Source organism: Capricornis sumatraensis, chromosome 13 (assembly GCF_032405125.1).
Source record: "Capricornis sumatraensis isolate serow.1 chromosome 13, serow.2, whole genome shotgun sequence".
Classification (NCBI taxonomy): domain Eukaryota; kingdom Metazoa; phylum Chordata; class Mammalia; order Artiodactyla; family Bovidae; genus Capricornis; species Capricornis sumatraensis.
In genome coordinates this window covers 82941346-83013434 of record NC_091081.1, presented here as the reverse complement: position 1 = coordinate 83013434, position 72089 = coordinate 82941346, and the positions used below count along the sequence as shown (strand labels likewise).

The following is a 72089-nucleotide window of genomic DNA, read 5'->3' as shown; positions in this document are numbered from 1 at the left end:
TTTGTTTGTTTCACATATGATTATATACATGTTTCAATGCCATTCTCCCATATTATCCCTCCCTCGCCCTCTCCCACAGAATACAAAAGATTGTTCATTACGTCTGTGTCTCTTTTGCTGTCTTGCATAGAGGGTTATCGTTACCTTCTTTCTAAATTCCATATATATGTATTAGTATACTGTATTGGTGTTTTTCTTTCTGGCTTACTTCACTCTGTATAATAGGCTCCAGTTTCATCCACTTCATTAGAACTGATTCAAATGTATTCTTTTTTAATGGCCGAGTAATATTCCATTGTGTATATGTACCACAGCTTTCTTGTCTATTCATCTGCTGATGGACATCTAGGTTGCTTCCATGTCCTGGCTATTATAAACAGTGCTGCAATGAACATTGGGGTACATGTGTCTCTTTCGATTCTAGTTTCCTCAGTGTGTATGCTCAGCAGTGGGATTGCTGGGTCATATGGCAGTTCTATTTCCAGTTTTTTAAGGAATCTCCACACTGTTCTCCGTAGTGGCTGTACTAGTTTGCATTTCCACCAACAGTGTAAGAGGGTTCCCTTTTCTCCACACCCTCTCCAGTATTTATTGTTTGTAGACTTTGCCATTCTGACCAGCGTGAAATGGTACCTCACTGTGGTTTTGATTTGTATTTCTCTGATAATGAGTGATGTTGAGCATCTTTTCATGTGTTTGTTAGCCATCTGTATGTCTTCTTTGGAGCAATGTCTGTTTAGTTCTTTGGCCCATTTTTTGATTGGGTAGTTTATTTTTCTGGGATTGAGCTGCAGGAGTTGCTTGTATATTTTTGAGATTAATTCTTTATCAGTTGCTTCATTTGCTATTATTTTCTCCCATTCTGAAGGCTGTCTTTTCACCTTGCTTATATTTTCCTTTGTTGTACAGAAGATTTTAATTTTAATTAGGTCCAATTTGTTTATTTTTGTTTTTATTTCCAATATTCTGGGAGATGGGTCATAGAGGATCCTGCTGTGATTTATGTCAGAGAGTGTTTTTCCTATATTCTGTAGGAGTTTTATAGTTTCTGGCCTTATGTTTAGATCTTTAATCCATTTTGAGTTTATTTTTGTGAATGGTGTTAGAAAGTGTTCTAGTTTCATTCTTTTACAAGTGGTTGACCAGTTTCCTCAGCACCACTTGTTAAAGAGATTGTTTTTTCTCCATTGTATATTCTTGCCTCCTTTGTCAAAGATAAGGTGTCCATAGGTGCGTGGATATATCTCTGGGCTTTCTATTTTGTTCCATTGATCTATATTTCTTGTCTTTGTGCCAGTACCATACTGTCTTGATGACTGTGGCTTTGTAGTAGAGACTGAAGTCAGGCAGGTTGATTCCTCCAGTTCCATTCTTCTTTCTCAAGATTGCTTTGGCTATTTGAGGTTTTTTGTATTTCCATACAAATTGTGAAGTTATTTGTTCTAATTCTCTGAAAAATACCGTTGGTAGCTTGATAAGGATTGCATTGAATCTATAGATTGCTTTGGATAGTATACTCATTTTCACTATATTGATTCTTCCAATCCATGAACATGGTATATTTTCCCATCTATTTGTGTCCTCTTTGATTTCTTTCACCAGTGTTTTATAGTTTTCTATATATAGGTCTTTTGTTTCTTTAGGTAGATATATTCCTAAGTATTTTATTCTTTTCGTTGCAATGGTGAATGAAATTGTTTCCTTAATTTCTCTTTCTGTTTTCTCATTGTTAGTGTATAGGAATGCACGGGATTTCTGTGTGTTAATTTTATATCCTGCAACTTTACTATATTCATTGTTCTGCTAAGCTCACCAAACTTAAAGTGCTGGTGGCTGGTGACCATGTGATTGATAGACACAATGCCATCCTTGCATTCTCAGACATAAAGCAGGCATCCAAATGGCCCAGAAAGCACATTTACATTAAAAATTTTACATTACTTCTGAAATGAAAAAATTTTGAGCATATCCAAAAATGTATCAAAGGACTAGGGCTTAAGAACATTAAGCTGACTAGTTGTATACTGCCTATTTATTTAGACCCCAAAATTGATTTGGTGTTTTTCTTTATTTGTGTGTGTTGGGTGGGGAGGTGTGTGTGTTATGTGTATGTGTTTGTGTGTGAAAAAAGAGATAAAGAGAAGATTTTTTTCTTGGGCGGGGGGGTGGGTGGGGTGGGGGGTGGGGCACACTTCCCAGTATGTGGAACTTCTCTGACCAGGGATTGAAAAACTGCATTCCCTTTAGTGGAAGCTCAGTCTTAGCCACTGGACTACCTGTGAAGTTTGAGAAGTTTATTTTTTAAGTATAATTGTTAAAGCTAGTTTTAAAATATTGATGGGTACATAACCTCTTACAAAGATATTTGAAGAGAATCAGGCAGAATGTTTACCTCTGGTTATTTTCAGGATTTTTAACATATACATTGGAATTCCTGAGATGAAAGTTACTCTTTAGTTCTAGTAAACAAATACAAGAATTTGAGAATGCATGTCTTGGGCAAATGCCAGGACTATTGTCTTTTATTTTCCATTAATGTCAAATATTTTGAAATTTTGTTTGGAGATGGTGTTTATTATTTTGTTATATTCTGGACTATTCATCAGACAGTATATCTAAGACATACTGGTGTTTATTTAGATTATAATAAACAGGATAGTTATCTGGTTTTAGTCTTTTGTGATTGTCACGAGGCAGACTTCAGTTACAGTGTCAAATTAACTTTTTTTCTTGACTTTACACATACATTTTCTGAAGGGTTCTGTGAATTCTTAAAAAATACAATATATACTTTACTACTGCCAGAGAATGTGTATGTCTTAAATTTTAGTTTTTGAGCTCTCACATCTGTGAACATTTGAAATGCATTTATGTTGCAAAATCAAATTTTGAAATTAACATGGAATCTATACCTTGAAAATGTATGACAGCCTCAATATTTAGATGCCCATATTAACAAAAGCGTAGGGACTTCAAATTCAATTTTGTGTTTTATTTTCTAGTTCTACTTATAGAGCAATTCTAGTGGTTTACAAATAAAATACATTAGCTTTTAATTAGCTAAATACATGGATGTTAAATTTTAGCTTTTAATTTAATTCTGACTTTGATAAAGAGAAAAGCTGTATTACAGAAAAACCATGGAATAAAAACCTTAACATGTGAAATCCTATTTCATATTCCAAACCAAGACTATTTGGAGACACCCATTATTATTTGATTACTTTTAGTTTTCAACCAGATGTTTGGTATTATGTATGCCTAGCTGTAGTGCAGCATAGCTAATAGACTTATTTATTCATATGGAGTGTTTGCCATGTGATATCCTCAGTGTAATGCCTGTGTTTATCACAAGTTTTGCTCATTATTTTTATTAGGGCCTAACAGCTATTACAATGGTTTAAAATCTCATCCTAGACCTTAACCTCAAAGCATTTGAATTTCACTGCTACAGGGAGATACTGTTAAAGTAATTTTGGTAACCTGTTATCATTCCACAACCTTCCTTGGTGGCTCAGTGGTAAAGAATCTGCCTGCCAGTATAGGAGACTTGGGTTTGATCCCTGGGTTGGGAAGATTCCCTGGAGAAGGAAATGGCAACCCATTCCAGTATTCTTGCCTGGAGAATCCCATGGACAGAGGAGCCTGGTGGGCTACAGTCCATGGTGGGTCACAGAAGAGTCAGACACAACTTAGCAACTGAACACACATGCATCATTCCCCAAACACAAATCTTTTCCCCTGCTGGTTGAAATTATGGTAAGTAGGTGGTCTCTGTATGTTTGTGTGTATTTGCAGTTATACAATGTTTATTGTGAATATCACTATTTAATTGATTGACATATTATAGAGTACAAAAGTACAAACGCACAATGTTATGTTATTTGAGAAGGATCAAAATGGAGGACTAGGAAGACCCTGAGCTCACGACACCACCAAGAACACCTCAAAACCACAGCTACATAGAGAGCAGCTCTTCCTGAGGACCCCCTGAAGACCAGTAGGTGGGTCTCCTACAAATGACGTGGAACCAGGTGAAGTCTGGTAGGAGGGGAGGAGAAGCAGTCTAGTCAGGACCCTCACCTCTAGCGGGTGACCCAGAAGAGGAGGGGGACATCACAAGCTCTGGGGGGGAGGGAGGTCCTCCCTAAGGAGTGAGGGGCTCGTGCTCTGTGTTAGGTGCCCCAGCCCTGGGGTCTGACACCAGGAAGCTGAGCCCCCTTATTTGGTTTGTAAACCAGTGGAAGGCCCCAGAGGGCTGTGAGAAGCAAAAAGCCTTCTCCTAAAGAGTGGGCACAGACGTCTTTGCTCCCAGGCCCGGCATGGAGGCAGGGGCCTGGAAACTGTCCGGTGCTCTGGGCAGCTTGCCCAGTCTGCCCCAGCATGTCTCCCAGCCCCTCTGCCCTCTGCTGAGGCAGACACCGCCATTGCCAACTGGCACGTGCACCAGGGAGAGAGAGGGGTCCCCTCGGTGCGGGCTTTTCCTCTGGTTGGCTCGGACACCCGGAGCACGCTCAGAAGTGCAGTTTCAACCCGAGTGCCCCCAGCCAGGTCCCCAACCGGGGTGGAGACTGCAGCCCCCCAGGGAGAAGCCCAACTCCCTCAGGGCCCCTGCTGGAGCTCCTTGGGCCCTGGACCCACCCCCCAATAGGGAAGGCCCCCCCCCCCCACACCTGCCTCCAGTTCTAAGCCCCTCCAACCCCAGCCCGTACCCTTCTCCAGGGTGGAAGCTGCCCGTGCACCCAGGGAGAAGACAGAGCCTGTGCTCATTTCAGCTCCAGCCCTCCCATCAAAGCCACTGGGCACACAGAGACTGCATAGGGATGCTCTCACACAAGGATACATTTTCAGGACTAAGATATGCCACTATTGAGTCTAATTTCATAGAGACGGCTGCAGAAACAAAGACGAAATGAGAAGACAGAGGACTGTGTTTCAAACAACAGACCATGTTTCCAACAAAAGCTGAAGAAGACAGTAACAGAAATGAACACGACACTAGAAGGAATTAAGACCAGATTAGCTGGTTCAGAAAAAGGCACAGTGACTTGTAAGATAGATTAGTGGAAATCACACAATCAGAACAGTAAACAGAAAAGCAAATTTTAAAAAATGAGAATAGTTTAAGGAAACTCTATTAGAGGTCCTAGAGTCTAGGACAATATCAAGGGTACTAACTGCATCACTGGGGGTCCCAAAAGGATAAAAAAGAGGGAGAGACACAGAAAATGTATTTGGTGGCTCAGATGTTAAAGAATCTGCCTGCAATGCAGGAGACCTGGGTTTCATCCCTGGGTTGGGAGGATCCCCTGGAATAGGGAATGGCAACTCACTCTAGTATTCTTGCCTGGAGAATCGCATGGACAGAGGAGCCTGGTGGGCTGCAGACCATGGTGTCAAAGAGTCAGACACAACTGAGTGACTAACACACTATGGCTGACAACACCCTTAACCTGAAGAAGGAAGCAGATGTCTAGGTCCAGAAAGCACATCAAACAAGAACTCAAAGAGACACACACCAAGACATATCATAATTAAAACGGTAAAAGTTAAAGATAAAAAGAAAAATTTGAAGGTAGCAAGAGACAAAGAGTCACATACCAAGAAACTCCTATCAGGTTATCAACTGATTTCTCGGCAGAAGCTTTGAAGGCCAGAGGGAGTGTCATGCTATATTTAAAATACTGGAAGGGAAAACCTACAACCTAGGGTACTCTACCTAGCAAGATTATCATGCAGAATTGAAGGAGAGATAAAGAGTTTCCCAGACAAGCAAAAACTGGAAGAGTTCATCACCATTAAACCAACCTTACCAAAAATGTTAGAGAGTTTTCTTTAAGTGAAAAAGAACTATTTCAAATCTTAAAAGATGATGCTGTGAAAGTGCTGCACTCAATATGCAAGCAAATTTGGAAAACAGGACTGGAAAAGGTCAGTTTTCATTTCAATTCCAAAGGGCAATGCCAAAGAACATTTGAACTACTGCACAATTTTGCTCATTTCACATGCTAGCAAAGTAATGCTCAAAATCCTTCAAGCTAGACTTCAACAGTACATGAACTTCCAGAAATACAAGCTGAATTTAGAAAAGGCGGAGGAACCAGAGATCAAATTGCCAACATCTGTTGGATCATAGAAAAAGCAAGAGAATTCCAGAAAAACACCTGCTTCATTGACTACGCTAAAGCCTTTGACTGTGTGGATCACAACAAGTGGTGGAAAATTCTTCAAGGGATGGGAATACCAGGCCACCTTACCTGCCTCCTATGAAACATGTATGCAGGTTAAGAAGCAACAGTTAGAACCAGACATGGAACAACAGACTGATTCCAAATTGGGAAAGAAGTACTACATATTGTCACCCTGCTTTTTAAAATTATATGCAGAGTACATCATGTGAAATGCCCAGCTGGATGAAGAACAGCTGGAATCAAGATTGACGGGAGAAATATAAATAACCTCAGATATACAGATATACAGATAATACCACCCTAATGGTAGAAAATGAAGTGGAATTAAAGAACCTCTTAATGAAAGTGAAAAAGGAGAGTGAAAAAGCTGGCTTGACACTCAGCATTCGAAAACAAAGATCACAGCATCTGGTCCCATCACTTCATGGCAAACAGATGGGAAAACAATGGAAACAGTGACAGACTTTATTTTCTTGGGCTCCAAAATCACTGCAGATCGTGACTGCAGCCATGAAATTAAAAGATGCCTGCTCCTTGGAAGGAAAGTTGTGACAAGCCTAGCTGCTGCTGCTGCTGCTAAGTCACTTCAGTTGTGTCTGACTCTGTGCAACACCACAGATGGCAGCCCACCAGGCTCCTCTGTCCCTGGGATTCTCCAGGCAAGAACACTGGAGTGGGTTGCCATTTCCTTCCCCAATGCATGAAAGTGAAAGTGAAGTCACTTAGTCGTGTTCAACTATTCGCGACCCCATAGACTGCAGCCTACCAGACTCCTCCATCCATGGGATTTTCCAGGCAAGAGTACTGGAGTGGGGTGATGACAAGCCTAGACAGTGTTTTAAAAGCAGAAACATTACCTTGCCAACAAAAGTCCATATAGTCAAAGCTATGGTAATCATGTATGGATGTGAGAGTTGGACCATAAAGAAGGCTGAGTGCTGAAGAAATGATGCCTTTGAACTGCGGTGCTGGAGAAGACTCTTGAGAGTCCCTTGAACAGCAAGGAGATCAAACCAGTCATTCCTAAGGGAAATCAACCCTGATATTCATTGCAAGGACTGATGCTGAAGCTAAAGCTTCAATACTTGGGCCATCTGATGTGAGGACCTGACTCATTGGAAAAGATCCTGATCCTGGGAAAGATTGAAGGCAAGGTGACAAGGGGAGGACAGAGGATGAGATAGTTGGATGATAGTATTAACTCAATCGACATGAGTTTGAGCAAACTCTGGGAGATGGTGAAGGACAGGAAAGCCTGGCGTGCTGCAGTCCACGGGGTTGCAAAGTCATGACTGAGTGACGAACAGCAACATAACAAAACATAAGAAAATATACAAAGGGGGAAAAAATCTCAATGGTAAAGGCAAATATATAGTAAAGGCAGTGGATCAACCACTCAAGTATTAAGAGTAAAACACAAACATTGCAAAATCAATAATAGCTACAATAAGCATTTAAAGATAGACATGAAGATATAAAATATGACATCAAAACCACAACACCTATGAGAGAGGAAAGTAAAAATGTAGATCTTTTAGAATGGGTTAGAACTTAAATGACTATCAGTTTAAAACAACTAGATATAGTGTAGGTCAATATATATAAACTTCACGATAACTGTAAATAAAAAATCTACAATAGATTCACAAAAATTGAGGAGAAAGGACCCAAGCATAATACTAAAGGAAATAAATCACCAGGGAGAAGACTAAAGGAAGAAAATAATGGGGAAGAACTACAAAAACAACTGGAAAACAAGTAATAAAATGGCAATAAGTGTATATCTATCAATAACTACTGCAAAAGTGAATGGACTATGTGCTCCAGTCAAAAAACATAGGGTGCTACGATGAGTAGACAAGACCCTTGAATGGCATGTCCTGCATTTGCTGGGTATTTGGTGAGTGGCACTGGGTGTGTGATTTCTTATGTTGGGCCAGAATGAAGATTGCCATGGTTTTATCTACATACATACATACATACATATATATATATAATCTCTATACATATAAATACGACCTTTTTTCATTGAGTTGTTTGGAGAAGCTACCTAATAGCCATGTGCACACGTGTGTGGCCAGCCACTTACAAACAGGCCTGAGAGTCAGATTGGGGGAGGGGGGGTTGGCTGGTGGATTCTTGGCCATCCTTGTGTTATACAAGCATAGACCAAATTAAAGGAATTTTCCAGTTCCCAAAATTAAAGGAATATATCCTTGTAAAAAAAAAACACAAAAAAACAAAAAACAAACAAACAAACAAAAAACAAAACAAAACATAGGGTGGCTGATTGGATAAAAAGACAAGACTCATCTATTTGCTGTCTACAAGTGAGTCACTTCAGAGCTAAAGACACACACTGACTGAAAGTGAGAGAATGGAAAAAGATATTCTATGCAAATACAAATGAGAAAGCTGGGGTAGCAATACTCACATCCTGCAAAGTAGACTCTAAAACAAAGTTTCTAATAAAAGACAAAGAGGGGCCCCAACTGTCTTGCACTCACTGTGCACACAACATACTGGACTCTGGTGCAGTTTCCCAAAACCAGTGGTCACTGTCCATATAGTCCCCTGGTCTTCCCACAGATGTCTCTTCAATTCTCTAAAGCAGGTCGTGTTTGCTCCTTGAGACCTGGTCAAGCACCAGTTCTGGGTGGAGGTCACGTTACATCCTTCAACTCCCATGTCCTGTGCTTAAAGGCTATATCCCGTTCATCCTGCACACAGAATCATCTTCTTTGTAAACATATTTATTGATGTATTTGGCTGTGCTGGGTCTTTGTCGTGGCTTGTGAGATCTTTTAGTTGTAGCATGTGGGATCTAGTTCCCTGACCAGGAATTGAACCTGGGTCCCTGCACTAGGAGTGTGGAGTCTTAGCCACTGGACCACCAGGGAAGTCCCAGAATCATCTTCTTATGTTTGTTGGTTGATTAACTGAACCAGTTAATAAATAAATGAATAAATATACGACTTTATCAACTTGCTAATGTAGAGACTTATGAGGTTTTGTTTCATGAAGTGTTAAAAGTTTATGAGATTTCCTTGTGAGCTGAATCTCTCTTGCATACCAGGAAACAGCCTGGAGAGGAGGAAGAAAGCAGGGGAAGAGAGGAGGTTAGTGAGGGCAGAAGGGGCTTGGGTAGTGGGCACGGGGAGGGAGGCTAATGCCCTGTCCAGCACAGCCCGGCAGGGAGAGTCCTTGGGACTAGTGTGAGGAGCCCATCATCTTGGTGCTATTCATGAGTTGGTTCTGCCCTCTCTGTAGGCAGGTGGATTCCTCTGATGATAGAAGACAAAATTTATGGCAGTAACAGTTAGTACATGTGTTCTGAATGCAGAGAAATCACAAAAACTTGTTCTCAGGAAGCAAAACACCTTAGATTGTTACAATGGTTTATAGCCTTCCAAAGGGATTCAGTCCACACATAGATGGACAGTATATCTGCAGTATTAAAATGTTATAGGAGGGGGTGATTAGGGGGGAAAAAGTCAAAAAGGCTTCTTGGGAGAAGGATGGTAATGATAAGAATGTTAAGAAAAACTGGGCTAATTAATAAATGATTTTGAAGCCAAGGAAGGGGGATTCTGGCCAGAGATACCCTGGAAAATGGTGACCTTTTCTGCATGGGTCAAAGGTGTCCAGTTCAGGGGGGAAGCCAGACTGAGGTCAGCCTCTCAGAGGGTCTGGCCCTGAGCCTTGTGCACCCACCTTTTAACTTTGCACACGGCGACTTCTGTGCTCCCCTAAGTCCTCATTCCAGCCGTCCTGCTTGGTGAGGTTGACCCTGAGCTGGTGAGGTTGGAAGGTTCAGACTAAAATAAGAGCTGAGGGATTTCCCTGGCAGTCCAGTGGTTAGGACTCCATGCTTCCAATTCTGGGGGTGCAGGTTCAATCTCTGGTTGGGGAACTAGGATCCTGCAGGCCACATGGCATGGCCAAAAAAAAAACCCCCAAAATATAAAACGAGTTGATTTATGAGTAGGTCAGCCAGGCAAGAATCTGATTCACAGAGGGTCCTGTACCATTGCTGGGTGAAATCAGCAATGGTAGTCATTGTAAGGACCTGTGAGTCGTTCCATCACTGGACACACGTGGGCCCTGCTTCCCCTGGGATGAGGTGGGATGGAAGCAACGTCACTGTGATGCCAACTGTCCCCATGTTTTCGTGATCTGGGGGTGCCCTCGAGGTTATCAGCTGGAAGACAAGGCCAGTGGAAACTGCTGCACACATTGTTCTAGGTACTGAGGGTTGGTTGTACGCTGTGCTCAGTCGTGTCCGACACGGCAGCCCCCTGGGCTGTAGCCCACCAAGCTTCTCTGTCCATGGAATTTTCCAGGCAAGAATACTAGAGTGGGTTGCCATTTACTCCAGGGATCTTCCTGACCCAGGGACCAAACCCGAGTCTTCTGCATCTCCTGCATTGGCAGACAGGTTCTTTACCACTAGTGCCACCTGGGAAGCCCTGAGAATTGGTTCAGTTGAGCTGAGTTCAGTTGCTCAGTCGTGTCCTACTCTTTGCGACCCCATGAATCGCAGCACACCAGGCCTCCCTGTTCGTCACCAACTCCGGGAGTTCACTCAGACTTACGTCCATCAAGTCCGTGATGCCATCCAGCCATCTCATCCTCGGTCGTCCCCTTCTCCTCCTGCCCCCAATCCCTCCCAGCATCAAAGTCTTTTCCAATGGTCAACTCTTCGTATGAGGTGGCCAAAGTACTGGAGTTTCAGCTTCAGCATCATTCCCTTCAAAGAAATCCCAGGGTTGATCTCCTTCAGAATGGACTGGTTGGATCTCCTTGCAGTCCAAGGGTCTCTCAAGAGTCTTCTCCAACACCACAGTTCAAAAGCATCAATTCTTCGGCTCTCAGCCTTCTTCACAGTCAAGACCCCTTTTATTTGCCTCTGCAATTATGTAATTCTAAAAGTCCCTCCCAAAACACTTGAAGAAAAAAGGAACTGCAGAAAAGTGAGAAACTTGCCAAGTTCCCCACCAAAACACTGACTCTGTGTTGGTCTATGGAAATGAACTAGTCATGAGCCTGTTTACATATACACTTACAATGATAGAAAATCACTCATTGTGGGCCTCAATAAATGTGTTAAATGAATACTTAGAGACAATCTGTTTGACAGTAGTGGGTGCCCAAGGATTTGCATTTGGAACCTGGTGTCGTAATCACAGGATGACCATGTGTTGACATCTCTCTCCTGGAAACCATGCTCTGCCTGAGCTGGTGGGCTCCAGGGACCATGGTGGGCATGGGTGAGGCCAGGATCGAGGGCTCTGTTCCCCGCCACGCCCACATCAAGCCACACCAGGGGCTGGGGTGGGGGTACGGGTGTGGGTATGCCGGCCCTGGCCTGCTCCCTGACAGGGGCACCTCTCCAACTTTCAGCTGTAACAGGGGTGGGTCAGCGAGGTAATTTTCACAGGAGACGGGCATACTCGATACCGCAGACTGACAAAGCCATCTTTGCTCTTTTCTACAAATGGAAAAAGTTGGATTGTTTATTTTCTTGTGGGAAGGCTGTTTAGTTCTGCTGGTGAGCATGGAAACTCTCCCTTCGTTTCGCCTGATCAGCCGTGACGCCCAGGCTGGTTACCGTGCTCAGACGGCTGGTCGTCTGACAGCTGAGCAGTATGGTGGCCACAGTCCACCAGATGTTTCACCACACATGCTCTGGACTCAGGGACGCCAGGCACAGTTAAGGCTGGGGGCTACATGCTGTGCAGTGAGATGCTCTAGAACTTTCTCTGCCCATGTTTCGAATGCTGGCAACCAAGCTTATGCGCCCTAAACAGCATATTGGAGGAGTTCTCTCCGGGGAAACTGAGCAGCTCAAGAGAAAAGACCTTCAGATACTGACAATCACGTGTGTCAGATGTTGATTACACACCAGCTTGCCTGCGTTGGAGTCCCCTGTCCCATGGATCCTGCCCACATAGAGCTATTTCAACCACTTCATTTGAGATTTACTCTTAACTAGGAAGAGCAGGCAAAGATTACAAGATGCAGGGGAAAGTTTCCAATGTTAAAGGCAGATCGGTAACAAACAAATGACAAAGACATGAACAGAAAAAAGAACTGGGGGGAATACAGATACTATAAGAAGAGCAGAAAACTGCCCCCCTCCCCCAAACCTTTATAAGCAATAACTTTGAAAGCACTGAAGAAGACTTAGGCAGAAGTCCTTGCAGAGTATATTACTTTTCAAATAAAATTTAAAAAGGTGAAGCAATACTAGGAGAGAGATCTTTGTCCTTTCCCGTTCTTTTTTCCTGGAATGTAGACCCAATGGTTGGAGGTACAGCAGCCATCTTTTGACCATGCAGATGAATGTCACCAGCAAGGATGCTGAAACAGAAAGGTGGAAGGAGCCTGGTTTCTGAAGAACCTGTTGAAATTATTCTTGCCTTGGAATGCCTCTGCCTGAGCTTCTTTAATTTTAAAAAATCTAGTTATTTAATTAATTTATTTGGCCCTCTGGTCTTAGTTGCAGCACCCAGGATCTTTGATCTCTCTTGCAGCATGTGGGATCTTTAGTTGTGGCATGTGGGATCTAGTTCCTTGACCGGGGATCAAACTTGAGCCCCCTGCACTGGGAGTGTGGAGTCTTAGCCACTGGACCACCAGGGAAGTCCTTGAGCTTCTTTTTGTGGGAATTAAATGCCTTATTTATTTAAGTCAAAGAAGAAAGGTTTTCTATTTAAGTGAAAAGGAATATAATCCTAATCCCTTTGACACACACGCTATTTAGAAATATGGAGAAGACACAGTTAAAAGAGTTGAAAGTCCCTAAGACCTGGGGATGGGGAAAGATGGGGTGGGGAGATGCTGGTTTCCTTTATTGTGAGCTTTTAGAACTATTTTTTCTTTTGAAGTTATATACATGTCTAACTTGGAGAAAAACAAAAATTAATTTAATAATAAAAGTTGGGGGAGGGGGGAGGGTATTCTGGGCTAAAGGCATGAACACAAGTGTGGGAAGGAGGCTGTAGGAGGTCGGTGACACGGGAAGAATAAGGGAAGAATAAGGGATGAGAAAAGAAAAGGAGCAGCCTTAAAAGTTTGGTGCACCAAGCTAGAAAATTCGGATACAAAAATCTCCTGAATGTTAATGAGTTAAATAGTAGCCCAGTGGCCTGGAAAAGCTAATGCATCTGAGTCATTTCTCTGTAAGGGAACTACCCATTCTCTTGGAAGAGCTGAGGTACAACCAATCCCCATTTGAGCAGTGAATCTGAAGGGAATGACATTTTGACTATGTTTACCATTTTGAGGGGCACGACCTATTTCTCCTCTTTCAGAGAAGAGATTAGTGAATTTGATTATCATTAAATATGGACAAAAAGAATGGGAAATTTTGTGATTAAGTCTAAGTGGCAAGGAACAAGTGCATTAGACCTGTTATGGGCCCAGTCTTACTAGCTGTGTGACCCTGGGCAAGTTCCTTAACTTCTCTGTGCTTCAGTTTCTCCATCTGTAAAATACTATAATAATACCTAACTTAGAGACTTGTCAGAGGATTTGATGAGTCAATAAATGTGAAGTTCTTGGAACAGTGCCCAGAACATATAATAAGTGCTATTTTAGAGTTTGCTATTATTATGGGGTATTCCTTGAGTGTTAAGTGATAATAATACTTGAAAAAAAAACTATTTAGGATCCAAATTATATGGCAAATAACAATATTTTAATATGAAGAATAGGAATGAAATATATATTACCTATGCTGGCAAATAAAAGACATTTGAAAGCAATCTAAGGAGAGTTAATAAGGAACAATTGGGTGAATTATCTGTGAACAATGGCCCAATAACATGCCCCAATGTGTTAATAGAAAACTGCCTTTGGGCAGAAGATTCCCAGAAAGAAATTGGGGCTGGACTAGGCTATTGAACTTAAGTCGCTGATATTATCTAACTACCATAAAAGGCAAAAGCTGTATTTGGACCTGGTAACAAACCCAGGCTGACTAACAGCCCATGCTTCATTATTCCATTTCCTTCTGGGCTCTCCTGGGCTGCAGCTAAGGAAGCCTATTTAGACTTCCTTTTTTTGTCACAGTTCCAAAAATCACATGTTGCTGAAAGGAGTGCAGCAATCTCAACCTAAAGGTTGGAAAAAAGAGGAATGTGGAAAGCTGATGATAAGCACCCAGGCCAGCTTGATGCTGATTTAATGATCTGTGGCTCGTGTTTGGAAGAGAGAGGCTTCGATTATTCTAATTAGTCCAGAACAGTGGAATAAGACACTGCCAGCAGGGCGAATAGATATTGGACACCAGAAATAACCCAACCACAAGAATGAGTGGGTCGGGGGTTGGTGGCCAGTGGAGACTATGATGTTGGGTATATTATGGGTTCAGACAACTGCCCCTTAGCATAGACATGAGCTCAAAAAGCTGCCCAGGGAAAGAACTGTGGTTGCTAAGCCCCACAAGCGCCTGTCTGTCCTCCAGAGGCAGACTTCATTTACTGTCTCCAAACCAAGGACTGCAAAGAAGCATGATGACCCTTTCAGTGAGGGAAGTCATGCTCAGGAGCCTCTCCTTGGAGGTGATAATTCCACCCCACCTTAGTCTTCCCGGAAGTGCAATGGAAACGTTTTCCTCTTCACCTGTATTCATTCTGTTTCCTGAGAAAACCATCTTGGGGGCACTGCCACTGCCATTAATACCTGTGATCCACACACACTAGGAGGAAATAGGAAAAGCTGGTATAGAGCTGGAAACAAAATTAACTTGACCTGTGAGAGGGGCTTGTCACACTGTCCGGTGCCTGTCACCGTGGGGTCAGATCAAGTGTCTGATCAAATGTCACTTTCTCAGAGCTGTCTTTCCCGTGCTCTTCCCGGAGTAGACTCCTGGAGATCACATGGTTTGTCCACTCAGTATGTTTGGTTCTTCAGTCATCATCAGCCTAGACAGCATATTAAAAAGCAGAGGCATCACTTTGCCAACAAAGGTCCATCTAGTCAAAGCTATATTTCCAGTAGTCATGTACGGATCTGAGAGTTGGACTATAGAGAAAGCTGAGCACCAAAGAACTGATGCTTTTGAACTGTGGTGTTGGAGAAGACTCTTGAGAGTCCCTTGGATTGCAAGGAGATCCAACCAGTCCATCCTAAAGGACATCAGTCCTGAATGTTCATTGTTAGGACTGATGCTGAAGCTGAAACTCTAATACTTTGGCCACCTGAAGAACATCAAGGAAAAGACCCTGATGCTGGGAAAGACTGAAGGCAGGAGGAGAAGGGGAAGACAGTGGATGAGATGGTTGGATGGCATCACCGACTCAATGGACATGAGTTTGAGCAAGCTCCAGGAGTTGGTGATGGACAGGGAGGCCTGGCATGCTGCAGTCCATGGGGTCGCTCTGACCATACCACCCAGTTAGCTATTCCAAATTTAGATCCAATTCCTTCCTTCTTTCTTTCTGTGTTTATTCTAAACACAGCTGAAGTTTCAAAACAGCAAATAACTAAATTCTTAATCCTCCTCCAACATCTGTCTATGCTTTTGGAACCTACATATATTTCAGTAATGTTTTTTGAAGACGCCCCCACAGCCCTGTCCAAAAAGAGATCCCACAAATCATTTTTTCCCTTATTTCCTTTTTTCTCCTCGCTCCTTTCCTTTTTCCTTCCTCCTTCTCTTCCTTCCTTTCCTGTTTGTATTTTAGAATACTTCAAGGGAAAATAATCCCTTAATGTCTGTGCAAGAAGACAGAGATATGCCTGGATATTTTTATATTCTATTCTAGACTCTTAAATCCTGAGTCATTGTGTTTGTTTGCTTGTTTTTTTTTTTCCTTCAAATCAGCACCTATGGGTGAATTTGCACTGTCAAAGCTGAATTAGTCTCCATCACTTAAAATGCCAATCAATCCCTGAGCCAGCTAACTCACTCCCCCTCAAATGAACAACCAACCCAACCCCCGCAAATCTAACCAAAAACCTCTCCAAATAATTCATTTCCTCCTTTTGGATAAAAGTCAGACAATCCATTTTCCTAACTGGTCTTGCTCTAAATGCCAAGTGGAAATTCAGATACAAGCACCTCTTTCAAAATTCTTTTTCTGTAAATATCCATTGTTCTCCAGCTCTTGATTCCATAAAATTCTTCTTATTAGAAACTTCACCTTGGAAGCAGCGTGGAGAAGAAGAGTGCTTGGGAGGCCACTGCCTTCCCGCCTCCCTGCTGTTCAGGAAGGATCTTCTGTGGATGGTGGGGATCAGGCTGGAGGAGCTGGGGGTGCTGGTGTGACTCTCAGGAACTGAATTGTTGCTGTTCAGTCATTCAGTCGCGTCTGACTCTTTGTGACACCGTGGACTGCAGCACGCCAGGATTCCCTGTCCATCACTATCTCCTGGAGTTTGCTCAAACTCATGTCCATTGAGCTGGTGATGCCATCTAACCATCTCATCCTCTTTTGTCCCCTTCTCCTCCTGCCTTCATTCTTTCCCACCATCAGGTTCTTTTCCATCAGAGTCAGCTCTTCACATCAGATGGCCAAAGTATTGGAGCTTCAGCTTCAGCATCTGTCCTTCCAATGAATATTCAGGATTGATTTCCTTTAGGATGGACTGGTTTGATCTCCTTGCTGTCCAAGGGACTCTCAAGAGTCTTCTTCAGCACCACAGTTCAAAAGAATCAATTGCTTGTCACTCAGCTTTCTTTATGGTCCAACTCAAATGATACTGGAGCTGAAACTCCAATACTTTGGCCACCTGATGTGAAGAACTGACTCATTGGAACATACCCTGATGCTGGGAAATGTTGAAGGTGGGAGGAGAAGGAGATGACAGGGATGAGATGGTTGGATGGCATCACTGACTTGATGGACAAGAGTTTGAGCAAACTCCAGGGGTTGGTGATGGACAGGGAAGCCTGGTGTGTTGCAGTCCATGGAGTCACAGAGAGTCAGACACAACTGAACTCTGAATTGAACTGGAAAAACCATAGCTTTGAGGTATTCCCCTAAATCTATCACTAGAATTGGACAAGCCCCACTGGAGCTTGTCTGGTGGTGGGAATCCTTGGAGGCAGAGATGCCTGGATTTCGTGTAGTATGAAGATAGCCATAAGCTAATAAAAGGGTGTAAGGCTGGGACATGCCTTCCAGCTGCGTAGTACTGTATACAAGATTGAGATGTTATTTCTTTTACTTATCAAAGAATATGGGAAAGGGCTGCTGCTGCTGACTGTGGGGTGGGATGGGGGAAGGAAGGTCAATCCTTTCAGCTTCTTCTTGGAACCCCCACCCATGAGGAGCCTCCTGAGATAGAATTTGGGTGGAGACCATGGTGGAGTTTGGGTTTGTTGGTACACTGAAGAGAGGCTGAGGTGTTTGCCTGAGTCTGCAGAGGGGCCAGGCAGGGTGGGAACATCTCCATCACTGGAGGGGAAATGTGCTTCTGGGTTTCACCATGGATGCTGGGATTCGTCTCCCTGGTTACCTGATCTGGTCCTGGAATCTTTCTTATTAACAATCTCTGTAAGGCATAGAGAACCCTGGAATCTGTCTAGTATTTTCACCCACATGCAGCTCAAGTGGGTGATGAGGCATTCTGTTTCCTTTTGCTGGGACACCAGGAGAGCCCCAGTGCTCTGGGCAGGGTCCCACAGCATGTGGCAGAGACAGAGGGGGTGGAGGAAATATTAGGGCTGGGGAATGAGGGGGAGTAAACAGCAGGCATGGGGCAGGGCTGGAGGACCAGGAGTCTCAGATTGACCAAGGCAGGCCACAACCAGGGCAGCAGTTCTTATAGCTGATGTGACCTCGATCTGTCCTCATAGATGGGGAAGCTCTGAGGAATCCAGAGTTTCACCCATATTCTAACTATTGCCCACTATACACTCTATGTCCGGACTTCTCTGGTGGCTCAGACAGCAAAAAATCCACCTGCCAATGCAGGAGACACAGGAGATGCAGGTTTGATCCCTGGATTGGGAAGATCCCCTGGAGAAGGGAATGGCAACCCACTCCAGTATTCTTGCCTGGAGAATCCCATGGACAGGGGAGCCTGGAGGGCTACAGTCCAGGGGGTCACACAGAGTCGGACACGACTGAGTGACTAACACTTTCACACTCTATGACTAGATGCATTTCAAAGAAATATTTACTGACTTTTACTCTTGGCTGTGCCGGGTCTCCGTTGCTTTCTCTAGCTGTGGCGAGCGGGGGCTCCTCTTTGTCGCCGTGCTCGGGCTTCTCACTGTGGTGGCTTCCCTTGCTGCAGGGCGCCAGCTCCAGGGTGTGCAGGGCTTTAGTCACTGTGGGCCCTGGGCTCCAGAGCTCAGGCTCAGTAGCTGTGGCTCACGGGTGTAATTGGCCCTCGGCATGTGGGATCTTCCTGGATCAGGGATGGAACTCACGTCCCTACCATTGGCAGGCAGAGTCTTAACCACTGGACCGCCAGGGAAGTCCTAAATGCATTTAGTCCAGAGAACGGTCAGCCTCTGCCCCTCACTCTGCTGCATGTGAGTGTGTGTAGGCATTGATTAGTTGGGCTTTCTACCAGCTTCCCATAATATTCACCAAGTTTGGTTCTCTTTGCAGCTTGGCCTTCCCTCCTCCTCACCAACTCATACTACTCTGCCAGGCAATTGCCCTGGCCTGGCTGGGCTTTGGGGGCACAGCTGCTGGATACAGCACTCTATCACACAAATGAGCTGTTCCAATCCACACCCTGGATGGTTCTCTTGAACCAAGCAGAGCCATTAGATACCGAAATCAACAAGCACAGAGCTCTTTGGATAAAGTTCAGCAGACTTGACATGTAGCTGTGTGTATCTCCAAATAAGATTGGGTAAACCAATCAGCTTACCAAAATGTGTTAGGGTTTCAACTCTGGTCAAATCAGTAAGTATTTTTGAGGTCAGACACTGATCTAAGTGCTGTCAGCTTACGAAAAGATCTTTGATTATGTTCTCAGACACTAGTTATTCTTCAGAAAGGTATAGAAATTCTTTATTCTAAAATGCCATTGTTGACATTTTCCTAGTGGAATGTCTTTTCCCCTTGCATTATATACATTTTTGCTGATGGATGGGAAAATTATTTAAATGTTTTCTCACTTCTGATCACTTCACTGGAAACCTTCATTAATTCTAGTTTTTTAATCTGAAATTTTACTCCTCATAGTATAGGATTGTGTTGTTTGCAAATAATGATTTGTCCTTGTTATTTATAATATTTATTTCTCTCAATAAAATTCATAAGCATTTTGTAACTCACTGAAGACGTTTTTTTTTCAAATGATCAAATGTGCCAAAATTTGTTTTACTTCCATCAGAAATAACCTGATACATATGGGTAGGTAGGTAATAGTATGTAATCATGAAATGTGTTCTTTGTGGACAGCTGCAGTGGTTCAACAAAATTAAATATTATTTCTTGTCAGAGAAGCATATACTCCAGCATGTGAAATACTTTTGGAAGCTCTGTTTATATACACGACTTTACCAAAACAGAGGTTTAATTATTTCACTGAAAATTCGATTAAGTGATATTGCGTATGAATTTTTATAGTCTTTGCCTTTCAAACCTCAAATAGACTTTGTAGAAAGTTCAGTTGTCCCATTGAGGATTTGTTAAATGTATCAGGTTCTTGGGCATTAGGTGACAAGGCTAGACTCTGGAGGGAGGGTGGACTGAGTCCTGGGAAAGTAAAGAGGAGTCTCTGCACTAGGTCCTTCTGGAAGACAGGGGAACTGTGGTCCAGAGAAATGACACCCACCCAAGATGGAATCCTGGCCTCACAAACAGATAACAGAAGGGAAGGCAGATTACTATCATTTAATGTTGATCATGAGTTCCCAGTTGCTGTGAACAGGAGGTCTTGTTGAACACAGAACTTTTCAGGATTATTTATACATGTGCCCATTGTCTCTTTATTTCTGCTTGGCGCTAGACCCACCCTTTATTGCTTGCCCTGTGATTGTGGGGCTGGGCCCTGTGAGCATCTCTGCTTAGCAGCTGGCGCATGGTTAATGCTCTGTCAGTAGAGTGCTAGGCTGACAGTAAAGCAGGATGAATATCACTTCCTTATACTTGTATGATTTTTTTCTTTTTTGGTGTGATTCTTTTTTTCTTTTTTTAATCATACTGGCAGCTAGATGACACAAGGGGAGGAACGTCTAGTGATGCTCACCTTGCTAGACATTGCATTTCAGAGGCATCCCTGCTGGTGGGTCCAACAGACACCCTAGTGGTTGGCCTCTCAGCCTTCACGTTCTTGCATCCTGGTGGGGTGTTCCCTGCTTGCCAATCCAGCTGCAGGTCCTGGCCCACAGTGTGGTCTACCAGCGCCCCAGTGGGAGGCCCTCAGCTTGCCAATCCCAGGCCATGTTACCCTGTCTTATAACCGTTGCCCCACCACTGTGGTCAACTCTGATTCAGGTGAGCCCAGAGAACCTCTCCACCATCCACTGGGCTGCAAGCACACTTCTTCCAATGAATCTGAGCCCCTGCCTTCAGGAATGGGGTGTTCTTTTGCTCTTTCATTAGACATTCTTCATCCCATGGATGAAATTCTCTTTATCCCTTAATAGTTTAGAGTTCTATTTATGCCTTTAATCTGTTATAGTTAATAATTCTTTATATTGAAGTTTTTCTGTTAAAATTATTGTGTGGTTTCTGTTTTCTAGTTAGACCCTGATACAAGATGATTGTAGAATAATTGATAGAAATGTTAAGTTTGTTCCTCTGTATATGTTACCTCCTTCTTGTCTGAGGCCTAGGATAGAGGAGTTCTAGGCTCCTGGTCCTGACAGGTCTCAGCCCTCAAAAACTTGTTCCCAGTGGGACTTGGTCCCTAGCACCTGATGGTACCTAAACTCACTGAAGATCTCCATACTTAGCAAAATCACTGGGGAGAATGGATAAGAATTTAAGGTATAACATTAGCACTGCTTGTAGGTGAGGGGAACCTGGAGAAGAACGGCTTGAATTTGCTGCCAATCCAGAGGGATGGGAACTCAGAATTGCAATCAAGTTGATTAAAAGAAAAGAAAGAAATCTGACATTTCCAGTTAATCAGGTTTATGGCAGTTTCATTTTTTTTGTAATCTCAAATCTTTGACACAAATATAACTATAAAATCTGATATGAATTCAGTGGTGTTTCTACAAACTTGCATTTTATTATTTATAAAGCATGGACAAACATTAAAAAGTATATTATATATATATATATATATATATATATATATCACTTTATTTATTCATCATTTAGTCCATCAGTTCAGTTCAGTCGCTCAGTCGTGTCCGACTCTTTGCAACCCCATGAATCGCAGCACACCAGGCCTCCCTGTTCATCACCATCTCCCGGAGTTCACTCAGACTCATGTCCATCAAGTCCGTGATGCCATCCAGCCATCTCATCCTCTGCTGTCCCCTTCTCCTCCTGCCCCCAATCCCTCCCAGCATCAGGGTCTTTTCCAATGAGTCAACTCTTCACATGAGGTGGCCAAAGTACTGGAGTTTCAGCTTTAGCATCATTCTCTCCAAAGAAATCCCAGGATTGATCTCCTTCAGAATGGACTGGTTGGATCTCCTTGCAGTCCAAGGGACTCCCAAGAGTCTTCTCCAGCACCACAGTTCAAAAGCATCAATTCTTCGGTGCTCAGCCTTCTTCACAGTCCAACTCTCACATCCATACATGACCACAGGAAAAACCATAGCCTTGGCTAGACGGACCTTAGTCAGCAAAGTAATGGCTCTGCTTTTGACTATGCTATCTAGGTTGGTCATAACTTTTCTTCCAAGGAGTAAGTGTCTTTTAATTTCATGGCTGCAATCACCATCTGCAGTGATTCTGGAGCCCCCCAAAATAAAGTCTGACCCTGTTTCCACTGTTTCCGCATCTATTTCCCATGAAGTGATGGGACTGGATGCCATGATCTTCATTTTCTGAATGTTGAGCTTTAAGTCAACTTTTTCTCTCTCCTCTTTCACTTTAATCAAGAGGCTTTTTAGTTCCTCTTCATTTTCTGCCATAAGGGTGGTGTCATCTGCATATCTGAGATTATTGATATTTCTCCCGGCAATCTTGATTCCAGCTTGTGCTTCTTCCAATCCAGCGTTTCTCATGATGTACTCTGCATAGAAGTTAAATAAGCAGGGTGACAATATACAGCCTTGACGTACTCCTTTTCCTATTTGGAACCACTCTGTTGTTCCATGTCCAGTTCTCACTGTTGCTTCCTGACCTGCATACAGATTTCTCAAGAGGCAGGTCAGGTGGTCTGGTATTCCCATCTTTCAGAATTTTTCACAGTTTATTGTGATCCACACAGTCAAAGGCTTTGGCATAGTCAATAAAGCAGAAATAGATGTTTTGCTGGAACTCTCTTGCTTTTTCCATGATCCAGCGGATGTTGGCAATTTGATCTCTGGTTCCTCTGCCTTTTCTAAAACCAGCTTGAACATCAGGGAGTTCGTGGTTCACGTATTGCTGAAGCCTGGCTTGGAGAATTTTGAGCATTACTTTACTAGCATGTGAGATGAGTGCAATTGTGTGGTAGTTTGAGCATTCTTTGGCATTGCCTTTCTTTGGGATTGGAATGAAAACTGACCTTTTCCAGTCCTGTGCACTGCTGAGTTTTCCAAATTTGCTGGCATATTGAGTGCAGCACTTTCACAGCATCATCTTTCAGGATTTGAAATAGCTCAACTGGAATTCCATCACCTCCACTAGCTTTGTTCGTAGTGATGCTTTCTAAGGCCCACTTGCCTTCACATTCCAGGATGTCTGGCTCTAGATTAGTGATCACATCATCATGATTATCTGGGTCATGAAGATCTTTTTTGTACAGTTCTTCCATGTATTCTTGCCACCTCTTCTCAATATCTTCTGCTTCTGTTAGGTCCATACCATTTCTGTCCTTTATCAAGCCCATCTTTGCATGAAATGTTCCCTTGGTATCTCTAATTTTCTTGAAGAGATCTCTAGTCTTTCCCATTCTGTTCTTTTCCTCTATTTCTTTGCACTGATCGCTGAAGAAGTCTTTCTTATCTCTTCTTGCTATTCTTTGGAACTCTGCATTCAGATGCTTATATATTTCCTTTTCTCCTTTTCTTTTCACCTCTCTTATTTTCACAGCTATTTGTAAGGCCTCCCTAGACAGCCATTTTGCTTTTTTGCATTTATTTTCCATGGGGATGGTCTTGATCCCTGTCTCCTGTACAATGTCACGAACCTCATTCCATAGTTCATCAGGCACTCTATCTATCAGATCTAGGCCCTTAAACCTATTTCTCACTTCCACTGTATAATCATAGGGGATTTGATTTAGGTCATATCTGAATGGTCTAGTGGTTTTCCATACTTTCTTCAATTTAAGTCTGAATTTGGCAATAAGGAGTTCATGATCTGAGCCACAGTCAGCTCCTGGTCTTGTTTTTGTTGACTGTATAGAGCTTCTCCATCTTTGGCTGCATAGAATATAATCAATCTGATTTTGTTTTTGACCGTCTGGTGATGTCCAAGTGTAGAGTCTTCTCTTGTGTTGTTGGAAGAGGGTGTTTGCTATGACCAGTGCATTTTCTTGGCAAAACTCTATTAGTCTTTGCCCTGCTTCATTCTGTATTCCAAGGCCAAATTTGCCTGTTACTCCAGGTGTTTCTTGACTTCCTACTTTTGCATTCCAGTCCCCTATAATGAAAAGGACATCTTTTTTGGGTGTTAGTTCTAAAAGGTCTTGTAGGTCTTCATAGAACCGTTCAACTTCGGCTTCTTCAGCATTACTGGTTGGGGCATAGACTTGGATAACTGTGATATTGAATGGTTTGCCTTGGAGACGAACAGAGATTGTTCTGTCGTTTTTGAGATTGCATCCAAGTACTGCATTTCAGACTCTTTTGTTGACCATGATGGCTACTCCATTTCTTCTGAGGGATTCCTGCCCACAGTAGTAGATATAATGGTCATCTGAGTTAAATTCACCCATTCCAGTCCATTTTAGTTCGCTGATTCCTAGAATGTCGACGTTCACCCTTGCCATCTCTTGTTTGACCACTTCCAATTTGCCTTGATTCATGGACCTGACATTCCAGGTTCCTATGCAATATTGCTCTTTACAGCATCGGACCTTGCTTCTATCGCCAGTCACATCCACAACTGGGTATTATTTTTGCTTTGGCTCCATCCCTTCATTCTTTCTGAAGTTATTTCTCCACTGATCTCCAGTAGCATATTGGGCACCTAATGACCTGGGTAGTTCCTCTTTCAGTATCCTATCATTTTGCCTTTTCCTACTGTTCATGGGGTTCTCAAGGCAAGAATACTGAAGTGGCTTGCCATTCCCTTCTCCATTCCCCTCCTTCAAGGTAAGGAGCAGCAGCTGTGCTTTGCTGGAGCAGCCGTGAAGAGATACCCCACGCCCAAGGTAAGAGAAACCCAAGTAAGATGGAAGGTGTTGCAAGAGGGCACCAGAGGGTAGACACACTGAAACCATACTCACAGAAAACTAGTCAATCTAATCACACTAGGAACACAGCCTTGTCTAACTCAACAAAACCAAGCCATGCCTGCGGGGCAACCCAAGACGGGTGGGTCATGGTGGAGAGGTCTGACAGAGCGTTGTCCACTGGAGAAGGGAATGGCAAGCCACTTCAGTATTCTTGCCTTGAGAACCCCATGAACAGTATTAAGTCCATAGACATGATGATTTCCTGCCTGAAAGTAACAATTCCACAGCTCCACTGGGATAGAGGCTCACAGGTTGGGGCTGTCCTGATATAGTATGAGAATGGAAATAATACTGATTGTCACCTGCTTGATAATATACAATATTGAGACTGTAGTATCTTTTAAAAACTCTTAACAAAAAGTGCAGAAACCTGGCTTTCACTTGCAAAGCCTTCAACTCCCCCCTCTTTCTCTTTGTCCATATTTTGAAAGGATAAACAGTCCTTGTTTTTTTTTTTTTTTTTTTTGCACTGAAACACTGTTCCTTAGAGAAGATGCTACTCAGGATGAAATGCACTGACCCTGCCTGAACAGAGAAAGGACCAACCCCATTGCATGAGTAGTTGGCTGCTTGCCCCCAGAACAAGTCTGTGTGCGTGTGTGCGTGTGTGTGATTTCTGTGTCCTCAGTCATGCCTGACTTTTTGCAACCCCATGGACTGTAGCCTGCCAGGCTCCTCTGTCCAAGGGATTTTCCAGGCAAGAATACTGGAGTGGAGGTTGGCATTTCCTCCTCCACAGCATCTGCCCAACCCAGGCATCAAACCTGTGTCTCTTCCATCTCCTGCTTTGCAGGCAGATTCTTTACCACAGAGCCACTCGGGAAGGGGGGATTCAGGGCAAACAAAAGGGCCTAGAACTTGACCCCTCACCCAGATATCTCTCATCCCTGAATTTCTCTCTGCAACTACTGCTCTCAAGCAAACTTTTCTCCTTCTCTACCTTTCATATTTTAAATATAATATTTATATGCTAATATTGATGAAGATGGGAACTACTGTTTCACTTTTCTGGGAGCCAATCACTATACACGCCTATTTGATTTCATAGTGTTGGTCTGGCACCATCGAATTAATTCGGGGAATTGAAATATCCATGGGAAATTGGAAATGAAGAAAGCAAATACAACATGAGCTCTAAAAGCAGTTTGTTTAGCAAAATCAGGAAATAAAGCATATTGCTTTAAGCTTGATGGAATAGAATAAAGTGATAAGACCTTGACTTCTTGACTTTCACTTCCTCTGCTCTGCCCTTTGACCATGAACTTGTGACTTAATGCCTGTGGGCCTGAGAGCCCAGGGCCAACGAGAATGTTCGACTTCTGCCAGTTTTCAACTTCTTTCCCTCAGTTCCCTCCAGCCCCTGAGATTCAGTCCTTTGCCTTGTGAGCCTACTGTTTGGCTGAACTGGAGGAGGGACTTCGCTATGGTGTTGGAAAGAATTTCTTGAGCAAATTCACTTTACCGACCCAGGAAATAAGGATTCGGGCCTTCAGATATGTGACTTATGGGGATATTAGGCATCCCAGTGGCTCTTTTGGTCCAGTATGGGTATCTGGAAATTATATGTCAATCCCACCCGCATTATGGAGCCTGAGGTCTCCTGGCTTCACCACTGGGAGACATGGTGATTAAATAAACAATCACTGAAGAATGATGACTAGAAGGAAAAACAAGCAACCTCATAAAATGGGAGAGTAAAGGGAAAATGGAACTTTTACATTTTGCTATCTTTTTTCCTCTTGAACTTTCACCAAAAACTGAGCTTTCTTTGTGCCAAACTTTTCATAATTCTATGTAACGACATGAGAAAAATCACACTATATGACTCTTCGCTAGTTAAACACAGACATCTATACGCACTCTCAGAAGCAGGCGCTGGGATGTTTGCATCTATTCTTAGATGGAAAAACTGTGACCGCAGAGGGTAGAATTAACAGGAGTCGAGGATGGAAGCTTTCCTCACTCATCTTTTATAATAATGATAACATGAACAACCAAAAGCACGAGTTGAAACTGGTGATTAGCTGGGGTTTGGGAAGGGTGTCCACTGGGGGTTTCCATTTGCTTATTATGGTCTTTCCAGCCATGGACCCCTGGCACTGGGCACCCCCTGGACCTCTGTCCTTCACTCCACCCTGGGCTCTTAGGCATTCTTGCTTCCTCTCCACCCTTCTCTCACTTGCTTGCTATTGCTTCTTCATGGTGAACAGGAAATGTCTGCTCAGTTTGATCCAAAACTTTGAACAGGATTAGCCGAGGTTGGGTCAGATGAAACACACTCCAAAGAAACCTGCATGTTTGGCAAAAGGGAACAAAAAGTGAGAGATGTTGATTTTGTTTTTCAAGGAAAACACCACACAGGACTTTCTGGTTGTGGAATAAGAGTTGTAGGAACTGGCTCCAAGCACAAGTTCTCGACCGTGTTTCTGAGTATCCTGGGGTCTTCTACGGACTCAGCCAACAGTTGTTCAGGGACCTCCCCGGCTTCAGTTTCACCGCCTGTGAGAAGCAAGAGCGTGAAGCTCAGGGCTCACGGCAGATGATGATGAGGCGGCGAGGCGTGACTTGCCTGACACCGCCTGACAACTCCGTTTCCCTTCTGCGTCTCCACACTTCCCATAGAGACTTAAGACTCTGGCAAGTGTGTAATCAGGACAGCCCAAGATGTCCCTGGTTTGAATGTTCAGTGTAAATGTTTCTCAAAGCATAGTCGAACTTGTTGGGTTACGAGTTCTAGTGTTCGGTATTTATTTATTTGGCTGCACCCGGATCTTAGGGGCAACAGGCCGGATCTTCAGTTGCAACACGTGGGCTCTAGTTTCTTGACCATGGGTTGAATCCAGGTCCGCTCCACTGGGAACACAGTCTTAACCACTGGATCACCAGGGAAGTCCCACAACTTCTACTTTTAGATTTGAGGAACGTGGTTACAGGGCTTCCAGCTGGCGGGTAGCGGGGTGGTGGCTATCCCACTGACCCAAGGTATCCCGTTCCCTTTAGATCCTGAACTTGGCTGTTTGCTTCACCCAGTTACCTAAGAGCTTCCCAGGTGGTACTAGTGCTGAAGAACTTGATGCCAGTGCAAGAGAGGAGAGACATGGGTTCGATTCTTGGGTTGGGAAGATCCCCTGGATGAGGGCATGGCAACCAACTCTGGTATTCTTGCCTGGAGAATCCCCATGGACAGAGGAGCCTGGCGGGCTACAGTCCATAGAGTTGCACAGAGTTGGACATGACTGAAGTGACTTCACACACACATACACACACACACACACACACACACACACACACACAGAGCCACCTAAGGTGCTGGGGTTGAGAATGGCTTATTGGGTCAGCTTGCAGGAGGATTCATATTTATAACAGGTAGTCAACTTCTCAGCTGAAAGGCAACCAGATGTTTTGTGTTTTCAACTGTGGGCTACACACATGAGCAGAAATCCAAATGTGTGAAAACTTTTCAAACCCTTTCTTTGTTAGGATGATGATTTGAGGGCTTCGAAGATTAGATGTGACCCGCACATGAGTCACATAGGTGGAGGCTTTGGTCAGATCCTCTTTCCTGATGCCAGTGATCCTGCCTAAGTTTCATGATTAGAATGTGAAAAGCTCCTAAAGACGTGATGAATTGAAGATTCACTATGAAACTGCTGATGTGAGCCTAGCAGGAATCTCTCAACAGAAGCAGCCTAATGATATGTCTGGATTCCTGTAACTAAGTTCAGGAAGCAAATAGCTCTAGATGGCGAGGGTTAGTTAGATCATGTGTGTTACTCATTCAAAAAAAAAACCAAAAAAAACATTTTTTTTGGTTTTTTTTTTTTTTGAGGAGAGTTTGCCCAAACAGTATCTATCCTGAGGCAGTGGTTTTCTAACTCTTTATCCTTCAGATTTTTTCCCCTTAAAGGAAATGTTACTCAGAATAAGCTAGTATTAAAACAGAGCTGCCCTAGTTGAAGCCTGGGCTGGGAGTGGAGTCCTTACTCTTGCTTTTTTCCCTCCTTGAAGCAGTCTGTGAGAACTTCTGAGGAACTGCTAGTCTCTTAAAGAATGGTTGGGAATGTCATCGAAACAAAAGGCTTTTTGGAGTCTGCCTGGTACGTGCTAATTTGACTCCTACTGGGCTTGTCAAGTAGCCCTTGAGTCTACTCAAAAGATGGCCCCTGGAATCCTCCAGCCTCTAATACATTCAAAGAAATACTACCCTTGGCGATAACACTGTGCCATTTTTAACTGAGGAAAGTGTCTCACCCAGCCTGCGTAGGTGTTAAGAGCAAACCACCTCTCTAAACCAACACATGTAGAAAAACAAAGTTGTATCCTAATTGACTTTCTTGTTTCAAAAGGTGGTAGAAGGCAGGCGGGTGTCTCTGAGATGCAACATGCAGGCAAATGGAGCAGCTGAACCTCAGGTCCCAAGTTGTTCACTGCTGTGTGAGCTCGAGGGGTGGATAATGCATATTTTCCTCTCTTCGTCAAGGGCCTGGGCTGGGCCAGATGACACTTGGAAGCTGGCCTCAAAAGGCTCTGTTTGGGAGGCTGGTTTGCATCATATGATGAAAGCTGTGGGGATGATCACGGGCCAGTTGTTTGCTGTGCCAAGCTGGGTCTCCATAGCTTCAAATTCATTCCAATATAATCGAAAACATGTGCTCCAATATGCATTTTCTTAAGGTTCAAAATTTCCTTGTGATGTGTTTTCCATACTGTTTTGATTTAAAAGCAGAAAATGAGTTTTGGCTGTGGCCGAAAACTTGTGTGTCCGTATATAAGTGTTTTAAAACAAACCTTTTAAGAATAAAAAATCTTGAAGAATGAAGAAGAGAACCAAAGACCAGATCATAGTTCTGAGAACTGAGGCAGGTGAAGAGCCCAGAGGAAAAGGCTAAAAGTAGTACCTCTCAATGCAAAATGATGAGTTTTGTCTTTACAGTTTATAATTTGGTATGCCCTCACTCCCCTAAAAATGTGTTCTTACATTTAGACATTATGTCTGTGACATCTACAAAGAGAAGTAAAGAGCATCAGCCTCTGCTTATCCTGTACAATCTTCCGCCTGTGGCAGAGGTCACAGTCTCCAATGCCTCTGGGGACCAACCAGGTCAATTATGTAAGTGAAACCAGCCTGTGGCCACCAGGACGTGGGTGCTTATTTTTTAATTAATTAATTAATTGATTTTTTAATTAATTTATTTTAATTGGAGGACAATTGATTTACAATATTGTAATGGTTTCTGCCATATATCAACATGAATCAGCCAAAGGTATACCTATGTCCCCTCCCTCTTGAACCTCCCTCCCACCTCCCACCCCATCCCGCCCCTCCAGGTCATCACAGAGCACTGAGCTGAGCTTCATGTATGTCATAGCAGGTTCCCACTAGCTATCTATTTTATGCATGGGAGTGTATATATGCCAATCCCAGTTTCCCAATTCATCCCATTCTCCCCTTCGCCACTCTTTCTCTTTTTAATAACATTTTAAAATTTTTGGCCATGCTGCACGGCTCTTAGGATCTTATTTCCCGGAGCAGTGATCAAACTCTCAACCTCCTTGAGAGCATGGAGGACCTAACCACGGGACCACGGGGAAGCCCCCCATCTCTTCTTCACCAGCCTCCTGACCTCACTACACTCCCCTTTCTTTCTCACGTTGGATCTGAACCAGTTACTCATTTAGACTTGGCTCCGCTTGCAGATGAACCTCTGTCATGATCACCGGCCAGCTTCAAGTAAGAGGGACCCCACCCCATCTCCTACCTCATCCTTGGGTACTGCCCAGTTAGGCCCGCTGCCACATCACTTGGGAGAGTGAGGCCAGAGAGAGAACAGACAGGGGTTTGTTCAGCTGAAGGTGAGCATCCAGAAGCAAATAGCATGGGGGGCGGGGAGGTGAGAGTCATAGGTCAAATGTTCTAACTGTGGCAGGGGAGGTTCTGTCTCCTTATGGGGTGATACCAGACCCACCAGGCCAACAGATACAACTGGCCAGGCCCACAGGTACCCAGCTTCAGGAGGCTGGGAAGGGCCTGAAGGGTCTCCTGCCTTTATCCCAGGTGGCTGAGGCAGGGATGGGTGATGCCTGAGATCAGAAGAGAGCTGTCTGAAGTGGGTAAAGGCAACAGTACCCAGTGTCTACCCAGGGCCAAGATTAATGCCTGTTCCCTCCAGCCAGACTGAAAAAGCTCATAACTCATGGAGAACTGGATAGAGTACCCTGAGGATCTAATTACAAGGTTGCTCACTGATCACAACAGTGGGGAATAATTAATTCTAGACTAAACACTGTTTTGGTCTGGCTTGATAAGGCTTAAATGCAAGACCCAAAAGGATCAAGCAGATTCTAAGAAGCCTAATTACATCCCAGAACAAATTTAAAGAAAATTTATGGGCATACAAAAATAGACACTGCCTAATGAATTAGAATTGGAAATATGTGACACCTCATTACAAATTCCCAAGCATGCTAGGAGGAAGGGAAATGCAACTCACAATGAAAAGTCAATCAATTGAAAATAACCCAGAACTGACTGCAATCAGTTTAGAATTAACAGACAAAGACATTAAAGATTAATATTACTGTTTTATGTATGTTTGAAAGTTAGAGACATGGAAATTATAAAAAACTATAGTATAGCTTCTAGCGATGAAAACGGCAATGTTTCAGAAGAAAAATACACTGGATGGGCCTGATAACAAATGAGACATTATAGAAGAGTGGTTTAGTGAAAAGATTGAAGGCCCAGAGGAAACACTATTAGCCAGCTTGACCTGACTGGCATTCCACATAACCGCATCAGTGTCCACATTTGTTCCAAGTGAACATGGAACAGTCACTAAGATAGACTGTGTATGGGGCCCTAAAATCTGAATACATTGATGAGAATTCTAGTTATACAGTGTATGTGCTCTGATCATAATGGAATTATATTAGATGTCAGTAACAGGAAGGTCTCTGGAAAGTTCCTAGATGTTTGGCAATTAAACAACACACTTGTAAAGAACTCTGGGATCAAAGAAGTATTCAAAAGAGAAATTAGAAAGTGCTTTGCACTGAACTAAAATGAAAATGCAATATATAAAAATTTGTGACATGCCGCTAATTCAGTACTTACTAGGAAATTCAGGGCACTAAATGGCTATATTTCGTAAAGAACAAAGATCTCAAAATCAATGAATTCTACTTTCTACTTAGGAAATAAGCAAACAAAAAAAGCAAACTAAAGTAAGCAGAAGAAAGGAAACAGTATAAAAATTACTGAAATAAACTTCAAGAACAGTAGAGAATATTAATAAGCCAAAAACTGCTTCTTTGAGAAAATCAATAAAATTGGTAAACCTTAGTCATACTAATCAGGAAACAAAGAGAGCAGACAGAAATTTCCAATATAAAAAATGAGAGATGTGATATCATTACAGATCCCACATATACTAAAGGATAATAGAAGACAATTTCGAGCAATCTTATTCTAATAAATTTGACAACTTAGATGAAACGGATACTTTCCTTGAAAGACACAAGCTATCAAAACCACCCAAAAAGAGACAAATCACCCAAATTGTCCAATGTCTATTTAAAAATTTGAATTTGTAGTTATAAACGTCTCACAAAGAAAATTTCAGGCCCAGATGCTTCACTCAGGAATCATACCAAACATTTACAGAAAAATTATGTCAATTCTACCTGTAGTCTTCCAGACAATTGAAGAAAAAGGAAATAATACTTCACAAGTCATTCTATGAGGCTGAAAAGTGAATGTGTTAGCTGTTTAGTCGTGTCTGATTCTTTGCGACCCTATGGACTGTATTCTACCAGGCTCCTGTCCATGGAATACTCCAGGCAAGAATACTGGAGTAGGTTGCCATTCCCTTCTCTGGGGAGTTTTCCTGACCCAGGGATCGAACCCAGGTCTCCCACATTGCACGGGGATTCTCTACCATCTTCATCACCAGGGAATCATTATGAGGTTAACACTACCTTCTATAAATGGTAGGAAGTTCCCTGAGGATCCAGTGCTTAAGACTCTGTACTTCCAATGCAAGGGGTTTGAATTCCATCCCTGGTCAAGGAACTAAGTTCCTGCATGGCCCCCCCCGCCAAAAAAAAAGATAAAGATAAACAATAATAAAACCAGACAAAGGCATTATAAGGAAATAATATTATTATGAGAAGAGTTGTAAAAATTCTCAACACAATTTTAGCAATTATATATTAAATTGAATAATACATTTATTCCAGGAGTGCAAAGTTGTTATGAAACTTGAAAATCAATCTATATAATTCACAAACTTAAACCCCTCCCCAACAAAACCAAACCAAAACCAAACTGTATTTTCATCTCAGTAGACTGAGAGAGAGCATTTGATAAATTCAATACCCATTTACAATAAAACTTCTCAGTTAATTAGGAACAGAAGGAAACTTCTTTAGTCTGATAAAGGTGTGTATTGAAAAAAAAAAAAACGCTTCTTTTTTTCATCTGCCTTGTAGTCAAGTACCCCACAGAGCTATGGATCTAGTGGAAGTAAGACAAGTTTCCGTGTCAGAAGCAGAAGTTCAAATCATAGCCTTCCTACTGCTATGATCACGCACATGGTCAATAGCCTCTCTGAGTCTTTGTGTTCTTGATTGCAACAGAGATAACAGATGAACAAGTTATGCTATGCTACTGCCCAGCACTGCTTGCACACATTAAATTCAGTGCCCTTTCTTCCCTTTCTCTTAACTGGTTCTGATGAAGGTGGGGTTGGTCCAGGACAGCAGTTTTCAGCATCTTTCTTAGCCACGAGTGTCTTCTGCAGACCTGAGATGCAAAAGGCATTGGAATGTTTGCTCCTGTGGACCATAAGAGCTCTCATTTCCTCCTTTTTGGAAGGATCTGATGGAGTGGAATGGGGCAGAGGCTAGGAGGCAATGAGAGGAAGATAAGACACCCCTAAATCTGCAGTTGGGCTCTTTCTGGAAAAACCCAACCAGGTTTTTGGCAATAGATTATCACTCCAGGCTTGCAGGACCGTGGGTGTCCAGGCTCAGGTTTCTAGCTAAGATTACATTTGAGTGTGGAACATGGGGGAGGTTAATCCATCAGGACAAGATCTGTCTGATTCAGCAGCAGGGACGGCCTCTAAGTTCTGAAGTGCTCCAGCTAGAAGGCACCTCGTGTTCTTCAGGGCTCAGCTGCCCAAGGTCGCAGTTACACTGAGACCAGTTAGTTATTTGCATGAGATTAGTTTCATCCCTTGCCAGCAGCGCGATTACACCATACTTCGCAATCAGGAACTATTTGGAGTTCGTTTTGCCAGAGGCTGATAATTCATGCGCGGTCTTTAATGATTCTGAAGGCAATGTCAGGCTTCCAAGGAGGCTTGTTAGCCACGTTCAAGAGGAGAGAACTTGATGAAGGGGCGGGCAATGCCCCTGCCAGCCAATGAGCGCATTTTGTCAGGTGTTGGATTTCATGATACACATGAAAAGTTAAAAACGCTGAGAATCTGGCAGTGGAAGCCGGAGGTCCGAGAGGTGTCAGCACAGCAGCCATGAGAACCGGAACAGACGCTGACATCCGCTGAACACACACAGGCGCACACACACGCGGTCATGAAGTCTGGGGAGAAGCTGAGGAGAAACGGGGTGAAGAAGGACTCGGAAAGGGGTGGTTATAACGTGAAACAGACTGTTTTATGCCCAGAAAGGATCACGGTACCTTGTTTGACAGGGTCAGGTGTGCAGCAGCAGGGGCGGTCAGGGTTGAAATGTGAGATGAGATCTGATAGAAGGAAGAAAATGAATAACATTTGAAACATTTAAAACACTTAAGTATTAACCCTAGTACCACAGTGCAGAACCTAAAAGTCATGTCAGACATTAAAAAATTTTTTTATTGAAGTCTAGTTGATTTACCGTGCTGTATTTGGTTCTGATGCACAGCAGAGTGATTCAGTCATACATATATATATTCTTTTTCATATTCGTTTCCATTATGGTTTATTACAGGATATCAGATCTGGCCTCCTGTGCTCTACAGTAGGACCTTGCTGCTTTTCCATTCTATGTATAGCCGTTTGCACATGCCAACCCCAAACTCTCAATCCATCCCTCCCCTACAACCCTTGCCTGCTTGGCAACCACAGTCTGTTCTCTATGTCTGTAAGTCTATTTCTGTTTCAAGATGTGTTCATATTTTATTTGTTTATTTGCTTGTTTATTTATTTATATATTGGCTGCGCCTCGAGGTTTACGAGCCTTTAATTCCCCCAGGAGGAATCGAACCAGGGCTTCAGCAGTGAAAGCACCGAGTCCTAAGCACTGGACCACCAGGCAGGTCCCATCTGTGTTATAGTTGCGATTGCACATATTACAAGCGATATCATCCGGTGTTTGACGTCAGATGGTTTCACCCTTGAGCACTTTTAGCCTCCGGCCAGGGACGTTTCTCACGGCCCTGCTCCACGGCCATCCCACTGGTTCCATCTCAGTGCCTCTGGCTCTGCCTCTCCCCTCTCGCGTCCTTGCTTCCTCTCCTCCCCTCCTGCCTTCTCTCGCCTCCTTGTCTGATCGCTGGTTCCCCCCCGGCCCCCGGACTGTGCCTGCCTTGGGGGCCCAGGCTTCTCCACGCAGATATTCCACTAGATCTTCACCTTCTACTCAGAGCAACTAGTGAGGCTTACCTCCCTCCCTAATAGAGTTCTGGCTCTGGTTCAGAGAATAAAAATTCCCCTTGATGACGCTGAACCTGCATCTTCTGAAGAGTGCGGGTTAGACAGTCATGTGTGATAAGTGACTTGGCCTGTCTGCAGGGCACCGTTTCCAGTTGTGGCCTCTAGGTTTTACCCCCTGGACGACTTGAACATAGTTTTACACTCACACTTGACAAATCTCTGGAGCCATACAAATAGCGTTCCAATGGCCCCACCTGTGAAACGGGATCGTGTGTGCGCTCAGTCGTGTCCAGCTCTTCGCAACTCTGTGGTCTGTAGCCCACCAGATTCCCCTGTCCGTGGGATTTCCAAGAATACTGAGTGGGTTGCCATTTCCTTCACCTGAGGGTCTCCCCGACCCAGTGATCGAACCTGAGACTCCCATGTCTCCTGAATTGGCAGGTGGATTCTTTTCCACTGCATCACCAGGAAAGTCCAAAATGGGGACACTAACAGTTATTACAATTATTTACTCAACATTTTGATATAAAGACTGCAGACACTAACATTATCACTGACTCACATGTCTAAATGGTATCGTTCACCATTTTTGTTTTTTTTTTCTTGTGATTTTATGAATGCATTTTTCCTATGACCAGTATTTTCCTAGAAAACTTGTAGTCCAAATATGCAGGCTATCCAGTCACACTCTCTATCCTTTTGAATGGAAATGCACTGATATCTGTCAGAGGGACTTTTTGGATGGGGTCTCAGGGCTGGGGAAGGAAGGGTAGCAAAGAAGGGACCAAGGTGAAGGATCTGGGAGCAGAGAGGTGAAAGACCGGCACAGTGCTTGACAATGCCCAGGACTAGGAGGAGTGACGGTTATTATTATTTTTAAAAACATTTTATTTATTTGCTTATTTAGGCCATGCAAGGCCTTAGTTGCAACATGCAGATTCTCAGTTGAGGCATATGGGATCTAGTTCCCTGGCCAGGGACCAAGTTTCTGCATTAGGAGTGACAAAGTCTTACCAGCCAGACCAGGAAGTCCACTGTCTTGATGTTGTCATTTATGTACGAATCATGGACTTATTCTTCTGAGTGACGTGTGAGTTTGTATGCATCCTCCTCACTCGAGTGTGTGGGGAACCCAGTTCTTCTGGAACAGGAACTTCTCAGCAGAGGTGGCCTGCCCACCATGGGCTCCTCTTAAACCAGAGGGACACCTCTCACTCTTAATTCTAGTCCCCCAGAGACCGAATGCACCTCCTGTATTTGACTGGTTCATCAAATTATGTAAATTCAGGAATAATTATGAGGGAAATGATAGATTAAGGTGAACGGTGTCAGATTTGTGATCTCCGAAGAAGAAGATTTAGCTTTGGGACCAGTGACCCATCTTGACCACTCAAGAGCTTTTGTACAGCAGAATATTACTAAAGTATAAAAAGGTACAGAGAAAGCGTCTGACATAGACATCAGAAGGGGGACGGAGGGTGCCCCCTGCTAGTCTTTAGCAAGCTGTTTTATGTCTGTTAGAAAGCTGTTAATCAGATAAGAGAGACACCTCAAGGCTGATGAGTTTCAGCAGACCCCTATCCCACAATGTGCATTTTTGAGATAGGATAGCATGACGTGTGTCATCCCCCAGCTGTAAAACAATTGATGGGAATACTGGTTTGTTGAGCTATTATCAGCCCAAGGTTTGAGAAAAGAAAAAAAGTTAGTCTTAGGTGGAACCATTTTGAAGAAAGGTAAATTCCAAAGCAAATACAGAGTTTCATTAACACAGCTTAAGAAAAACATTTCCATAGAGAAACCTCCTTTTAATTTTGTATGGCGAAGAGAAAAAAATCTGGCACTTGTAGTTTGTTTCATCCTGCTGCTTAAGGGAGAGATAAAAAAATGTCTGACACTTGCAGCCTATTTTCCTCTGTTTGGAGACCCTTGGCCTTCCTGCCTGTGGGTTTATTTTGTAATTAGAAGTGAAAGTCCTCTTCCTTTAGGCCAGGCATGATGTCCCTCAGTTTCTTAGGCCTGTCACGCTCTCCACGTGGATGAAGCCCTTCGTAGACAAAAGAAAGGGTCAAAGGGCTTAAACACCGGGTGGGGGAAGTTCTCTCCATTTGCAGGGAAGAGGGAGGAGTAATTCCATAACAAATATCCATCCAGAGAAAGAAGACAGTGGCACATGATTTGGCTCAAGATGGCTTCCCAGGTGGTGCTGATGGTCAAGAACCCTCCTGCCAATGCTGGTAGACGTAAGGGACAGTTTCGATCCCTGCATCAGGAAGATCCCCTGGAGGAGGGCATGGCAACACACTTCAGTATTCTTGCCTGGAGAATCCTTGGACAGAGGAGCCTGGCAGGCTGCAGTTAGTCCATGGGGTCCCACAGAGTTGGACACAACCGAAGCAAGTCAGCATGCATGCGTGGAAAAAGCCATAACATCAGCAAGCAAAGCCTGACTTTATTTCCTGTATAACTGGATGCAACTTAGATGTAAATTAGTGGTGACTTCTGCAGAGTCTTAATGTGAGTCAATAGAACCTGGTTCAATTCATCTTCACCGGGGCCACCTTTGTCTTGGTTTTCCGGGGGTCCTGGTTTTGTCTTGGTTTTCCTGGGGTCCTGGAGAGAGGAGATGGTCTGAGGACAGGATGCGTGTGCCAGAGTGTTTTCCACGAACAGTTTCGTAGCTGGAAACAGATGTGCCAGGTGGCTGGCTGGCCAACAGCATAATGTAGAAAGCATTAGAATATAGATCCTTCCAAGCAGGGTTAGCTTGACTACTTGGTTCTCAGGAGCGTCTCTCGTGCCTTCAAAACAGAGAGGAAACCAGCCTTTTCCTGGTCCAGGTTCTGTGGGCTTAAGTCGGCTTTGGCTTCCGGCACTCTGTGCTTTGGGGCTGGCCTTGCCACATCCCTCGTCTTGCTTGGTCTCTTCGAGAGCAGCCACTTAAAACCGCGGACAGGAGCTTAGCATCTTGGCAGCTCCCATGGAGAAACCATGTATAGCGTCCACGGGAGCTGGAAGACCTGAGTTATTTCCCGTTCGCCTCGTGACTGGAGTGGTTTCCAAACGGGTGTGTGGCAGAGACGGGAGAGGCTGGCGCCCATCGACTCCAGCCCTGGAAATAACAGGGTTGCAGTCCCCCAGGATTTATGGGGGGATCTGGTAGTATCTGAGACCTGGAACCTCATTCAGATGGATTCACAGGCTACAAACAAGTCATGCTGGAAGGGGATTGTATCTGGCCACATCTCTGTCATTTGTAACTTTTTAAGCCTGATGTCTTTGGCTTAGAGACCATGAATTATGGAACTGTAGTGATTTCAGACCTTAGAGACCATCCACTTGAACCTTGCTCTTTTATGGAGGAGAAATTGAGGAAGTGAGATGTTAAATGAGTTTCCTAAGGTCAGTTACAGAAATGGGGCTGGAACTCGGCTCTCACATCCTTTCTGCAGCATCACTCAAAGTTCCCTGATTGTCCTTCCCTGCCCTCCTTTTTTGCACCAACACACATGATGTGTTTTCTCATGTTCTCCATGGAGACCTTTGCATCAGAAAGCAGGCACCGCCCCCGCCCCACCACAGCCCCATCCTGACTGAGCCTTTCTATAATCTGGTACATATTTCCTACAAAGGAGTACAAAAACCAGGGTGTAGAAACAAGATACAACACATGTTTAGAGATTACCAGCTCTGAGAAGGCTTAACCTGGAAACTGTGAGTCGTTTAGAACATGGGTCCCCAACCCCAGGGTCATAGACCCGTCTGTGGCCCATTAGGAAATGGGCCACATGACAGGAAGTGAGCAGCAGGCAAACCCAAATCTATCCCCTCATCCCCGTCCATGGAAAAACTGTCTTCCACGAAACCAATCCCTGGTGTCAAAAAAGCTGGAGACCGCTGGTTTAGAGAAAACACGAGTTAAACCACAGAGGTGTATGCTTTCCAGGTAACACAGTCACTCGTCTTGTCCTGCAAGTTGGAGGATGTGATTTTTGTGCCTCACGTGCTGTCTGCATCTCCTGGGCCTCCCCACCTGTCCTCTAGCCCCCAAACACAAGAAGCAAATTTCTGTAATTTACTAACCTTTCTATTTCAAGGGGCTTCCCTGATCTCTCAGTTGGTAAAGAATCCATCTGTAATGCAGGAGACCCCAGTTCGATTCTTGGGTTGGGAAGATCTGCTGGAGAAGGGATAGGCTACCCACTCCAGTATTCTTGGGCTTCCCTTGTGGCTCAGCTGGTAAAGAATCTGCCTGCAATGTGGGAGACCTGGGTTCGATCCCTGGATTAGGAAGATCCCCTGGAGAAGGGAAAGGCTACCCACTCCAGTATTCTGGCCTGGAGAATTCCACAGACTGTATTATAGAGTCACAAAAAGTCGGACACGACTGAACGACTTCCACTTTTCTCTTTCAAATTGAGATTCTGATTTGTATTGGAACATGGCTCAACCATCAGCCTGCTCTTACTCTCTGCTGGTGAGGCTCTATGCCCCCTCTGAAGGGGTGCTGGGGCCTCACCGAGTGGCCCCGGGCTTGCAGGTTCCTCTCCTGTGGATCCAGCTGTTTTATCGGACAGTGTTTCCTCAGCCTTCCCAGCTTCTTCCTGTCTTTTCTGTTGGAGTGGTAAACAGTCCTTTTCTTCCCTAAACACTACTTTACTGCTGATTCCTGGGTTTTGTTTTAACCGCTTTGAACAAGTGAGATGGAATCCCACCTGGCCCCGGGTTTGGATCCTAAGACTGCTGATGCCACACTCACAGCAGGAGGGTGTGTGTGGAAAGGTTATTGCCCACATAATCAGGCATTTGGGAAAAGCACAATAGGCTTCTCAGGCTGGTCCAGACAAGTCTTGAGAGAGCAAGGAAGAGACTGGCCTGGGGCTTCTTGGGGCGGGGCTGAGTTGAGGGTCCAGGCATGGGAAAAGCTTCCATGGTTGGACTGTCCCTCTGGGCCGAAAGAGGGCGCACTCAGGCTTTTTTGCTCCATGTGGTGGAGGGGTTGGCCGGAAGGATGAGGCTTAGAAGCTGTCAGCAGTCAAACATCAACAAACGGAGCTCTTTCTTATGGGATTATTTTGGATTTAAGAACAGTTGTTCAAAATATGGAAACATTTTTGTCATGTCACACAGGATTCACTTCTGCTTGATTAATAACCAAATTCCAGGGCTCACAAGTCGCAGAGTAACAAAGCCAGCCACGCACAGTCCCCTCACTTCCTAATATCTGAGTAAACGAAACCATCGGCCAGTGACTCCACAACGTTCTCTGTTTAGCTATGAGCTTCAAGTAACTGGGCTTCCCTGGTGGCTCACTGGGTAAAGAATCCGCCTGCAATGCAGGAGACCTGAATTCGATCCTTGGGTTGGGAAGATCCCTTGGAGAAGAGAATGGCTACTCACTGCAGTATTCTTGCCTAGAGAATCCCATGGACAGAGGAGCCTGGTGGGCTCCAGTCATTGGGTCACAAAGAGTCAGGCACGACTGAGCGATTAACACTTTCACTTTTCTTCACATCAAGTAATTACTCTCTGGCAACATATTGGTGATTAAACTAGCCTTTATCATTTTTTTAAAAATCACTTTCTCATTCAAAGTTTCAGCTGACCTACTCATGATGAAATTCAAATTAAGGACTTCCCTGATGGTTCAGCGGTTAAGAATCTGCCTGCCAGTGCGGGGGACACAGGTTCCATCCCTGCTCGGGCAGCTAAGCTCTGTGCCGCGACTACTGAGCCGGCACCCTAGAGCCTGTGAACCGCAGGCTCTGACCCTAGAGTTTGTGCTCCACAGCAAGAGAAGCCACTGGAGTGAGAGACCCCGAGCGCCACAGCGCCGCAACTGGAGAAACCTATGCCCGGCAACGAAGAACCAGTGCAGCCAAAAATACATAAACAAACATGAAAAAGAAGAAATTAAAATGAAGATCCCCATGCCACTAATTTCCAAATCCACACGTCTAGTCCTGACTTCTCCCCCGAGACCCAGACGTGCAGATTGAAGAGTTTCCTTGATAGCGCCGCAGGTGCATCTCAAAGGCATCTCAAGTTGAACATGCTCCAAAGACAGCTACAGATTTGTTCTCCAAACTCGATCCTTCTCTTAACTTTCCCATCGCGTAAACGGCCACACCATCTTCCTACTTTTGTCATCTGAAATTCTAGAAGGCACTCCCGATGGCCCTCTTGCTCTCACTCTCCCTAAGTCTTGTGGGTAGATTTACAAAATCTCCCCTCGTACCCCCCATTCCTTGTCCAAGCACTGCAGCTGCCTGTCTCCTGTCTGGACACGGCAGGAGCCCCACAGAGCCCCTCACTTCTTCCCGTGCCCCTGCCCACTGGGTCCCCCTAAAAGATAATTGAAGTCCCAACCCCTGGGAACTGGAAATCTGCCCTTATGTTGAAATAGGATCTTTGCAGTTGCAATCAAGTGAAAATGAAATCACTAGCGTTAGCCCTAATCCTACCTGGCTGGCGTCCTTGTGAGCAGAAGAGACATGGAAACACACACACACAGGGAAGATGGCCACGTGAGGATGGAGGCAGAGACTGTGACGCTGCTGCCATGAACCCAGGCCTGATACCGACTGAGTTCTTGGCCTTCCCCAGTCAGTAGAAATTGACTAGAGGCGGTGGCTCAGTGGTAAAGAACCCACCTGCCTGTGCAAGAGACCTAGGTTCAATCCCTGGTCCAGAGAGATCCCCTGGAGAAGGAAATGGCAACCCACTCCAGTATTCTTGCCTAGGAAATCCTTATGGACAGAGGAGTCTGGTGGGCTACCATCCACAGGGTCTCAAAGAATCAGACATGACTTAGTGACTAAACAACAACAACAAAAGGCCAGACAAGAAATTCAAGCAAGCTCTCTTTCTGGTGGTGGAGTGTGGAGAAGACATGCAGAAATAACAGCTCTCAAGGGGAAAGAAAAGAAGGAAGAGAAGGTCATCAGCCTTGGCCTTTAGGTGGCTGAAGGAGAAAATGTATTTGGTGTGTGCTACATCTTTGCACACTTCAGTGACACTTTTGTCCATGTCACTGATCTTTCTGGCAAGGAAACCATCTGTTGTATAACTGGTGGGATGAAGGGCTGATTGAGATGAGTCCTTGCCATATGCTGCCATGTTGGCTGCCCAGGATGTAGCCCAGCAATGCAAGGAGCTGGGCATCACTGCCCTCCACATCAAACTCCAGGTCGGAAATACCACCAAGACTCCTGAACCAGGGGCCCAGTTAGCGCTTGGAGCCCTCGCTCGCTCAGGGATGGAGATTGGGTGGATTGAGGATGTCATGCCCAACCCCTCTGACAGCACCTGCGGTAAGGGGGGTCACCGTGGTCACTATCTGTGAACTGGATTCCTCAAGTTATTGTTTTGTGTTAATAAATTGTCTAGATGTTAAAAAAATGAATAAAAATTCAGGCAAGGCTTTATTGGGGCTCCTGTGCTGGCTACAAGAAGAAGCAAAAACAGGTAACACGTTTACTTGCTCCCTCCCATGGGATGGGGAGGGCAAATGTGTTCCTTTATATCGTCCCTTATACAGGGTGAGGGCAGGGGTGTGTTTAGGGTCGGGCTGGAGGAGTGGCCTGGGTGGTCTGCCCACCCCTTTGTGGTGTTGAGTGCAGGGGGGCATGTGTACCCTGCTTTTGCTCCCAACACCGAGGTTTTGCTCCCAGCTCCTCAGAAAGGGCAGCTGGATTTTTTGGGCATCTTTTGGTCCAGAATTTGCCCCAACTGGGCATGCACATAGTTATTTTTAGTCCCTTGTAGTTTCTTTGTATTCTGTATTTCAAGGAGAGGTGTGTCCAGGTGCAAGCTTTGCAGCACTGCAGCAAAGGGGCCTAGGTCCCAGTCTGTCTCTGGAAACCCTGGGGCCACCAGGAGCTGGAAGAGGCAAGGAAGCCTCCTCCTCTAGAGACTTTGGAGGGAACAAGACCTCTCAACACCTTGATTTTGCACTTCTGACCTCCAGAACTGTGAGACAGTTGTTTTAGATTTCTGTTGTTTTAACCCTCCCCACCTCCCTCCAGTTTGTGGTACTTTGTTACAGCATCCTGTAGCAGCTAATACAGACCCTACAACCACTGTTTTTGCACAACGGCCAGAGGAATCTTTGCAGTTTCTTTCAGATCGTGCCCTTTCTCTGCATAAAAACCTACTGATTTTCCTCTGAATTTAGAATGTAATTCAAGTTATTTTCCAGGCCAGTGAGACCTTATGCATCAGGGCCTGATGGTTTCTGGGCTCACCTCCTCCTCCTCCCCCTACTCCATTCCTCCTGTTTGTGTCTGGAACATGTTTTTCTGGCTCTTTCCATTCGCTGGGCCCATGGTTCTGAGGGATGAGCTGGAGTCACTAACTTTGCCCTAAGTATCGCCCTGTTTCATTTCCTCCAGATCACGCATCCCGGTGTGGCATTTCTGTTCTACATTGTCATTGGTCCCCGTCCCTCCGTGGTGAAGGTCATGAGGTCTGAGCTTGCCTGTGCAGCCATGTCTCGAGTCCAGAAAAGTGCTGGGCATGGCTAGGAGCTTCATATACATTTGGTGAGTGGATGTCTGATATATGCAAATGTAAGATGTGTTTTGCTTGAAATTTGATTTCCAGTAAATAAAAATACACTTTCTATTTACTGGGCTTCCCTGGTGGCTCAGAGGGTAAAGTGTCTGCCTGCAATGTGGGAGACCAGGATTCGATCTCTGGGTTGGGAAGAGCCCCTGGAGAAGGAAATGGCAATTCTCCAGTATTCTTGCCTGGAGAATCCCATGGATGGAGGAGCCTGGTAGGCTACAGTCCATGGGGTCACCAAGAGTCGAACACAACTGAGCGACTTCACTTTCTTTCTTTTTCTATTTATTGAATGTTTTCTTTTTGGCTGTGCTGGGTCTTCACTGCGGTGCGTACGCTGGCTTTCTCTAGTTGTGGCACATGGGCTTGGTTGCCCCTTGGCATGTGAGATCTTAGTTCCCTGCCCAAGGACTGAACCCATGTTTCCTGCATTGGAAGGCAGATTCTTAACCATTGGACTGCCAGGGAAGTCCCTGTATTTACTGAATTTATCGACATTCCCTTAAGTGCATTTGTGTAAGTGGAATGCACACTTTTCCTCAGTTAATCTCTCTTGTTTCTTAATCTAGAAAGAGCAGTCAAGCCTTAGCCAAGAGAGGCCGAGAGGGTCTCAACATGCCTGACGACTGAGAAACCACCTGTTGGCATGCAGCCAGGGCGTCTTGGCCTGCGCGAGGCTCTTCTCACCCTTCTCAAGGCTCATCCCGTGTGACTCCAAGGTGAACTACTGCTGAACCAAGCCAGCATGACAAAGTGTAACAGCTGGTGCACGTAGGTGAGGGGATAGGGATAGTCATTGCGGCATTCTGTCATCTTATTCCAAGCTTGAAAATGTTAAAATAAAAAGTAGGGGGAAAACATCACAGAAGATGCTGTTTGATTTCAAATTGCCTTTAGAAAAACTTTGTGTAAGACTGATTAATCAGAAAATTGACTGAAAAATACCTGGTTCATTTAGGAGTATAATGCATCTGATGGCCAATATGTCTATTTTATGTATTTTTAAGATCAGTCGGGACTTTCCCGGTGGCTCAGCGGTAAAGAATCCACCTGCAATGCAGGAGATGCAGGATACCTGGGTTCCATCCCTGGGTTGGGAAGATCCCCTGGAGAAGGGCATAGAAATCCACTCCAGGATTCTTGCCTGGAGAATTCCATGGACAGAGAAGGGCTACAGTCCATAGGGTCGCAAAGAGTCAGACACGACTGAAGCGACTGAGCACACACAGGCAAGGTCAGGCCTTTGCAACACATGAGGGCAAAATCAGCATGCCACGGTAGGTCTTATTTCTGCGGTGGAATCTCGAGTTGTAGTTATCATGGGTGAATGGCCTTCTGTGATGTCCCCCAGGGACCCTCACCCATCAGAGCCTTTCACAAGGGACCAGCTTCTGGGGGGCTTCACGTGTGTTTCCAGCTGCTCCTCCTGGAACTATGTCAGCTGACCCCAGACCTGTGAGTCAGGACTTCTCTGTTTGTGTTTAAGCTCTGTCCCACTTTCAGGAAGCTATCAGGCCTTTGATTCTCTTTGGAGAACTGAAATGAAGAGTCAACTTCTAGAATCCTATTGTGGAATACAGCAAAAGCAGTTCTAAGAGGGAAGTTAATCAGACTTGTGGTTGCCAAGGGGATGGGGAAGGAGGAGGGTTGGATTGGGAGTTTGGGGGTTAGCAGATGCAAACTATTATATACAGGATGGATACACAACAAGGTCCTACTGTATACCACAGGGAACTCGATTCAATATCCTGTGATAAACCACAAAGTAAAAGATTATAAAAGAGAAGGTATATATATGTATAACTGGATCACTTTGCAGTACAGCAGAGATTAGCACAACATTGTAAATCAACTATACTTCAATAAAGTAAATTTAAAAAATAAAAGAAAGAGGAAATTCCTCAGGAAAAAAGAAAAATCTCCAATAGCAACCTAACGTTATACCTCAAGAGACTAGAAAAAGAAGAACAAAGTCCAAAGTTAGTCGCCGGAAGGGAACAACAAAGGTTACACCGGAAATAAATGAAACAGAGAACTAAACAGACAAAATGAAATCAAGAGCTGGTTCTTTGAAAAGATAAACAAAATTGACAAATCTTTAGCTGGAATCACCCAGATTTTTCTTAAATGTGGTGAGAATTAACAAAATTTCTCTTGGAAGATGTGAAATGATCTAAAAAGTAAGCAATGCGTCGATAATGGAAGGATATGACAGCAGTAGCTCGAAAAGATTGATGCTCATTCATCTTAAGGACTTTCTGTGGCAAATATGATAGTTGGTCTTTTGTCCTAGCAGACTAAATAAAAAGAGGGGACAAAAAATAGTTACATAAGCTATAACAGGGAGAGCTGAGGTTCAAAGTTATTATTTTGGATTTTGCACATTGAATCACTTGATGAATTGGTTTGATTCTGTCCATCATCTCTTAATGGTAGACAGTTTTTCCAAAGAGTGACAGGATGGGGTTTGCCAGGCTGGGAGAGTCACTGTCTTGGAGGTCTCTGGGGTGCAGGGGAATACGCAGAACCAGAATATATGTTATTCACAGAATAACTTGACCCTTCACATTTGCTGACTGCACTGCAACGTCTTTCAGTTACCCAGCTCCCTGAGGACTTGGTCTTCCCCCTTCCCTTCATCTTCCACTTCTGCCTTCCCCACACGCCTGCTAGGACCCCTGCTGCCTTCTGCCCAGGGGCATTGGTGGGGAGGCCCAGGCTCCATTTCCACTCCTGTCAGGGCCTGCCTGTGGCCCCAGGAGGGTCAGAGTCAAGTGCAGGCCCCACGGCATCTGGGGCAGAGCAAGATGGTGGTTGTCCTGTCATAGGCTGGCTGTTATCTGGCTTTGGCAGGGGCCTTTCACCTGCTCCTGGTCCAGGGGCCCAGCACATCCTGTGCAGAGGTTGCAGTTCCTTGGGGTCATCCATTCCTTGTGTGTTGGTGTGATGGGCCCAAGGGAAGGGGAGTTTCACTTCCCCACCCCGTCGGGCTGTGCATTTTCATTTTGCATTGACTTTGGCAAATTACATCACTGACCCTGTATGCCAGGACCCAGGGCAGCAGCGAAGCAGCAGAGGAGATGAGGTAAGGGTATATTCTTCCCATTAATTCCATCGCTGGTTGGTTCTGGTATCAGGCTACGGAACTTTCCATTAAGAAACTTTTTCAATATTTTTCAGATTTCAAGCTTTTATTCACATAATTTTTCTGTTCTGAAATGTCTTCTCTTAGCCTGTAAGATTTTCCAACTTTTCCTTATTTTTAAAGGTCCAAATCCAGATTGATCTCTCTCACAAGACTCCTGGCCCACTCTGGACAACCTTGCAGGTTCTCGGTGCTGAACTCAGGCTGTGTCTTTCTGAGTGTTATTTATGAATTAAACATAGATTTCTGATTGTTCAGCCTGTGTTCATTGTTTGGCCTTCTTATTGAACTTTTCAGGTGCTTGTGATTTGTTTACATGACTCTTCTTAATACAGTCTCCTGCAAAATGTGATAGATGCATGCACACATATTTGGTGAATGAATGACACCCTCAGTGTGTGATGGCATTTTTGAAAGTAAGGGAACAATTAAGGCCATACTTTTTAAAGACATTGTTGTTTGGTCAAAATCAAACTTCTAAATCCAGTGATTTCAAATGACCAAGTAGAGAAAAAGTAATGATGAACTAGAAATTGACAATGAAGAAAGCAATTTTTCAGCCAGAAGACAGTGGTTTTTACAGCAGTGGATTCATTTAATTTGAAGTCTGTCTTTGACAATCACGAGGTTAAGGACAGGGAAGCCTGACATACTGCAGTCCATGGGGTCACAAAGAGTTGGACACAACTGAGCGACTGGACAACTGATTCCTCTATCTATGAATGATTAGATGAAATTCTCACTGCAGCATGAGCGTGTATATCTTTCCAGACCCACAAATTACGTTCTGTACCCCAACCAGGAGGTTAAGGAAAATTCTGGGGATTCCGGCAATGCTGCCTCAGTCCTGCTCAGCTTTTGAGAGGTCCTCCCAGGCGGGCGCTAAGGTATTGGGGCTGCTAGTGGTTGTTGTTGTTGTTTTCAGATAGTCTTACTTTTATTTTCAAAAGAAATTTTACCTGAAACATTTAAGGTAGACAGCAGCATTACTTAGCATTTATGGATTTATCATTTTAGAACTTCACACTTTAGTGTTTGCTTATTAGAGGGTCTCAGTTAATATACTGATACCATGAAGCTCTTCCGTGGGGCTGCTCTTCGCCTTCAGGTTTGTTGAATTTTCCTCCCAACTTTGGTGGTTTCCTGGGTTTCCTGAGTCACCACAGCTCCGGCTGAGGGATCTTCCATCCGGTGAGGCACCTGGGGCTCACAGGGCTTCATTTCAACAGAAGATGCTCCTTTTCTGTTTTCGTCCAATGACCAAAGTGAACACATGGGCTGTTAGCTTCATTTTCGGAGGAGTTTTCACGTCAGGCTTTAAAACGCACGAATGACGTCAGCACGTCGGCGCTTCCATCGAACATGGACGTTTGAGTCCAGCAGTGTTCTTGTTTTCTCCCTTGGCGGGGCTGGGTAGAGAGCTGTGGAGGTGCCTTCCTCCGGGGAATTCCAGAACAGAGGCTTTGCATTCTCTGAAAAGGTCTCTGTTCTTCCTTAAAATGTTCACAGAGTCTCAGGCCAGAAAACAAAACAAGACGGCTTTATTAGTCACCCGACAATGGGAGAGGAAAGCCACCCACTTCTCCATGCTTCCTTTCAAAGTAACCTCAGCGACCCTGACAGATTCATGGAACTAATTAGAAACAACAGTAAGGAAGCCGCGGGAGGGGCGATTTTGTCTCTAGACAACATTTCAGAACTTCTCTGAGGAGCCTCTGCTGCCTCAGACCCCGCTCCCTGCCCGCCTCCCGCCCACCACCAGGCAAACCCTCCTGAGAGGGGCTCAGACCACCTCCCCCTTGTTGAATCCACCATCGATTTAGGCATTCCCGGGTCCCACATACCCGCTTGACAGGCTGTCACTCTACCCAGGCCTCAGTAGGGGTCTGAGCTCAGTCAAGCCCTGCAGCCCCCTAAGCTTTCGCCCTGACCACAGGGTTGAGGGTGGTGAGCCCCTCAAAGCAGAGGTCACGACCTGTGAAGAAAGGGAAGAGATGGAAACCTAGCTCTCAAGTGCCTGCTTAGAGCCAGGCACTGTGCTGGGAGGAATCTTAATTGTTGTTCTTTAGTCACTAAGTCATGCCTGACTCTTCGCGATCCCATGGACTATAGCCCACCAGGCTCTTCTGTCCACGGGATTTTCCTGTGTAATATCATTTTACCATGTCAGTGGCCCTTCATTTATATAGAAGGAGAGAAACAGAGTCAGAAAGATTAAAAATGTATAGAAGATTGCATTCCAGTTATCTCCAAAGTTGGGTGGGTCTGCTCTAGGGAAGGTGCCAAATTAAATCTCGTTGATTAACCACTAACTACCTGAAAGTGAAAGTCACTCAATTGTGTCCAGCTGTTTGCAACCCATACTCCATGGAATCCTCCAGGCCGGAATACTGCAGCCTTTCCCTTCTCCAGTGGATCTTCCCGACCCAGGAATTGAAGCTGGGTCTCCTGAATTGCAGGCAGATTCTTTACCAACTGAGCTATGAGGAAAGTATGAGTGCCCTCCAACTGGCCAGTTTCTAGCTTAAATTGTGGCAGGAAAATTATTTGGAAAAAAAAATGGCATTAACTTCCACATGACCACATTAAGTCTCTGTGAATTAATGACTAAAAATAGTTTTGTATGCTCACATAGGATTCCAAGTTTATGTCAAGAATTATTCAAATACAGGAAAAGTATCAGCTTCAGAACACAAACTTTCAGCATCTCGTTTGGCCCATCAGAAACTTCACTGAAAACACAAGTATTATTCAAGTTTCCGTCTTGATGCCTGGCAGTTTTTCCCTTGGGAAAGAGCTTCCAAAATGCATAGTTTAGATATAAATTTATTCTTTGCTCTAGTGTCTCTTCTGTTGGGAAACCAACATAATAGTAGCTAACATTTATATAGCCATTGTGATGAGCCAGATGCTGCCTTCAGTGTTCTGTGTATATTTACTCACTTAATCACCATAACATCCTGTGAAGTGGATACCATTGCTATCTCCATCTTACATGTGAGGAACTTGAAGGCCCAGAGAGGTTAAGACTTGCTCAAGGACACACAGTTGATAAATGGTGGAGCCAAGTTCTTGGTATACTGACTTTTCTCTTTTCGTATGCTTCCTGTTTCAGTCTTATAGCGTTATTATATCTATATCTCACTGTAGGCCACCCTGGCTTGGATATATTTTAAAACAGAGAAGATGCTGGTTCCTGCTCTTGTGGCCCACGTTGGGGAGAGTCCCCTTGCTTGGAAGGTGAAAGGAGTCGCTGGGTGCAGTGAGGGGCCATCAGACTGGAGCTCTAAAGGGCTCCTGCCCCGCTTTTCTCATCCTAGCACCCACACCGCTTCTGATTTTAATGTGTAATTGAAACTCGATTTAACCCCAACTAACAGGATTAGGTAGTTTGAGCATTCTTTGGCATTGCCTTTCTTTGGGATTGGAATGAAAACTGACCTTTTCCAGTCCTGTGGCCACTGCTGAGTTTTCCAAATTTGCTGGCATATTGAGTGCAGCACTTTCACAGCATCATCTTTCAGGATTTGAAATAGCTCAACTGGAATTCCATCACCTCCACTAGCTTTGTTCGTAGTGATGCTTTCTAAGGCCCACTTGACTTCACATTCCAAGATGTCTGGCTCTAGGTGAGTGATCACACCATCGTGATTATCTGGGTCGTGAAGATCTTTTTTGTACAGTTCTTCCATGTATTCTTGCCACCTCTTCTTAATATCTTCTGCTTCTGTTAGGTCCAGACCATTTCTGTCCTTTATCAAGCCCATCATTGTATGAAATGTTCCCCTGGTATCTCTAATTTTCTTGAAGAGATCTCTAGTCTTTCCCATTCTGTTCTTTTCCTCTATTTCTTTGCATTGATCTCTGAAGAAGGCTTTCTTATATCTTCTTGCTATTTTTTGGAACTCTGCATTCAGAGTTTCAGTTTTCTCCTTTGCTTTTTGCTTCTCTTCTTTTCACAGCTATTTGTAAGGCCTCCCCAGGCAGCCATTTTGCTTTTTTGCATTTCTTTTCCATGGGGATGATCTTGATCCCTGTCTCCTGTACATTGTCATGAACCTCATTCCATAGTTCATCAGGCACTCTATCTATCAGATCTAGTCCCTTAAATCTATTTCTGACTTCCACTGTATAATCATAAGGGATTTGATTTATGTCATACCTGAATGGTCTAGTGGTTTTCCCTACTTTCTTCAATTTATGTCTGAATTTAAGTAATGCTCAAAATTCTCCAAGCCAGGCTTCAGCAATACATGAACCATGAACTCCCTGATGTTCAAGCTGGTTTTAGAAAAGGCAGAGGAACCAGAGATCAAATTGCCAACATCCGCTGGATCATGGAAAAAGCAAGAGAGTTCCAGCAAAACATCTATTTCTGCTTTATTGACTATGCCAAAGCCTTTGACTGTGTGGATCACAATAAACTGTGAAAAATTCTGAAAGAGGTGGGAATACCAGACCACCTAACCTGCCTCTTGAGAAATCTTTGTGCAGGTCAGGAAGCAACAGTGAGAACTGGACATGGAACAACAGACTGGTTCCAAATAGGAAAAGGAGTACGTCAAGGCTGTATATTGTCACCCTGCTTATTTAACTTGTATGCAGAGTACATCATGAGAAATGCTGGACTGGAAGAAACACAAGCTGGAATCAAGATTGCTGGGAGAAATATCAATAACCTGAGATATGCAGATGACACCACCCTTATGGCAGAAAGTGAAGAGGAGCTAAAAAGCCTCTTGATGAAAGTGAAAGAGGAGAGCGAAAAAGTTGGCTTAGAGCTCAACATTCAGAAAATGAAGATCATGGCATCTGGTCCCATCACTTCATAGGAAATTGATGGGGAAACAGTGGAAACAGTGTCAGACTTTATTTTGAGGGGCTCAAAAATCACTGCAGATGGTGACTGCAGCCATGAAATTAAAAGATGCTTACTCCTTGGAAGAAAAGTTATGACCAACCTAGATAGCATAGTCAAAAGCAGAGACATTGCTTTGCCGACTAAGGTCCGTCTAGTCAAGGCCATGGTTTTTCCAGTAGTCATGTATGGATGTGAGAGTTGGACTGTAAAGAAGGCTGAGCACTGAAGAATTGATGTGTTTGAACTGTGGTGTTGGAGAAGACTCTTGAGAGTCCCTTGGACTGCAAGGAGATCCAACCAGTCCATTCTGAAGGATATCAACCCTGGGATTTCTTTGGAGGGAATGATGCTAAAGCTGAAACTCCAGTACTCTGGCCACCTCATGCGAAGAGTTGACTCATTGGAAAAGACTCTGATGCTGGGAGGGACTGGGGGCAGAGGAGAAGGGGCTGACAGAGGATGAGATGGCTGGATGGCATCACTGACTCGATGGATATGAGTCTGAGTGAACTCCGGGAGTTGGTGATGGACAGGGAGGCCTGGCATGCTGCGATTCATGGGGTTGCAAAGAGTCGGACACGACTGAGGGACTGAACTGAACTGAACTGAACAGGATTAAGAGAAGATAGTTTGCTATTGTAAAACCAAGCAGAGGAAAACAGACCCTGCTGTAATCACATGTGTCTTTTCTCTGAGTTGTCCATGGCCTAGAAGGGCTCAGATTCATTTAGTTGGAGAGGTGGGGATTACCTAATTCCCCAGCAAGACGTGGCAGCTCACTCCCTTAGTCCAGCATGTTGTCCTTAAATGTGCAGCCGTGGGAGTCGTGTAAACCGAGATGAAAACCAGCTCTACTGCGGAGTTGGCTTAGGAAGTTTGATTAACCTCTGAGTGCCATGTATGCTTGTCTGTAAAATGGCTGCATTAATAGAAGATACCCTCTCAGGATGCGGTAAGAGTTAACTGAGATTATGTTTGTAAAGCAGGAGATTAACACGGTGGATGGCACAAATGACTCAAAAAATGTACTAATATCAGCAGAAACACATTCCATTTTATTACAGTGATTAGAAAGGAAGCACAGGCAACATGGATGGACCTATAGATTTTCACACTAAGTAAGTTGAAAAGAGAAAGACAAAGACCATATCATGTATATGTGGAATCTAAAATACAGCACAGATGAGCTTACCTATGAAACAGAAAGAGACTCACAGACACAAAGAACCAACTGGTGGTTGCCAAGGTCGGGGGAGGGAAAGATTGGGAGGTTGGGGTTAGGAGCTGCAAGCTATTATGTACAGAGTCAATAAACAACAAGGTCCAACTGTACAACATGGGGAACTATGTCTAGTATCCTGCGACTGAAGCCATAATGGAAAAGAAAATGAAAAAGAACATATACAAAGATATGTATAACTGAATCACTTTGCTGTAGAAAAAGTAGAAATTAACACAACATTGCAAATCAACTATACTTCAATAAAATAAACTTAAAAAAGAAAGGAAGCAAAAAGCAAAAACTTTTATAAACCTGTTTCTCAAGAGAGATATCAGGCACACTAAGTCCTAGAGTCCCCCATCCAAGTGGGCCACCCTGTGTAACACTGAGGCTTCAAGCAACTCATGTGACATTTACAATAATTGGTTACATACTTGGCCATAAGGGAAATCACAACAAAACCAAAGAATCAATAATAAAAATTCTGACCAGACTACAGCAATTTTTTGAGAGCAACAGCTAAAAAGATATCCCCTAAAGTTTTTGTGATATAAGCATTTTAAAAGTCAAATCAAATATGATTTCTAAATGATTCCTAGAGCAAAGAAAATATCTTAATGGGGGAATTTAAATATTTTGAACTAACAACAAAAACACTACCCCAAAACTGTGGAATGTATGATAGCTAAGGCAATATATTGAGTGCAACTTCTGGCTTTAAATGTATACAAAAAAGTTTATTGAATCAGTGAGCTGAGTTCCAGTTTAAGAAGGAAAAGAGCAACTGAGCAAAATCAAAAAAGACAAGAACAGAAATAGTAAAGATTAGAGAAGGAATAATGAAATAGCATTTTACAAAATCACAGGAGAGTAAAACAGAACTAAATCTAAGAAAACCAAGCTTTGTCATCTACAGAAAGGTGGTGCTAACATTGCCTTCAAAGTGAAGTTGTAAGGTGACATGTTACTCTGTGCAGAAGCACTCTGTAGACAGCAGAGAACTACTCTGATGCGCATTTCATCTTTATATCATGTATTCAGCCCATCCTGACCAATTGCCTCTTCTATGCCTGGTGGTGGGAGTATAACGCCTTCTTGGATATTGATCATGTCAGCCCAACAGGACTCAAAACAGTGTCAGCAGCAAAGAGACACACACCGCTTAATGAGAACACAGGATGGGGATGTAACCCGCTCAGGGATGTTACGAAGGTTCTCAGTGGAAATGAGGCTCAAGCAGAGAAAATGAGGCAGGATGGAGGGAGAAGTGTGTCAGACGAAGGGAAGGGCACGTGGTGTGTGTGAAGGACAGAAAAAGGACAGAGGGGCTGAGGCACCATGGCTGGGGAGGGGGCAGGGCTACAGTGTAGGAAGGAGCCAGGAGGCTGTGCTTGGAGTTTCACTTTCTATGAGCCACGGGAAACTGTTTGTTTTTGAGTTGGAGGGGATTGTTTGAACCTCCAACTTGTAGCCAAGCAGAAGCACAGGTAACAACCTGGACTTGTGCTTGGGGTCTGAGCCCTTTACCTGCAGAACCTGATGCTCTCTGCGGATAGATGGTGTCAGAATGGAGCTGATTTGTAGGACCCAGTTGGTGTCACAGAGCATCACTTGGTGGTGTGGGGAAAATCCCACCCCCACGTTGGGATCGTGAGTGCAGAGCCCTTAACTTCCCCTTATGGCATTTCATTTCTCTGTCCTTAAAACTGACTTCCATTTCCCACCTCCTGGAAACTCAGCTGAGCTTAGGTAGGAGTCAGGGGATGTCTACTGAATAGAATGTGGGACTCTTTCCTGCTGTCTCCTGCCAAAAAACACATCCATTTCCAAAGGAGCTCCTTACTCCAGGGGAATGACCTCAGAATAGGATGAATGTGCTTTCTGGGAGAGGTCCAGCTCTTGGTTTTTATTGAGAAAGTCATCAGTGTAGGACAAATAGATAGCAGAGTTAAATTATTACATTCTTAAAGTATTGGAAACCCTCTTATTCTGAGTTCAGTTTGTGGCTTCCAGGGCAGCTGAGAGTCTCATTGTTCTGAAGGTCCTGAATCTCTGCTTTGCCTGTTGGTCTATTGGCTTTCAAAGCCCATGTCTTTACTGATCATATAAGTCACTTGGTAAACCCCTTTAGGGTCTCCTGGTAAAATGTTTCTACTAGGATGTTGTTTTGCCTATAGACAGCTGAAAAATCAAATAACATGACTTAGTTGATGCCTTTGAATTGTGGTGCTGGAGAAGACTCTTGAGAGTTCCTTGGACATCAAAGACATCAAACTACTCAATCCTAAAGAAAATCAACTCTGAATATTCATTGGAAGGATTAATGCTGAAGCTGAAGCTCCAATACTCTCGCCAACTGATGTGAAGAACGGACTCATTGGAAAGACCCTGATGCAGGGAAAGACTGAAGGCGGGAGGAGAAGGGGATGACAGAGGATGAAATGGTTGGCTGGCATCACTGACTCAATGGACATGAGTTTGAGCAAACTCGGAAATAGTGAAGGATGGGGAATCCTGGTGTGCTGTAGTCCATGGGGTCCCAATTAACGACTGGACAACAACAAACGTTAAAATGTATCAGTTCGGTTCAGTTGCTCAGCCGTGTCCAACTCTTTGCAACCCCGTGGACTGCAGCATGCCAGGCTTCCCTGTCCATCACCAACTCCCAGAGCTTGCTCAAACTCACGTCCATTACATCGGACATGTATAGCTTTACATAACAGGAGATCCCGGGTGCGCTTCCGTGTTCCTATCTTCATCTCACTTTCTCAAACTGTGGACTGCTGCCCCTCCCATCCTGTCTACCTAAGAATTTCCCTTGTGTCAATTTCATCTTTCTCTTTCTTCAAAATCATATTTCCACTCCACTGAACGATACTCACACAAGGAAGCACATACAACAACCCTGAATCTTCTACACTAAAATAACTGTTTCTCTCTTTTTTACAGCAAAACTGCTTCAAATGGTTTCCCTACTCACGAACTCTTCTTCTGTTCCTTCAATTTTCTTTTGAATCTTCTCCAGTCAGGTTTTAAAAAATGCTGAGCTATGACCGACATGTAACATTGTGTTAGTCATGTTAGTACAACATGATTTGATAGTTTTATGTGTTGATAAGTGATCACCACAATAAATCTAGTTAACATCCATCGCCACACATAGTTACAAATACTTTTATTGTGATGAGAACTTTTAAAAAGTAACTTATTTATTTTTAATGGAAAGATAATTGCTTTATAGTGTTGTGTTGGTTTCTGCCATATACAACATGAATCAGCCATAGTGATGAGAACTGTTAAGATGAACTAAAGTGAAGTCGCTCAGTCGTGTCCGACTCTTTGCAACCCCATGGACTGCAGCTTCCCAGGCTCCTCCATCTATGGGATTTTCCAGGCAAGAGTACTGGAGTGGGTTGCCGTTTCCTTCTCCAGAGGATCTTCCCAACTCAGGGATTGAGCCCAGGTCTCCTGCATTGCAGGCAGCCACCAGGGAAGCCCTAAGATGCACTAGCAAGCCTCAGATATACAGCAGAGTATTATTAAGTATAGTCACCAGGCTGGACAGTACACTCCCATGACATTTATTTTATAACTGGAAGTTTGTACACTTTGATTCTCTCCACCCATTTTACCCACCCCTCACCTCTTGCCTCTGAAAACCTCCAATCTTTTATTTACAAGTTTGGGCTTTTCCTTTTTGTTTTTAATTAAAGGATAATAGCTTTGCAGTATTTTGTGGTTTTCTGTCATACATCAACAAGAATCAGCCATAGGTACACCCATGTCCCCTCCCTCCCAAACCCCCCTCCCATCTTCCTCCCCATCCCACCCTTCTAGATTGTCACAGAGCCCTTGTTTGAGTTCCCTGAGTCATACAGCATGGAGAGAGTAACATGGAAATTTTCAGTACAGTATGTAAAATAGACAGCCAATGGGAATTTGCTGTTTGTTTTGTTTTTGATTCTGTACATATGTGAAATCATCTGCTATTTGTCTTTCTCTGTCTGACATTTCCCTTAGCATAACACCCTCAAGGCCCATCCATTTTGTTGCAGATGGAAAGATTTCCTTCTTCTTTTATGGCTAATATTCCATTGTATTGTTGTTATTCAGTCACTAAGTCGTGTCTGGCTCTTTGAGACTCCATGGACTGCAGCATGCCAGGCTCCCTTGTCCTTCACTATCTCTTGGAGTTGGCTCAGATTCATGTCCTTTGAGTTGATGATGCTATCTAACCATCTCATCCTCTGTCGCCTTCTCCTGCCTTCAATCTTTCCCAGCATCAGGGTCTTTTCCAGTGAGTTGGCTCTTCACATCAGGTGGCCAAAGTACTGGAGCTTCATCTCAGCATCTGTCCTTCCAATGAATATTCAGGACTGATTTCCTTTAGGATGGACTGGTTGGATCTCCTTGCAGTCCAAGGGACTCTCAAGAGTCTTCTCCAACACCACAGTTCAAAAGCATCAATTCTTCAGCACGCAGCTTTCTTTATGGTCCAACTCTCACACTGGTACATTTAAAAATCCACATTTTAAATGTATGCCACATTTTCAAATCCATTCATCTATTTATGGACACATATTGTTTCAATGTCTTGGCTGTTGTAAATAATGCTGCAATGAACATGAAGGCACATGTGTCTTTTTGAGTTAGGTTCTTGTTTTCTTTGGATAAATACCCAGGCGTGTAATTGCTGGATCGTATGGAAGCTCTCTTTCTAATTTTTTGAGAAATCCCCATTTTGCTTTCCATGGTGGCCTCACCCCCCTCCCCACCAGCTGTGCACAAGGATTCCCTCTTATCCGCATCCTCGCCAACATTTGTCATTTCTTGACTTTCTGACAGCTGCCAGTCTGACAGGTGTGACGTGCTATCTCCCTGTGGTTCTGAGTTCCATTTCCCTGACGTGGAGCATGAGTGGGCTTTACCGCCCTCTCCTCCATGGGAGCTCCTCTTAGCAAAGTTCCTGATGTGCTGACAGACCCAGTGGGTGACCTTCTTTTCCTGACCCATCAGCGGCATTTGATGTAGCTGATCAGCCCTTTTGCTCTGAAACACTTTTGTTTCCTTGGCTCCTCTGTTCCCCTCCTATAACACTGACACTGCCCCTCAGTCTCCTTTTGGGATGCTTCCGGTTTTTTTGGACTTCGAATGTTCAAATACCCTGAGGCCAGTCCTCAAACCTTTCTTCTCTATTTGTTCTCTTTCTTGATGAGCTCATCCCATCTCATTGCTTTAAAATTCATTCATGTGCTAATGATTCCCCATGTTAGACCTCCAACTTGGACCTCTCCACCAAACTCCAGACTCATAAATCCACCTTGTAAATCCACAAATCGAGCTTGACCATGCAATGTCTGATTGGCATCTCAAACAACGCATCAAAACTGAGTTCTTGATTTCTTCTTTGCCCCCAATCTGCCCTTCCTCTAGTTGTCCTGCCTCAGTAAATCGCAACTCCATTCTTTCATTTCTTCTGCCCTCAACTCTTGGGTTTCTCCCACACTTTTAGTGTCCTTATAAGTTTTCATTTATAATTTTTAAACTGATTACATATTGAACGATACTATTTTAAGTATATTGGGCTAATTAAGACAGATTATAAAAATTGATTTTTCTCTTATGCTACTTTTTTTCAGGGTGCCTACTAGAAAATATGAAATGATGCATGAGGCTTGTGTTCGTGGCTCATGTTGATTTCTCTCAGAGACCAATGATACTTTACTTGAATCTTGAGAAGTGGTGCTGGCTCGTATAAGATTAATACACAACTGGGGTTATGCAACTATGAAAGAGGTGGGTAATGGCAGTTAGAGGGCAATTGGTAGTGTAGGTTACATGGGAGCAGGTGTTTGTTGTTTTTTTAAATATATATTAACATATATAGTGCTCAAGTATATATGCTATTTACAGTATATATCTATATCAACATAAAACACAGGTATCTATATGTGTGTACAATATATGTCCTAGTCCGTATGTTGTCTGGGGAGACCTGTTTCTGGGGGTCAGGGGCCCACACACTTGCTCTGTGGGGAGGAGAGGTGGAGGACTGACTCGGGGTCACTGGAGGGCACACCATGGAAACATTAAGGCCTTCCAAGGACAGAAAGGGGGTTCAGGACCTGAAGGGCTGCCCTGCCCATGCAGTCACCCCGGTTTCAGAACCAGCAAACAATGGACATGTTTTGGGTGTTCTGGACTTTTGTGCAAAATGACTTCACTTAAAAAAAAACAACCAAAAAAAAAAAAAATCCAGCCACATGGGTTCCGAATCAGTGGTTGGGCTCTGAATATCTGTAAGGATTCAGACACAGCTCCCTGACCGGGTGGGTTTCCGGGACTCAGAGGGTCCCATGTGGCCTGGAGAGGAGGTGAGTGGGGCTTTCACTCGCTCAAGAGAATGGGCCTTCTCCTCCCAGCTTCTCAGGGACAGCACTGTCAGCAGATGTCTAGTCACTGAGGAGGACTCTGCCAGTCCTGCTCACTCAGAAGACACCACCCACTGGAGAGGAGACACGGGGGTCCCCCCATTCTCTGGGTGGGGGCTCTCTTGCCATCCGCCTGTCCACCTCCTCGTGGCCCTTCCTCTGATGCTCAGAACAACTCTGCCTTGCCAGCCCTGTGTGGGGTGCCCCGGGGACCCCTGGATCGTAACTGAGCTCTGCTTCCAGCTTTCTGCTCTGAAGGGAAAGCCCTGGAAGCAGCTTCAGTTCTCATGGTTGTCCCTGGAGCCACAGATGTCAACCAAGTGATGTTACACTTCGGGCCCCAACAGGCTCAGCAGGTCCTGTCCCCTGAACCCCCTGCCAACCGCAGCCTGGGTGCAAATACATTAAGTGGGAAACTACACCAAGGCACGGTTTTCTCTATTCAGGCTCAGACAAGCTGCCTCCCTGGTTAAATACTCATGAACGCCACGGTCCTTGGACTGAGGGGTGGGCGGGCAGGTGAGTTGGGGGGCAGAGGCCTTCCATGTTCCCCCACAAGTGGGTCAGGGAGGGCAGGACAGTGGGGGAGCCCTGGGCCAGTCTAGTTGATTGCTGGGGAGGTGGGGGTGAGCTAAGGAAACCCCAGGCCAGAATGCTGGGGATGCCCCCACCTGGGGAGAATCGAGGCTCTGCCAGCCCCAGGAGGGTCCGGGGAAAGGAGAGGGCATAGGAGCTCATGTTCCAGGCTGCTAGGTCTCTAGGGAACCCTGCTGCCCTGAGGATGAGCGCTTGTGGTGGAGAGGGTTGGACAGGACCCCCTTGGCAGTCTTGCTGGGAGTTGGGGCACGGGCCCTGTGGTTGGCAGGCAAGGTTCTGGGTGTCTAGGGTCCCTGTCCGGATCAGCTCCCTCCGCCCCCACCGGGGGCTCCCTGGGAGCCTCACCAGCACACCACCATCCACTGGCCTCCAGTCTACAGGAACCAGCCCAGAGCTGATGGAACCAGACACCAGCAAACGCAGGATCCAGAGCCGCTGTCCTCACAAGGGTCTTCCTGGGCCCCATGAACTCTGCCCTGCTCAACCAGCCCCCAAGATGACAGGAGAATCGGTACCCCAGCTTCCTTCGGCATCTACCAACGCCCCTCCCACCTCGCCCTCCCCCCAACCCCCCAGCCCTAGGTAAGGCCGGATGAGAATGTGGCTGGGCTTACAACTCCCTGGGCCCCAGACACCATTTTCTGGGTTGGGGGAAGAGGTGGGGGGTCTCACTGGAGGATCTGGGGACTCCAGGAAGGCAGGAGGGCACGGGGAAGCCTTGGCTTGGGTCCCAGCCATTGAGGGTGTCTCCTAGAGACCCATCTTTTGGGGGCCGCGGGGCCCATCTTCTAGTCTTTTGAGAAATACTGCAAGAGTCTTCAGGGCAGGGTGGGCTCAGGCCTGGGGGCACGGATGGGGAGGAACGGAAGAGGCCCTCCTTATTTTTCTGCTTGCCTGACTTTCAGGGAGCTGATGTTTTCTTCCGGCACCAGTGTGTGGAAGAACTTGAAGGTGCTGCTGTAGTAGGTTGGGATGTCTGTGGTGGCCAAAGTCTCAGAGATCCATGCCACTTCGATGCACTTATCAAATCCCAGGGCCTGACCTCCAATCCTCACCATCTTCCAGAGCCCCACAGATGCGCTCGTGAACAACAAATTACTAGGAAACCTCTTCTGGGTCTGCTCGTCCATCACCAGGGAGATGTAGCCCTCGATCAGGGAGAAGGAGAAGTGGGTGGGGCCACAGTTATCGCTGGAGGACACCAGGGGGTCCTTCAGTCCACTGGAGTAGAACGTGACGTCCATAAGGAGTGTGGCAACAGTGGGCGGTATGTCAGAGTCCAGGCTGGTGACACAGAGCCTGTTGCTCGGGCTGGACAGTGGGTGAATGACGGGCCTCTGGATGGCCTCGGCCTTCTTGAAGCAGTGCGTGATGCTGAGGTTCTCAGCTGCCAGCATCTCGCTATTGATGACGTGCAGGGTGGTTAACTCTGATGACAAGGCGTGGGTGATGAAGGGCAGGTCCTACTCACACACCAGGATGAAGTCCATCTGGTAGGTGGACAGCGTGGACACAGATGTTCTGATTGGCCATTGGGGCGATGACTGACTTGACGATCTCGGTCATGCCGATGGGCTGGAAACTGGAGAAGCTGCTGCTGCCAGACACCACACTGAGGGCCAGCCAGGTGGCATTGGCCACACCCAGGTGTTCTGAGGAGGGCAGTTCCAGGAAGCCCTCCTCATTGACAATGATGGTGTAATCCTCTGGCGTCTTGATCAGACTGAAGAATTTGCACCTGGTCTCAGAGGACAGGGAGGCAAGTTTGATCAGGCTGTAGGTGAAGAGTGGGATACTCTCCTTGACAATGCTGGCAACTTGCAGCTGAGGGAGCAGGTGTTTGGAGCGTGGGTTTTGGAGCTGAACAAGCAATCACGTCCTAGTTCCACTGCTTAGCAGCAGATGACATCTCCGAGCCTCAGTTTCGTCATCTCTAAAATGGGGATAACAATATTTACCATGTAAAGTCATGTGAGATTTGATAAGATGACGTTGATACAATTGGATATAGCACACCTTCCCAACCCAGGGATCGAACCTGGGTCTCCTGCATTGCAGGCAGACGCTTTACCACCTGAGCTACCAGGGAAGCCTGATATAGCACATAGTGAGCACAAATAAATGGTAGTTAATATCCTGATTTCTCAAGTCTTGACTGATCCCACCTTTGGGGAGAGAGTCCTTGGCTGGCATTCAAGCCAAATTGCTGTTGGTACATGTTCTGAAGTTCCAGTTTCCTAAACCACAGTGTTGAAAACTCTTGGTCATCGTGGAAAGTTCAGTAGATATGAGATATATTATTCCTAGGAATCAGAATTTACCAAAATTACAGGCCCCTGAAGGTGACGTCATTTTAGCAAAAAGATCCTTTGCTACAAAGATGTCACGGTGTGTTTTGTTTGCTTTGTTTGTTGAGTCACTAAGTTGTGTTTGACTCTTTGTGACCCCATGGACTGCAGCACGCCAGGCTTCCCAGTCCTTCACTATCTCCCCCAGTTTTTGCAAACTCATGTTCATTGAGCTGGTGATGCCATCCAACCATCTCATCCTCTCTCACCCCCTTCTCCTGCCTTCAATCTTTCCCAGCATCAGGGTATTTTTCAGTGAGTCAGCTCTTTGCATCAGGTGACCAAAGTATTGGAACTTCAGCTTCAGCATCAGTCCTTCCAACGAATAGTCAGGGTTGATTTCCTTTAGGATTGACTGGTTTGATCTCCTTGCTGTCTAGGAAACTCTCAAGAGTCTTCTCCAGTACCACAGTAGGAAGGCCTCAATTCTTTGGTGCTCAGCCTTCTTTCTGGTCCAACCCTCACATCCATACCTGACTTCTAGAAAAACTATAGCTTTGACTATACGGACCTTTGTCAGCAAAGTGATGTCTCTGCTTTTTTATATGCTGTCTAGGTTTTTCATAGCTTTTCTTCCAAAGAACCAGAGTTTTTTTTAAATTTTGTGCTTGTCGTCACCATCCACAGTGATTTTAGAGTCCAAGAAAATAAAAATCTGTACTGTTTCCACTTTTTCCCCATCTATTTGCCATGAAGTGATGGGATCAGATGCCATGATCTTAGTTTTTTGAATGCTGAATTGTAAGCCAGGTTTTCACTGTCCTCTTTTACCCTCATCAAGAGGCTCTTTAGCTCCTCTTCACTTTCTGCCGTTAGAGTGGGTGTCATCTGCATATCTGAGGTTATTGATGTTTCTCCTGGCAATCTTGATTCCAGCTTGTGATTCACCCAGCAGAACATTTCTCATGATGTACTCTGCATATAAGTTAAATAAGCAGGGTGACAACATACAGCCTTGACGTACTCCCTTCCCAATTTGGAACCAGTTTGTTGTCCCATGTCCAGTTTTACCTATTGCTTCTTGACCTGCATACAGATTTCTCAGGAGGCAGGCAAGGTGGTCTGGTATTCCCATCTCTTGAAGAATTTTCCACAATTTGTTGTGATCCTTGCAGTCAAAGGGATTCATTCAACAGATAATTTTGCCAGCCTCTGAGCCTATCAGCTGTCAATAGTCACCATCTCACCTGCCCGCTAGGGTTTTCCGATCCTGGCCATCTTCCTCAGATTCAAGAACATCCTTAGGACCAAAGCTCCCTGTCAAAACTCTATAGTCTGATGCTGGAGGTGGAGCCTGTCTTGGAGAACTGTGCAAGTCACACTGAAGCCGACAGTTTCACCCTCGTGGAAGGATACTTTTAGGGTGACTCTGATGAGACTTTCTCGAAGTGGGGCTCTGCCAAGCAGTCTCTATTTTTGACACCCACCGTGGACTTAGGATTCTGCTGGTATCATGAAACATACTTACTGGAGGAATGATGCCTGTTCAGCACTTACTTTGCTTAACCTACTGACCCATCAGGACCTGGCAGGGAGATGACACACCGCTGATTGTCTGATTGAATGGAGCAGCCCATCAATCTGAAATAATCATGGTAATTGATGGTTAAATAGGACCCAAATCAAGGAGTCACAGAGTGATTCTCAGAAACACACCTATTGTATAAAGTAGTGATTCTCAGTGTTTTGCGAAGAGGAGCATGTTGCTACTTGTATGACTTGCTATTGTTGCAATCCACCTTTCTTTCATTGAAATAAGCTTTTTAACCTACTTTGAAAGATATACATTAATACTTTTAAAAAGAGATTGCAAATTAAAACTTGTTTTTGGTTTTAAAGGCAATATGTATTTTCAGAATTTGATGACTCTGCTGTACTCCTAATGGCCTCCACTCCCATGGGGATGATGGTGAACACCCTGATGCATAAAATAAGGTCCAGCTCTTCCTTGTGTTCCTCCTGCTTTCAGATATGTTCCGTAGTACCTTTGTCCTGTCATTCCAAGCGACGGCACGTTGTTGAATAAAGTAAGAACTAGAATAAAAGTGGATGTCATAGCTTTTGGATCTTCCTTGAGAAAATAGTTCTTTCTCCTGCAGCACTTAATCATGAATGAATGGAATGAATGTATGATTATTCTTAAATTGTTGCCTGAAAATTGTCATGTCGTTTTTCATTTGTATACGTCACCCTTCATTCAAATAGTATGCTCCTGAAGGGAAGGATATTCTTTTTTTTTTTTTTGGATTTCAAGTGACAGGGATTTAATTTCATGCAGCTTAAATGAGAGTTGAGATTTATTGACTCCTGTAACTGGGAGAGACAGGGCTGCAATGAAGAAATCAGCCTGTGTAGTCAGGGCTTGCTCTCACTCTCCATGTCTCATCTCATCTCATCTTCTCTTTGTGTTGATTTTATTCTCTCTCATTACCAGGATTTTCCTCTCTGTGGTAGGTGATAGGGGTGGCCAGAGGGAATGAATGGAGGGCAGGTGACCTGGTAGCTGGTAGCTACAGACTTTCATCATCTCAGCTGTTGTCTGATGAATTTGGCTGGCCTCCGTCCCTGGTTCCTGGAAGAAAACCTCAAAACTCTTGGAATTTCCCGAGTGATAGGAGTGCCTTTGTAATTCATCTGTGGGTTCTTGGACCACACCTGAGTTTATATGAGGTGACTCATTGTTGGCCCCCAGAGAGTTTTAGGATGGGGCTGGCCAGGTCAGAAGGGCCAACCATGTAATTAGAGGGTTGGGGCTATGAACCAAGTAATATCAGCCCCACTTTCCATGGGTGAAAGAGAGTAGAGATTGAGTTCAATCTCATGGCCAATGGCCCCATCACATAGCTATAGAGTGAAACCCCAGTGAAAACAACTCTGACGAGTATATCAATGTCCCAGAAGAGTGACTCATCCTGAGGACACAAAAGCTTCGCATTTGGAACCTTCCCACATGGTGCCCCTTATGTCTCTTCCTTTGGCTGTTCTTATTTGGTATCCTTTTGCTATAATAAATCTGGATAGTGTTTTCCTGAGTTCAGTGAGTTGTCCTAGGGAGTTATCAAACCCAAGGAGCTCATGGGAACCCCTGCATTTGCAGCAGTGGGTCAGAAGTGTGGGTGGCCTGGGCTGGTGCCTCCAGTGAGGATGGGCTGTAGAGGACGGTGCCCTTAACCTGTGAAATTTGAACTAACTCTGGGTAGCTGGGGCTTTCCAGGTGGCGCTAGTGGTAAAAAAAAAAAAAAAAAAAAAAAAAAATCTGCCTGCCAATGTAGGAGACATGGGTTTGATCTCTGGTTCTGGAAGATCCCCTGGAGAAGGACATGGTAACCCACTCCAGTATTCTTGCCTGGGAAATCCCATGAACCAAGGAGACTTGTGGGCTACAGTCCATGGGATTGCAAAAGAGTCGGACATGACTGAGCAACTAGACCGGCACCTGCGTCTTTAGTGTGCAAATTGCATTGTGCTAACTTTGGTGCAATTTCCAACATTGAAGTGGAAAATTCCACACTAAGACTTCAGTTGGACAGATTGAGTAATGTGGCCACCTTTGAAACTGGCTCCACGCGGCGTGAAGAGGAGCAGTTCTGCTGCAGTGGGGGGCGCGGGGAACCATGTTGGGCGACAGAAGCAGTAGTTGTCTCCCACAGCAAAAGTCTGCATGATTTTCTGGTCTCAGCAGGTTGCAGAGACAGTTAGTGTTCATCAAATATTTATTTGCCCCCTTACATATGTCAATATAACCACAAGTGGGGTCTGACTTCTCGCTGCTCAAAAGCCAATAAAGGGGCAAGTTTGGTGGAAAGGAAAGTTTGCTTTATTTTGGATGCCAGCAACCTGTGCTGGGGGAGGACAGACTCCCGTCCAAAGGCCAGCTCCCCCTCTCCCTGACAATCAGGAGGCAAGAATTTTTACAGGCAGAGGGAGGGGGCTATGTGCAGAAACGGCACAGTCAGCTCTGACAGTCACCTTGAAATTCATCATTGGTGGTCTGACCAGCGTCATCTTGATTATTTTAAGTCCATAATCTTCAGTTCCAGGATTGATTTGTTCCTATTTCCTTGAGGCCAGTTCTCCCAAATTGTGGCAGTTTATGTCATGGCTACAGTCTGGACTTATGCAGTTAACTTCTTCCACCTGGTGGGAGTTTCAGTATCTACAAGACAGCTCATAGGATATGGCTCAGAATATTATCTACAGCCTTTGAGGAGGAACTAAAGGTCCTTGGCTTTGCTTAATGATTAGAACTATTATTATTTATTCTTGTTGGACTATTTTCTTTTGTTCCTGCATTTTCTCATTTCTCTGATTAAACTTATTCTTTGGCTAAAGTTTTCCCACAGACAAAAGACGGGGTGAGGATGTGGTGGGGTGAGGGTGGGGAAGGGTCCTAAGATCCTGCTCCATTTCATCAGTATTCCTTACAGTTAAGTTGGGTCCTTATGGCTAGTTCTGGCCAATGGACTGTGAGCAGAATTAACATGAGTCAGTTTCAGCCAAAGGTAATTAAAAGCCTAGAGTGTTTTCTTCTCCCTCTTCTTTCCTTGCTGCTCTGACCTTGGCCATCAAGTGTCCCAGTTGGCATACCACAAGATGGAGAAAGGTACTTGTTCATGTTGGTCTCTGCTGTGTTAAGTCAATGAGATTTGGGGGCTATGGTAGACTGATTAATACCCCCCCATAGATATTAGGTCCTAATCCCGGAACCTGTAAATGGAAAAAGGGTCTTTGCAAGTCTGATTACTTTAAGAATCTTGAGATGAAGTTGTTGTCATGGATTATCTGGGAAAGTCTTAAATGCCATCATAAGTCTACTCATAAGAGAGACAGAGAAAGATTAGATATCCACACAGAAAAGATGAGGTGACCCTGGAAACAGATTGCAGTGATGTGGCCACAAACCAAGGGAATTTACTCTCTCACAGTTCCGGAGGCCCGGAGTCTGAAATCTGTATAATTGGGCGAAAATCAGAATAGCTGCAGGGTCACATTCCTGTTGACTTCTGGAGGGATTTCTTCCTCACCCTTAGCTTCTGGTGGTTTCAAGCATTTCTTCAGTGTGGCAGAATGAGAACAGTCTCTGCCATCATCTTCACGCAAGTTTCTCTTCTGTGTCTTCTCCCTCACGTGTGTGTCTTCTCTTTTATGTGTGTGTCTTCTCCCTATAATCTGTGTCTTCTCCCTCATGTATGAGTCTTCTCCCTCACGTGTGTGTCTTCTCCCTCATGTGTGAGTCTTTTCTCATATCTGTGTCTTCTCCCTCATGTGTGAGTCTTCTCCCTCACGTGTGAGTCTTCTTCCTCACGTGTGAGTCTTCTCCCTCATGTGTGAGTCTTCTCTCTCATATCTGTGTCTTCTCCCTCACGTGTGAGTCTTCTCCCTCATGTGTGAGTCTTCTCTCTCATATCTGTGTCTTCTCCCTCACGTGTGAGTCTTCTTCCTCACGTGTGAGTCTTCTCCCTCATGTGTGAGTCTTCTCTCTCATATCTGTGTCTTCTCCCTCACGTGTGAGTCTTCTCCCTCATGTGTGAGTCTTCTCTCTCATATCTGTGTCTTCTCCCTCATGTGTGAGTCTTCTCCCTCATGTGTGAGTCTTCTCTCTCATATCTGTGTCTTCTCCCTCACGTGTGAGTCTTCTTCCTCACGTGTGAGTCTTCTCCCTCATGTGTGAGTCTTCTCTCTCATATCTGTGTCTTCTCCCTCACGTGTGAGTCTTCTCCCTCATGTGTGAGTCTTCTCTCTCATATCTGTGTCTTCTCCCTCACGTGTGAGTCTTCTCCCTCATGTGTGAGTCTTCTCTCTCATATCTGTGTCTTCTCCCTCATGTGTGAGTCTTCTCCCTCATGTGTGAGTCTTCTCTCTCATATCTGTGTCTTCTCCCTCACGTGTGAGTCTTCTTCCTCACGTGTGAGTCTTCTCCCTCATGTGTGAGTCTTCTCTCTCATATCTGTGTCTTCTCCCTCACGTGTGAGTCTTCTCCCTCATGTGTGAGTCTTCTCTCTCATATCTGTGTCTTCTCCCTCACGTGTGAGTCTTCTTCCTCACGTGTGAGTCTTCTCCCTCATGTGTGAGTCTTCTCTCTCATATCTGTGTCTTCTCCCTCACGTGTGAGTCTTCTCCCTCATGTGTGAGTCTTCTCTCTCATATCTGTGTCTTCTCCCTCACGTGTGAGTCTTCTCCCTCATGTGTGAGTCTTCTCTCTCATATCTGTGTCTTCTCCCTCACGTGTGAGTCTTCTTCCTCACGTGTGAGTCTTCTCCCTCATGTGTGAGTCTTCTCTCTCATATCTGTATCTTCTCCCTCACGTGTGAGTCTTCTTCCTCACGTGTGAGTCTTCTCCCTCATGTGTGAGTCTTCTCTCTCATATCTGTGTCTTCTCCCTCACGTGTGAGTCTTCTCCCTCATGTGTGAGTCTTCTCTCTCATATCTGTGTCTTCTCCTTCATGTGTGTGTCTTCTCCCTCACGTGTGAGTCTTCTCCCTCATGTGTGTGTCTTCTATTTTATGTGTGTGTCTTCTCCCTATAATCTGTGTCTTCTCCCTCACGTATGAGTCTTCTCCCTCATATCTGTGTCTTCTCCCTCATGTGTGTGTCTTTTCCCTCATGTGTGAGTCTTCTCCCTCATATCTGTGTCTTCTCCCTCACGTGTGAGTCTTCTCCCTCACGTATGAGTCTTCTCCCTCACGTGTGTGTCTTCTCCCTCACGTGTGAGTCTTCTCCCTCATGTGTGAGTCTTCTCCCTCATATCTGTGTCTTCTCCCTCAGGTGTGAGTCTTCTCCCTCACGTGTGTGTCTTCTCCCTCACGTGTGAGTCTTCTCCCTCATGTGTGAGTCTTCTCCCTCATATCTGTCTTCTCCCTCACGTGTGAGTCTTCTCCCTCACGTGTGTGTCTTCTCCCTCCCGTGTGAGTCTTCTCTCTCATATCTGTGTCTTCTATTTTATGTGTGTGTCTTCTCCCTATAATCTGTGTCTTCTCCCTCACGTATGAGTCTTCTCCCTCACGTGTGTGTCTTCTCCCTCACGTGTGAGTCTTCTCCCTCACGTGTGAGTCTTCTCTCTCATATCTGTGTCTTCTCCCTCACGTATGAGTCTTCTCCCTCACGTGTGTGTCTTCTCCCTCACGTGTGAGTCTTCTCCCTCACGTGTGTATCTTCTCCCTCACGTGTGAGTCTTCTCCCTCACGTGTGAGTCTTCTCTCTCATATCTGTGTCTTCTCCCTCATGTGTGAGTCTTCTCCCTCATATCTGTGTCTTCTCCCTCACATGTGAGTCTTCTCCCTCATGTGTGAGTCTTCTCTCTCATATCTGTGTCTTCTCCCTCACGTGTGAGTCTTCTCCCTCATGTGTGAGTCTTCTCCCTCATATCTGTGTCTTCTCCCTCACGTGTGTGTTTTCTCCCTCCCGTGTGAGTCTTCTCCCTCACGTGTGAGTCCTCTCCCTCATGTGTGAGTCTTCTCCCTCATATCTGTGTCTTCTCCCTCATGTGTGAGTCTTCTCCCTCATGTGTGTGTCTTCTCCCTCCCGTGTGAGTCTTCTCTCTCATATCTGTGTCTTCTCCCTCACGTGTGTGTCTTCTCCCTCACGTGTGTGTCTTCTCCCTCACGTGTGTGTCTTTTCCCTCACGTGTGTGTCTTCTCCCTCCCGTGTGAGTCTTCTCCCTCACGTGTGAGTCTTCTCTCTCATATCTGTGTCTTCTCCCTCATGTGTGAGTCTTCTCCCTCATATCTGTGTCTTCTCCCTCACATGTGAGTCTTCTCCCTCATGTGTGAGTCTTCTCTCTCATATCTGTGTCTTCTCCCTCACGTGTGAGTCTTCTCCCTCATGTGTGAGTCTTCTCCCTCATATCTGTGTCTTCTCCCTCACGTGTGTGTTTTCTCCCTCCCGTGTGAGTCTTCTCCCTCACGTGTGAGTCCTCTCCCTCATGTGTGAGTCTTCTCCCTCATATCTGTGTCTTCTCCCTCATGTGTGAGTCTTCTCCCTCATGTGTGTGTCTTCTCCCTCCCGTGTGAGTCTTCTCTCTCATATCTGTGTCTTCTCCCTCACGTGTGAGTCTTCTCCCTCACGTGTGTGTCTTCTCCCTCCCGTGTGAGTCTTCTCTCTCATATCTGTGTCTTCTATTTTATGTGTGTGTCTTCTCCCTATAATCTGTGTCTTCTCCCTCACGTATGAGTCTTCTCCCTCACGTGTGTGTCTTCTCCCTCACGTGTGAGTCTTCTCCCTCACGTGTGAGTCTTCTCTCTCATATCTGTGTCTTCTCCCTCACGTATGAGTCTTCTCCCTCACGTGTGTGTCTTCTCCCTCACGTGTGAGTCTTCTCCCTCACGTGTGTATCTTCTCCCTCACGTGTGAGTCTTCTCCCTCACGTGTGAGTCTTCTCCCTCACGTGTGAGTCTTCTCCCTCATGTGTGAGTCTTCTCCCTCATATCTGTGTCTTCTCCCTCATGTGTGTGTCTTCTCCCTCACGTGTGTGTCTTCTCCCTCACGTGTGTGTCTTCTCCCTCACGTGTGTGTCTTTTCCCTCACGTGTGTGTCTTCTCCCTCCCGTGTGAGTCTTCTCCCTCACGTGTGAGTCTTCTCTCTCATATCTGTGTCTTCTCCCTCATGTGTGTGTCTTCTATTTTATGTGTGTGCCTTCTCCCTCACGTATGAGTCTTCTCCCTCATGTGTGAGTCTTCTCCCTCACGTGTGAGTCTTCTCCCTCATATCTGTGTCTTCTCCCTCACATGTGAGTCTTCTCCCTCATGTGTGAGTCTTCTCTCTCATATCTGTGTCTTCTCCCTCACGTGTGAGTCTTCTCCCTCATGTGTGAGTCTTCTCCCTCATATCTGTGTCTTCTCCCTCACGTGTGTGTTTTCTCCCTCCCGTGTGAGTCTTCTCCCTCACGTGTGAGTCCTCTCCCTCATGTGTGAGTCTTCTCCCTCATATCTGTGTCTTCTCCCTCATGTGTGAGTCTTCTCCCTCATGTGTGTGTCTTCTCCCTCCCGTGTGAGTCTTCTCTCTCATATCTGTGTCTTCTCCCTCACGTGTGTGTCTTCTCCCTCACGTGTGTGTCTTCTCCCTCACGTGTGTGTCTTCTCCCTCACGTGTGTGTCTTCTCCCTCATATCTGTGTCTCCCGTCTCTTCTCATAAGGAAACTTCACTGGAATAAGGGTCCATCCAGGTCATCAGTGATCACCTCTTCAGCTTGAGATCCTTAGTTCAATCATATCTGCAAGGACCCTTTTACCAAATAATGTGATATTCATACATTCTGGGTGGACACATCTCTTGGGGGCCATCCTTTATCCTGCTACAGATACCAATGTCTTGGATAGCAAGTCTTGGACAGGTAGTGTCCCCACAATATATATTCAGTGAAAGAGTTTATCCAGTGAGCAATTGCCTTTTAATCTAAAGGACATATTTTTAAAGAAACATGAAAGCTATCTTTCTGTGTACAGATATGAACCAATTATTGCTTTATTGAAAGCATACAAGATCCAGTGTATTATTTGAGAATGTTCTTCATTAGGCTGAACATTTGCCTTATCTAGTAACTGCTTTCTTGGCTTTGAAATTGGCCTAGAATGTCATCAGTACACCCA

At 44.8% G+C, this 72089-nt stretch overlaps 1 non-coding gene and 2 pseudogenes across 1 annotated transcript; 1 reads left to right on the top strand and 2 right to left on the bottom strand.

The window, feature by feature from the left end:
* The first annotated feature begins 37523 nt into the window (after positions 1-37523).
* On the top strand, positions 37524-42680 carry LOC138089598 (small ribosomal subunit protein uS11-like; annotated as a pseudogene).
* Positions 42681-61034: 18354 nt separating this feature from the next.
* Positions 61035-66509, bottom strand: LOC138089597 (cytosolic arginine sensor for mTORC1 subunit 2-like; annotated as a pseudogene).
* On the bottom strand, positions 62174-62245 carry TRNAC-GCA (transfer RNA cysteine (anticodon GCA)). The gene has a single exon. It is a non-coding gene; the product is annotated as a tRNA-Cys (tRNA).
* Positions 66510-72089: the final 5580 nt, after the last annotated feature.